The following is a 72,089-nucleotide window of genomic DNA, read 5'->3' as shown; positions in this document are numbered from 1 at the left end:
GTCCACATTAAAAAACGAAGCTACCCGATAATAAATCCCCAGACGGCAAGGCGTATACGCGTACAAGAGCCAGCCAATCAGAGATGGTACATTTAATCGTGAAATAGCAAGTTAAAAAAGTAGATCAAGCTTTTAAAATCAGGGTATACTAATCAGCATCGTGGTTAAGCCATCGAACATAACGCTGGTAGGTACAGGGTTCGCAGCATGGTACCGGCTCCCACCCACTCAGAGCGAGTTTTAACGACTCAATGGGTAGGTGTAAGACCACTACAACCTCATCGCTCTCAACAAGAAATAACTAACCCACTGTGCTGGACAGACAACCCAGTTAGCTGCTCAAAGTGTATGCCCAGGACAGCGTGCTTGAATTGGGTATAAGCACGAAAATAAGAATGAGTGTATACTAATCAAAATAATTATGGGGATAATAAACATTTATATGTAATTTTAAAAATATAAAAATGTAACGAAGCGTGGGGGGGGGGGGGGGGGGGTTGTGGGGTTTTTTGAGGGTTTTTTTGTTGTTGTTTTGTTTTTTTTTTTTTTGGTTGTTGTTTGTTTTTTGGTTTGTTTGTTTGTTTTTGTTTGTTTGGTTGGTTTTTGGGGTTGGGTGTTTTTTTTTTTTTTTTTTGGGGGGGGGGGGGTAGGAGGTATTTATTTGTTTGTCTGGCTTTTATGTGTGGGTTGTTTGGGTGTCTAGTTTGCAGTTCTAGGGAGCGGGTCTTGACAACGACATATGGTTCCAAATCGGCCTGTAGGATGATTACTACTTCATAAGCGCTCCCGTACAGGCGCTAAACGTTCTACAGGCATAGACGTGCGGACTTCCTTTGTTTGGAGGGGATGGGGGCAGGCTGGTTTTTGCCCGAATTAAATGAAAATGTTCGAATCTGAATAACAGTATTTTTTTAGATATTATCATTACTGCCAAACATCTATATAGAATCAAAAGAATCACTACGCATTCGTATATGGATTACAATTAATTTTGCTGATAGATGATGGAAATACATTGTTAAAAAAAAGCCTCGGGTTAGCACATTTTGCCCGAATATCTCCATCGTTTTTGCCCGAATTTGAGGATTGCTCCAACACTAGGGATTGAGCAGTTTCCTCCCCACCCTGATCACCCCCCCCCTCCCCCCGTTTTAAAAAATACATTAAAAAATAATAAATAAAACACAAAAATCCCACAAAAAACCAAAATTAAACAAAAAACCAAAGAGCAAAATTAAAACAAACAAAATATTAAATAAAATAATACTATTGCTACTACTACTATTACTACTACTACTACTACTACTACTACTACTACTACTACTACTACTACTACTACTACTACTACTATAATAATAATAATAAAAAATATATTAATAAATAATAATAATTTAGATAGTTAGAGAGAAATTAATTACATCTCAAGCCCTGGACGTAGTTAGTTCAGCATCACTCAGTTAAGATATAAAATAAATTCAAAGGTATTAGACTAAATTAAATCAAAGTTATAATATCTAAGCATATCGGCCTAATATTAAAATATATTATTATATTTTGGTACAAACCGAAACGATAAGCCATGATTTAAATATAGCATACCATAAAAAGGGCATACAAGATTAAAATAATATAAAAACACGTAACAATACAAATCTTCTACTTGAGATCAGATTAAAATCAACAAGGCTTGTACTACAAATGATAAAATAGAATATAATCAACGCCCATGTTACGTGGGTAAGTGTAGACCTATATGAAAGAGTCTTTGTGCGGATTCAGGGGAGGTAAGGCACGGCGGAGCAGGGTGGGGGTTCTAGCCCCTCCAATAATTCTGAATCAAAAATATTATTGGCAGTAAATCTTAAAGCAGAGATGAATTTTACTTATAGAATGCAAGAAATTTCATTTCAGGACATCAAGGTTTTTAAAAAAATTTACGGGAGAGCATACCCATGAACCCCTAGAGACTTTGCTTTGCACCCTCGATCTGAGTTAGCGCCCTACCCCCCCCCCCCCCCCACTCCAATGTATATTTGCTTCCGCCATGCCTAGGGGAGGGTGTGAGAGCCTGTTTCCCGTTCTAGCCAGCACTACACGATTGGCATATCAAACGCCGTCATATGTAATACGTTTTGTCGTGTAGTGCATACAAAGGACTCCTTTTTTCCTAATCGGAAGCCATACCTTTTCATTTGATGTTAGCTGGTTTCCTCTCGTACTTTCCATAGGAAGTATCACAATCGGAGGGGTGGACGATCTGGCCTCGGCCCCTCCCATTTTTGATGCCCCACCTCCCCTTCACAAAATTCTGGATTCGACCCCTATAATTACTACATGTTATAATCAAATTTAATATTTACGTTTTAAATAGTATTACACTGAGATGTGTTTAAACAAAAATCATTACTCTCCTTTGAGTTAAATAATGCAGTTTTCAAATACCCGTTGGAGTGTCATAATACAAGAAGACCGACTTGTAAAAGGGGGCGGGATGTAGCCCAGTGGTAAAGCGCTCGCTTGATGCGCGGTCGGTTTGGGATCGATCCCCGTCGGTGGGCCCACATGGCTATTTCTTGTTCCGGCCAGTGTACCGCGACTGGTATATCAAATGCCGTAGTATGTGCTATCCTGTCTCTTGGATGCTGCATATAAAAAGATCCCTTGCTACTAATGGAAAAATGTAGCGGGTTTCCTCTCTGAGACTATATGTCAAAATTGACCAAATGTTTGACATCCAATAGCCGATGATTAATAAATCAATATGCTCTATTGGTGTTGTTGAACCAAAACAAAAGACTTGAGAAACAACAGCCTACGCCTCTGCAGCTCAAGAATAACAAACTACCTGGTTATGATTTAGATATGTTCATGCACGCCATATCTAATAACACTATAATATGCATGTACACGGGTATAATTAGTTTACGTACGTCATGTTTCAAAGGTTGATTGGCAGAAGAGGAAGTTGATCTACAAACTAGGATGACGCTTTCTCATTCCACCACATGACCCAGGTGTTTGACAGGTACTGTTGTAACAAGAGAGGGTAAATCCTATTTAAAAACACACATATTAGATATACTCGTATCTTCCTTGTAGATGTTTTTTTTTCTTCTGGGTTGGCTGTTTTCTTGGGGGGGGGGGGGGGGGGGGGGGTGTGTGCAGAGACGATCCAGGATTTTGTAAAGGGAGGGGGGTTACAATAATTCCAAAAGGGGCAATTGTCGAAGGCAAATAAGTCGAGCTTGCAAAAGGAGCTAGATTTGTAGGCGGGTTCGGGGGGGGGGGGGGGGGGGGGGGGGGGGAATGCTTCCCAGGAATATACATAAAAATGCCCCGAGATGCAAGTTGTGGTGCACTGGTTGGAACGAGAAAAACCATAATCAGGTGAATGGATCTATCGAGGTGGTTCGATCCTACGGCGCACGCACCTCAGGTGACTGAGCTAAATCCCGCCCTCATGTACAGCCATAATGACACACATGTCAGATGCATTGAAATATGTACTGGATGAAAGAAAGAAAGAAATGTTTTATTTAACGACGAACATTATATTTACAGTTATATGGCGTCGGTTAAGGACCTCACAGATATAGAGAGAGGAAATCCGCTGTCGCCACTGCATGGGCTACTCTTTTCGATTAGCAGCAAGGGTTCTTTTATATGCACCATCCCACAGTCAGAGGAGTTGGGGCGGGGCGGCATAAGGACCCACTCACATGGGGCTCGGGGGAGGGGGAGGCTATATATATATATATATGCCACCAGTTTTAAAAGTCACTTTAATTTTTGTTTTAATCAAGTCAAGCAATAAAGACACAAGAAGACCCTTGCTTTACAGCATGTAACTGTATCACTGATCTATGTCAAATATCATGCAACATAATTCTATTTGTTTTGTAGTTTAGATTTTTTTTTTAATCCGTCCCAGGTGACACCACTTGCCATGCCAGAGCAATGTCTTTTGGATTACCATAAGGGTAAAAGGGCACGTTAATAGAGTTCAGGATTCAGATTAAATTAAATGTTATTCCAGAACTCAAAACTCAAAACCGTGGTTTAAAAACCAGGGCCATACCCTGATCAAAATCCGGGGGGGGGGGGGGGGGGGGGGGGGCGGGGTTTTACTACATTTTATAAACAAATGATACACTATACAAATTAAACCCTGAGATGTGGAGTAAAAACAAAAAGTGAGATTCTCATGGGGGCAATAAATGTATGACCTAACAGACTCCTAAACAGCTTGGGTAACGTAATGTTTTTAACATGCTCCTATACCACTAAGTACGTTTATGAATACGGAGCCAGGGGCCCAACCCGGGGCAGAATTACTTAGGTCAATTTTGAACTTTAGACAATGGGGGTAGGGGGCTTTATATTTTTATTTTAAATGCGCCATTTCTAATAAATTAATAAATATAACTTAAATATTTATACAATTTTGATCGCCATTTTTGATCGGGCGTTTCTAAATATAAAATACTACCATATACAATTTTCTATTATCCCTACGATTTTTGGAGGTTAGTTTCCAGGAGGTTGGGCCTAGGCCACAGGAAGTTTGTTTACTGGGGGGACAGAGTGTTAAAAGGGGCACCAATTATATCGGGAACTTCAGTGTGGCCGAAACAGGGGGGGGGCCCCAAAGGGGGGAGGCAGTCCCCAGGACAAACCTCGCTCCCCCTACGGCCGAAACCGCCTACGCCTATGGCCCTAACCTACTTCCGGTGGTATACCCCCCACCCCCCATGTATAAAATAAATTAAAACAAATTAAAACGAGCACGCTAGTAACGTAACACATTTTAAAAAATAGAACCAAACTAAGAATTGAAATAATTTATACAATATATTTGGTCGGCGAGAAGGGGTTGCTACTGCCAGATAACATTCCCCCTACCATCAGCCCGAAGCAATAAAACATTCATCCATCACCATTCATAAAACAAATTTACACACATTATTAAAAAGTTTATATTACTATTAAATTATGAATATAAAATATATTAAAATTATAAAAAAATTATGGTTAAAAAACCGGTACATTGTAAAATTAAATATTTACCACAAATGCGGAGCCCGCCAGGCGCGACATGCACACGGAAGAGAGGATTGAGAAGCGGAGCGTATGGGCGCGGCAATGTCCTTCCAACTCCATAAGGGAGGGGAGGCAACTACTAAATACTAGTGTTATTGCGGCACCCACAGATTATTAAGAAAATTATTGAACAGATCCCGAAAAGCATACTCTAATGGACCTAAGTGCATTAAACAGGGGGAGTCCCGGCCAGGCCCGGAGCGCAGCACCAAAATGCTGTCCCCAGTACCGACCAGAACTTACCGAATGCTATCTCGGGACCCGTTATATATAGCACCCCCGACCCCCCAAGCGGTCACTTTCGCACCTATCTAACAATGCCTTAGCAGTGACCGCCCGAGGGCCGGTAAAAGTGCATCTTAATTAAATATTAATTTTAGATTGATATACAAAGGCGACCACCAACCTGTCGATTGTCATTTTATGCTCCTTAGGTGGATTCAAAATATTAAAAGCATTAAAATTTAAATTAATCTTATTTAGATAATTAATCAAATTTAGTCTAATTTTAGAATGTTTGGTACACTCAATAAAAAAATGATTTACGTTTTCTATTTTATGGCATACCAAACAATTAGGTGAATTTATTTTCTTAATTTTAAATTTAATGTCATTGAGTGCGGACGAAGTGCCCATCCGTAGTCTTGCTATGGTTTTAGTGGCTTTAACATTAAATGAAACCGAACCAGGAGTGGCCGCCTTTGGTTTCATATGTGCATGCCACACTCTGGTTCTGTGGTCCCATTCGGTCTGCCACAGACGCCCAAAGTGTGGCTCAGCTATTGAGTTTATTTCGTTATAATTATGTTCCACTGGCACACTGACCACGAGATCCTGCAGACTCCTTTTAGCGTTCGCATCATCCAACTCATTACCGGGTATTCCAATGTGCGCCGGAACCCACTCCATGATGAGTTCAATTCCTTTACCTACATTATTATTATAAGTTTTAGAAATTTTGTGGATAATTTCCGGCCTAACACTATGGGCGCCACGGATTGCTTGCAGGGCACTAAGGCTATCAGAAAACAGGACATAGCTGTTAGGGTCATTATCCTTATGATAACGTTCTACCCACTTCAGGGAATACAGTATGGCCATAAGTTCGGTGGTATAAACTGAAATGTTATTCGATAGCCTAGCCCTAATGGCTATAGGATGTTTGAAGTTAACATTTTTGATTATAACGGCATTTCCTGTTTTTCCAGTGGCTAGGTCCTTCGACCCGTCTGTATAGATCTGAATTACATCCGGGTAGAATTCCCCAACCACTGCCTGAAAAATTACTTTCTTAAAGTTGATGTTGTCTGTTTTAAAAATTTCTTCCCTGAGGTGGTAATGAACTTGTGAGGTGCCGGCCCGCCATGGGAGGACGGAATCAATTTCCATCCTACTCAAGGGGAGACCAACTATCCCAAAGTCATTTGCGAATTTATTCAAATATGAAACTACAGATATGTCCCAATCTCTGTTAATATTCTTAATTAATATAGGTTTAAGTTGGTTGACAGGAGAATCAGTTACCATACTGCGAATTTTATTAATATATCTTAAACCTTGCCTAATTCTCCTAAGGGCCAAAGGCATAACACCCAGCTCAACCATTACACTATCATATGGCGTACAGATAGTGCCCCCAACAATAATTTTGAAAGCCCTACCATATACGCTATCAAGTTTTTTGAGCTTTTTTGGTCTTGCGCAGCCAAAGGCCTGCGCCCCATACTGCAGCCTGGACACAATGAAGGCCTCTAAGATCATGAGCAAAGTTTTACGATCTGCGCCCCATGGTGTGCCTGATAATACCCTTAATAAATTAAGGTAAATAGTGCAATTACCAGTCACCTCAGTAATGTGCTCCCCAAAACTAAGATTGTGGTCGAAGATTACTCCTAGAAAATTTACTTTAGAGGAAACTCGCTATTTCTCGTTTTGGCCAATGTTCCACAACTGGTTTAACAAAGGCCGTCGTATGTGCTATCTTGTCTGTAGGATGGTGCATATAAAACATCCGTAACTGCCATAAAAACGTAATAATTGCTGAGAGTCCTTAAATAAAACATGTCTTTTTCTTTCTCTTCACGTCTCTTCTTCATCCTCTTGCCCTACACCACCCACCCACCACCCCGCCCCCCCCTCTCTCTCTCTCTCTCTCTCTCTCACACACCAACTCTTTCCTCCTCCCTCTCTCTGTCTGTCTGTCTGTCTGCTCTCTCTCTCTCTCTCTCTCTCTCTCTCTCTCTCTCACACCACACCCACCTCTTTCCTCCCTCTGTCTGTCTGTCTGTCTCCCCCTCCCCTCCCCCCCCCCCCCCCCCCCTCCTCTCTCTCTCTCTCTCTCTCTCTCATCCGGTTTATTTGTCCGACTGCCTCAATATGTATCTGCCCACTCCCTTCTTTAGCTCTTGGTTTTGTTGCTCATATGGTATGACATAAAAATATATAAAAAATAATTAAAATTTACAGATATAGTACACAGAAAATAACTGGTTACTACCTGGCCTCGGTGGTATCGTAGGCTGGTAAGGCTGGTATATACTCAATCTAATTCAAATTAGCCCCACTATTACATGTGGATCTAACAGCAGCCCGTTGGAGCTCATGTCCAGTTGACCTTTCATTCGACCAATCAAAACCTTACTTGCAAAATCATGCCAGTCATTTGAAAAGAATTTGAAAACATTCGGGATTATGCCGCCGAAATTATTCGGGTGAATTACGAAGTATGCCGGAAACTAATTTTAATATAACATTTTATATAAAATTCGTTTCAAGACGAAAAAAAACCCGTGATGGTATAGCCATAAAATCTGTTTATACTAGTATACAATCCAGAGTTTATTACTGCACTCCCCCCACCCCCACCCCCGTATTTTAATGTTGAAATAGACCAACAAGACTATTAATACAATAGACGAACTTGATAACGTTATAAAAGGCGAAGTCTAATTGGTCGATATTTAAATTGTTATTTATAGATGAACTGTCACCTGGACATGGGATTCCACGCAATGCTGTTAGATCTACTGGTAGACCAGTAGAGCTAATTTTAATCAGATTGGTATTTCTGTCTCTGTAAAGCTTTATTTCACGTTTTATATTTATTTTTAATGATTTGTCTATTTTATATTTTTATCTATGTTCTATGGTTGTAAAATAGACACACCATTAAACAAAAAATATATATAAAACATGAAATAAAACTTTACAGAAACAGAAATATTCGGTCTACTGGGTTCGTAGCCCGGTACCGGCTCTCACCCAGAGCGAGTTTTAATGACTCAGTGGGTAGGAGACTTCCAAGCTAACTCTCGATGAAGCTGGACGCTGTCGCCTGTGCTCTCGACTTCCCCCCCGACGCCATATGACCATAAATAAAATGTGTTGAGTGCGTCGTTAAATAAAACATTTTCTTCATTCATTCGGCCTGGGCAGAATAAAGCCGATATCTTAAGACAGTAACCAATTATTTTACTTATTCTGCAATTCTATATAATTCGAAAACCATTTTATTACCAGACTTTACGTTTCCTGGGGTAGTAGGCTCTTACGCGTTGAATGCCTCATCGCCTACAGTACACATCGAAACAAAATAGTTCTCAAAATACAACAATTTATTTCTTATTTTTAAGATAAATATGGTCTTCGAAACATTTTAAAAAAATCAAAACCAGTCTAAAATTCCATGTGCTCCTTTATTTCTTTCCATTAGTATACTGTCTTTGCCTAAAAATGACAACCAGCAGCTTTAATGTATTACATAAGGGGTGGGACGTAGCCTAGTAGTAAAGCGCTCGCTTGATGCGCGGTCGGTTTAGGATATGTCCCTGTCGGTGGCCCCATTGGGCTATTTCTCGTTCCAGCTAGTGCTCCACAACTGATGTAACAAAGGCCATGGTATGTACTATTCTGTCTGTGGCATGGTGCATATAAAAGATCCCTTGCTGCTAATCGAAGAGTAGCCAATGAAGTAACGACAGCTGGTTTCTCCTCTATATATCTGTATGGTCCTTAACCATATGTCTGACGTAAATAAAATGTGTTGAGTGCGTAGTTAAATAAAACATTTCCTTCGTATTACATCATGATAATATCAAACACTGTCATATAATAGTGTATTTTATTTGTGCAATTTTAATACCTAATAACTACTTATGGATATATTATTACACCATATTACCAAACATTGTCGTATATAGTGTATTTTATCGGTGTAGTTTTAATACCTTTCAACTATTTATTAATATATTATTACACCATATTACAATACATTGTCATATAGTGTATATTTTATATGTGCATGTTTAATACCTAATAACAACTTATTCATATATTATTACACCATAATACCAAGAATCATCATATAGTGTATTTTATCTGTGTGCATGTTTAATACTTAAAACAACAATTTATCAATACATTATACCATACAATTACCAAACATTGTCATATAGATAATAATGTATGTTATCTGTGCATTTATAATACCTAATAACAATTTATTAATATATAATTACACCATTATAAAAAATTGTCGTATAGTGTATTTCATCTGTACATTTTTAATATTTAATAAAAAAAATAAAAAATTAGTATTACACCATTATATTGCTAAACACTTTGATATAATTAATTATGTCTATGCGTTTTTAATACAGTACTTAATAACAATTTATTTATATATAACAACAATTGTTATGTAGTGGATCTTATCTGGACATCTTACTAAATGAATACCAATGTGTTAATTTATTACAACAGATGATCACAATATTACACTGGTGGTGAATTTCATATTTTAAATAATTAATAACTCTATATTAATGCATATTTGTTTAACTAGTCTAGTAATAATGGTTTTCTGTCTGTCTGTCTGTCTGTCGGTCTTACCTTGTCACAAATACCTGTCTGAATCACTTGGTATCATGTGACAGTTTTGTAAATACATGTAAATAGTAAAAACATACTATAATTTAATATATCATATTTATTGAAAATATTTACATAAGTATTATAAGGAAAAAGGTTGTTTTCATTAAAGAAAACATCCACTTTGACAATGCTAAACTCAATAAATAATAAGTCAAATATAAAAAAGTAATAATGTATTATTACACCGTATCACATTTGTTAAATTAGTTCCAAATATATTTGCAGAAGCACAATATACATGTATGTGTTAAAAATCTAAATAGAAATCAAAACAAATATTTTAAGTCTTCTCATCCAATGTATTAAAATGAACAATAAACACATGCATAATATATAAAATCTTCACAGATGTTGCTTGCAAACATAAAAATAGTAGTTAATTTGTCACCTATGTTTATGCTATTTACAATCACTGTGTTAAAGATGGTAATTTAGTATTAGTTATTATTACCTGTACATTAGACAGGTCTTAAATATGCTTCAAACTGTACATAAGGAGCCATTCAGTTACATAATGTTCAAGAGAAAGTGATGTCATGTCATGTGATTAGTTACAAAATGTTGGAGGGTTGGCCGGGGGGTGGGGGGGGGGGGGGGGGGGGCTTGAGTTATCTAACATTTTCAAAATAATGTTTATTTTATTCATAAAGTAGATGAACTTAGTCAATGCCAATTTTCTAAATTACACTTCTTTTTTTAAAATTTATTATCCATTACAATGGAAATAGAAAACAAAAATATAATAAATTTTTGTTTTATTTAATATATGATTATTTTGTCAGTGAGGTGCATTGGTATTAATATTACCAAATGCTGTTTGGGATCAGGGGGAGGGGTATAAAAAAAATGCCTGATTTTGTTACATCATTGTTGAATGGCCCCATATATTTAATTTTAATGAACATTTAAAAAAAAAATTAAATGGTAATTTAATGTTAATATTGAATAAATTAAGCAATTATTAATTGAATGAGTTTGGTTTAATGTTTCAAAGATGGAAGGCCTTCTTAACTAAGCTTAATTAACTTGTGGTGTAGGTCTTAAAATTATTTATGTACATTTTTGTTTCACTTTTGTGTGCTATTCTCTACTTGCCGATTTAACATAATATGCCTTCTTGTTGGTGGATCCCTTGCTACTAATCGAAAAATGTAGCGGGTTTCCTCTCTACGACTATATATCAAGATTACCAAATGTTTGACATCCAATAGCTGATGATTAATAATCAATGTACTCTAGTGGTGTCGTTGTGGGTGGGACGTGGCCCAGTGGTCCTCTACCAACTAGCAAAGGAATTTTGGATGGAACTTTCACAACAATTAAATCCCATTTTGGGAATAATTTCAGTAATTCCGACGCCATATAACCGTGTTGAGTGCGTCGTTAAATAAAACATTTCTTTCTTCTTTCCTTCCTTCCTTTAATTTCAGTAGCGCCCCCTATTTACACTGACAATCTTAGAGAGGTAACCCGCTACATTTTTCCATCAGTAGCATCGGATTTTTTATATGCACCATCTCAGACAGTACAGCACATACCACGGCCTTTGATATACCAGTCGTAGTGCACTGGTTGGAATGACAAATAACCCAATGGGCCCACCGACCGGGATCAATCCAAAACTGACCGTGCATCAAGCGAGCATTTTACCACTGGGCTACGTCCCGCCCGCCCATGTACAGAGATTTGGGATATATGATAAAGCACTGTGTATGAAGTAGTAATGATAGAACAACTCGGATGCATTTTGTTACTATTTATGTTTTATTATTATTTTGTTAATTGTAGTTTTTACAACAACTGATTATTATAAAAATAGCAATACTAGTAATAATTTTTAATTAGAAAAAACTACAAAAAATAACAGCAACATAATGAATTTAAAAGAAGAAAATAAAAAGCACAAATGAATACATGAATAAATAAATATACATTTTAAATATATATAAACATGTACAAAATGTATATATAAATGTGTACAATACAAAATTTAATAGTGAGAGTAATGTATTCACGCTACAATTGCAAATATACTACTGCTAGTAGTGATTGTGTGATTGTAAATATTCACTGTATAATAACTAAATTTAGGAAAAAGGTTTATTTTAGACCCAATAGTTCACAACCATAGGTTGTTGACGATTGCCAAGGCATTGCATATAGTTTTCTCTAACCCTACCCCACATATCAGTATCGAGGCCGGTACAGCTATTGCATTGTAAATAATTGGTAAATCACTGTTGTGTTTTTAAAATATATATATATATGTATATAAAAAAGTATACATCGTGAAAAATGCATTACAAAATTATGTAGCCTATATTACTTGTAGAATTCAGAACACTGCATTTTAGGAAATCCGGTTTTCAAAAATTTACGAAGGAGCATACTCCCGAATCCCGGCATGTTAACTCGAGTATATAAGAAAGTTGCTCAGTCTTAGGAGAGTACCACCATCAATGAATACAAAGGCTATATAAGTGGAACTCCGTACACTAGTCGGAATCATGATAGTATTAGTTCCGTGTAGAAATGTAGTTAAATTTTTTTAAGCATCCCTACTTATTTTCAAGGGATGGGGGATCCTAGGGGTCAACTGCCACGCCAATGCTGGAGCAAATCTTCACATTCGGGAAAAAAAGATGTAGACATTGGGATAAATTAACTGGTCTGAAGGTCAGGGCTTGCAATATTATTCAGTGTCATTTTAATCAGTTCAGATAATGCTTCCATCACTTTAGTGGTACGGACTTTCAGTACATTCTTTGCCGGTCTTCGACGCGTACTCCAGACACAACTTTTCCCCCTTCACTTGCATCAGGACGAACCTCTGGCCGTCAGACAGGACGTTGAACAACGGCACAGTGGAGATGTTAACGTCGTGCTGATAAGCTAACTGCTGTAGAACCAGTAGCTCGACGACAGCTTGTGCAAACGCTCTGCTGTTCATGGTAGAAGGCGTCTTTGCTTCCATGCACCCAACTGGCTTGCCGCCGCGCGTCAGAAATAAGAAATCAAATTTACAGGTAGGTAGGTAACCCAGTTCAATTTGTGACTCTGTTCTAAGAGTAAGTCCCAGTTCCGGGCACATTTTCCTCAATATGGCTGACAGATGGATCCTGACGTCTGCTTCCGTGGCCAACACATTTTCGAGCTCGGGATTCGTGTTAGACGCATCAAACATGTCCATAGTCTCCTGGACGATCTTATTCATTTTTCCAGACTGATCATCTACTCTGTCAGTATCAATAAGCAGCTGCCCAATGTGTTCTTCAATATTCATGTATCTGCTTAACATTTCTAAAGTCCAATTGCTCCCACTTATCTGATCGTCACGGTGGTAGTGGAGTTCCGTGAAAAATATCCTTGATATGGACTGTGGTCCGTAGGACTCAAGTGAACGCTTTTCCAAATATGTTCTTGGCGTGAAACTTGGCGTGAAACTTGGCGTCAGATCAGACACAAAACTTAGCCACTGTGGAAGTGAATCCGTTGTTTCAGTATTGAAGTCCATTTCTGAAAATGCGGAGAAATACTTTAATACAAGGGTGGGACACAGTTTCAGTATTGGAGTCCATTTCTGAAAATGCAGAGAAATACTTTAATACAAGGGTGGGCGTAGGGTTTCCAATGACCGGAGGGAAGATCTCAGAAACCCCGAGATCCACGTTGATATCTGTTAAATGCACCCCGGTGTTTACACGGGATAAGAATGCAACGTTTGTGTGTGTGTGGGATGGGGGTGGGGGTGGGGGTGGGGGAGGTTCAATCAGTAAATCAATCAATCAATCAACCAATTAATCATTTTTTTACTAAAATAAAAATTAGTAAATTAATTAAATCAACTTGAAAATCTTGAGACTTGTCATCTCAAGGTTGGGGAAGGAGGCTTTACTCCATGCCCCTCCTTAGCCCCCCACATTTACAACCAGTAACCAATTACATCAGACACTGTGTACGCCATACTAGTATGTCTAGGAGACGATGTGAATTAGATATTGTTGTTTTTGTGTCTGGACCTACATTAGACCTGTGCAGGTTAAAAGTGATTCCCATCCCAATCCATCAGACCTGTGGATATCGGGGAGAGGATGTGAAAAGGCTTGTGATCTCCCACTTTAGGACCATAAGATTGTTTTTCTATTAGACCTATATAGGTATAACAAAACAAAAACCTTTAAAACAGCTCTCAACCCCAACGTAATCTAATCTAATCTAATCTAATCTATATATATATATATTACAACCAAAGAATTCCATTTACTAGTATAAACAAAAAAAAGAAGAAGGATTTTAGGGGGGAATCTTGATAGTGTGTTACACGCATTACCGAGTGGCATCAGTTTATACGTACGTACACATTCAACACACTAAGTTGTTTTCCATAATTCTTTGCAGACAACTGACAAAGAAACAAAGATGGTGAACATGCTATATTTAGCCACAAATAATCCAGGAAAGCTCTTATCGTCCAATACAAAACTTTAAAAAAAAAAATATTATTGAGTAATTTGTAGTTATTTATTACAAATAAATGTGAAAATAACCAAATTCCATCCAAAGATCGAAATGTCGGTGGAGAAGCCCACCTTTGACTATTAATTTTACAGACTGAATTGATGAATCTGCATAACTACTAATATTTACTAACACCAAAACGTACATAAAACATAACTTATTTAGTTTTAAACGGTAACCCATAACAACTGTCATGAAAACAAATTACAACAAAAAAAAACACACACACAAAAACAACGTTCTATGCAAATAAAAAGGATATATATTCTTAGCAAATTACCATCATATTGTATTAATTAAAGTTTAATAAACCTCATTTTTAATACAGGGACCAACACAAAATGCTAAGGTATGCAGTCTCACCAACATTGTTACTTGTAATCAATTATTTGTTTCACGTTAGATGTTCTATCTGTTACCCTCATCCCTGTATCAAAAAGCTCTTGTTGAGAAAATATGTCATAGTATTGTTGTGTTAAAAATCAAAGCTGATACTAGTAACGATAATAGTTCTAAAAGTAAAGATATTTATTTATTCGCTAGCTATATACCACCTGTCAACAGCACATACTATGAACATGTTAACACTGATTTATTCACGACCCTTGAAGATCACATACGTAGATATACTGAATTAGGGACAGTTATTGCGGTTGGCGATTTTAATAGTAGAACTGGTACTGCTCTCGATTATATTAGCAATGATAGATTGCCCGATTGTTCAGCTTCTTTTTTAAATAACATGTTCCAATATATACCTGACAATGCTAACATCGCATCACGCTACAGCGAAGATGGAACGGTCAACCATTTTGATAGGAAACTATTATCTCTTTGTAAAAGCAGTGGTCTATGAATTGTGAATGGTAGGCATGAAGGAGATAGAAGTGGTAGCATTACATTTTATAATGCAAACGGCACAAGCCTTATTGATTACTTGCTTGTTAGTGATTCCTTGTTAAGACAAATTCAAGAATTCAAGTCAGGCATATTTAACTGTTTCTCAGACCATTCACCAGTTAGTTTTAAAATAACCCATTTATTTAACCATACCATTACAGAGATACAAGACAGTCAGTCACATACCAGTATAAAATGGAATGGCGTAAACACTTTAAAGAGTGTTGATGAACTTACTGAAAATATTGACGAGTTATTGGCTTTTTGTACTATAAATGATAATAGCCACGAAAATGTCAATGAATGTGTAGATAACTTTGTACACAAACTCAGCGAAATCATACAGCCTTATTGTTCAGTTACAGTTAAGAAAGCAAATCCAAAGAAAACAATGAAAGACGCCATTAGTCATGACGATAAGCCTTGGTTTAATGAGTTGTGCAGGAAACGCTATCTTGAATATAGAAAAGCCATACAAAAGTTTAATGCAAATAAAAATAATATGAATAGAATTGAGCTTGTTCGTGCTAAACAAATATACAAGACACTGCAATATAAACTTAAACGAAAATACAAATCTCAACAGGGTAATATACCCTAGGAAATTCTACAAACACTTTCAAAAACGTAAGCAAGGAATAAAATCTGACTTGACAAATGACGAGTTTTTCGTACATTTTAGTAACCTTGCTTCGAATGAACCAAATATTAATAATGAGGTTGACGATTTTTATCCAGTTTTGATAACAGTACTAGTGACACTAATGACAATTTACTGGATAGTGAAATCACGGATAACGAAATAGCCAATGCAATATATAAGTTGCAGAAGAATAAAGCTTGTGGTCATGGCAATGTTTTAAATGAATATTTTATTAATTGTGTAGGTGTTTTAATGCCATGTTTACTTTTATTGTTCAATGGCATTTTTAAAGCGGGATATTTCCCCAAAAGCTGGGCAGTAGGTTGTATCGTCCCAGTTTTTAAGAAAGGTGATAAGAACGACCCCGACAACTATAGAGGTATAACCCTGGTCAGCTGTTTGGGAAAATTGTTCATTTCTATTTTAAATGACAGGCTTCTAAAATTGGATGAAAAAAATAACGTTATTTCTGATGCGCAGTTTGGTTTCAGAAAACATATGTCCACAGTTGATGCTATTTTTATATTACAGTTTTTGATAAATCGAGCACTGAAAAATAAGAAACGATTATATTGCTGCTTTGTAGACTATAAAAAGGCTTTTGATTTTATAAACAGACAAAATGTGTTGTACAAGCTAATTAAACAGGGCATAGAAGGCAAAATGTTGGCAGTTATAAGATCTTTATATGACAACGTTAAATGCTGTGTGAAATATAATAACGTAATAACGTGTGTGTAAATGGCTTATTGCAAGGTGAGGTGTTATCACCAATATTATTTTCTATGTATGTAAATGATTGTGAAATGCAATTCATATCAGACAATTGTCCATATATTGAAATACAAATGTTAAACATATTTCTACTAATGTATGCTGATGACATGGTACTTCTTTCCGAGACGCCAGAAGGGTTACAGTCTATGTTAAATACCCTTGAATATTACACCACAAAATGGGATCTAACCGTTAATACAAATAAAACGAAAATAGTAGTCTTTAGAAATGGGGGTAAACTTAAAGATAACGAGAAATGGGATTATGAGGGTCACCAGTTGGAGGTAGTAGACGAATTTAACTATCTTGGATTGTTACTAAGTTATAATGGTAAATTTAATCGGGCACAGAAAAGACTGGCAGAACAAGGACGTAAAGCACAATACTGCATCATGAATATTTGTAATAAGAACTATTTTAATATTGAAACGAAGTTAGCGGTATTTGATACCTATGTAAATAGTGTTCTTAATTATGGATCGGAAGTCTGGGGTTTTCACTCAGCACACGACATTGAGAAAGTGCATAAACAATTTTGTAAACGTTCATTGGGTGTACATAATAGAACTTGTAATTACTTTGTTTATAGAGAATTGGGACGATTTCCACTAGCTATTATAAGAAAGCTGATAATTTTTAAATATTGGATAAACCTTGGTAGTACCAGTAATTGCTTTCTAAAAGCTGTGTACGAGGAAATGTATGAGTATGGAGATATTTGGCTAACGAATATTAAGCCGGAATTAGATACGCTTGGGCTAAGTTATATGTGGAAATCGACCCATACCCATATCTGTTTTTATTACATAATTAAAGAAAGAATATTTGATGTATTTAAACAAAAATCCTACAGTTTAATAACAGCGTCGCCAAAAGGATCACTATATAAACACTTAATAAAGGAATATCAATTACAAACATATCTGACGAAGCCAATTGATTCACGTAATATAAAAGAAATAACGAAAATGAGAATTTGTGCACACAGGCTAAATATTGAAGCTGGTAGGTAAAAAAATATCGAGAGAACACAAAGAGTATGTACATTATGTAATATTAATGAGATTGAGGATGAGTTTCATTTTATTTCTTCAGTGTCCACGATACGAAACTTTAAGAAATAGATTTATTAAGAAATACTCCAAGAAACCCAGTGCTTTTAAACTAATACAGCTATTGTCAACTACAAACAATAAGGAGATAAATAACCTTGGCAAATACTTACTACAGGCGAACAAACTTATGACGCAGGATATATAAAAAAACAAAACGAAATGATTTCAACACTTTTTTTGGATAATTCGGCACATAACATTACTACAAACAACTTACTAAAACGCAAAAGAAACGCAGGTTCTCATTAAATTGGATATAAAATATAAAAAAAAACAAAACGAAATGAAGATTTCAACATTTATTTTGGAGCTACACCAATTCGGCACACATTGGTGTTGGAAATTTTTGATTGAATTCCTTTTTGGCTATGTTTCATGTCATAAAGTAGGGTGGGGGTCCATGTTAAAAATGTGAAAGAGACGACCTGTAGCATTGTCAAAGTCAGTATCGCGTGTGACCACCCTGGGCATTCAAACAGGCAGTGCAACGTCTCCTCATTGAGTTGACAAGCCGTTGAAAGAATGCCTGAGGGAGTGAGTTCCATTCATGGACCAATGCTGCCTCCAGCGCCTGCATATTCTGAGGTTGTCCGCGAGCCTGAAGGCGACGTCCGATTTCATCCCAGACGTGTTCGATAGGCGCCATGTCCGGTGATAAGGCTGGCCACGGCAACGTTGGGATGTTGTGCTGAGCCAGCAACGCCTGTGTTGCCCTGGCAGTGTGCGGCCTGGCATTGTCTTGCTGCAGCAAGCGCACACGTGGGTGAGCGGCAAAGAAGGGAACGACGTGATTGTTGATGACGTCATTTTGGTACACGGCGGCATTAACGCGTTGTCTGAACACATGAAGTTGTGTTCTGTGGTTGAATGAGAACCCACCCCACACCATCACACTACCCCCGCCCCATCGGTCGGCCTGCAGAACGCAGCAGTCGGAGTAACGTTCATGTCGACGTCGCCATACTCGGATTCGGCCATCAGCGTTGGAAACATTGTAACGGCTCTCATCAGTAAACAGAACTTGTTGCCACTGGCCACGTCGCCATCTTTGATGTTGTTGCGCCCACTGTTGACGTTGTTGGCGGTGCCGAGGGGTCAATATTGGTCCCACATAAGGACGGCGGTTACGGAGTCCTGCTGCCCTCAGACGGCGTCGGACGGTATCGGCGGACACTGGACCACGTGGACCACGCACCTGGTGAGCGGTGTTAGCTGCTGGCAGCATCCGATTCCTAAGGTGGGTCACCCGGATGTACCGGTCTAGGGCTGCGGTTGTCACCCTCGGGCGGCCGGTGCGTGGTCGATCGTTCACAGATCCAGTGATTTGGTGACGTTGAGAAAGGCGTGCGATTGTCGAACATGACATCCCAATTGTCTGGCTACAGCAGTACGGGTCTGTCCGGCTTGCAACATCCCGATGGCCATCCCTCGCTGGAGTTGCGTCAGTCGCGGCATTTTTAAAATGTGATTCTGTTGTCCGTTACTACTCAAATTGAATTTATGCGATTAAATCCAGGTGTGTAGGCTTTATAAGCATTTCAATGACTGTGTTTGCACTGGATTCATGATACGGATGATCCAGCACGTGCAAACAACGTGTTTTGAGAATTCGTGACGTCACACAGGTAATGAAATTGACACGCAGGTGGGACTGCGGTGTGGGTGTGTGCCATGTCCTTTAACACAGTTGAGGTTCAATTCCACCAAAGATACTGCTTTACAAAGTGCAATTCTTTCGCATTTTCAGGACCTGCGTTTCTTTTGCGTTTTAGTATATATTTGTGTAACCCATATTGCCGATTGTTTATATATAAATATAGATGGATTTTTTTATCGGTATATGTGTATGTATTTAAGTAAGTCATTCTCCACCATTGTTCCGCACTATTGTACATAATATTGTATTTCATTGTTATAATGCTGATAAGTTGGAAAACTTAACGCAATAAAGAACTTGAACTTGAAACCTAAACAATTTGATGGTACTTTGTGAAGACTTTTTTTATTATTATTTACTCCGACTTTTTTCCAGTTGATAATTTTATAAAATGTTAAACTTTATTCATTATAAAGTTACAAGCCAATTCATCAGTTCCCTTTTCGTTCAGCTCATTAGGGGTCGACCTCTGCTTCTACATCTCTCACAATTGGCATTGTATCCGATTCAAAAATAAATAATAAATAAAATAAAATAAATCTGCCTCAACAACAGTCTACAGTGCGTGCAATTATAGTGATTCTACAATTCTAGGCTTTAAACCAATAACCATTATCAAATATACAAGTGACAAGCCATTTTAAAAAATACAAACACGGAAACTGAAAGAAGGCCTACATCGTGTAATCTCACCTTGTTTGTAGTTGGTGTAATACAAACACGGAAACTGAAAGAAGGCCTACATCGTGTAATCTCACCTTGTTTATAGTTGGTGTAATACAAACACGGAAACTGAAAGAAGGCCTACATCGTGTAATCTCACCTTGTTTGTAGTTGGTGTAATAATGACGCACCAAAAATATATAAATGACTGCTGTACCCAGAGGTCGGACCTTTCTATAAAAGCTAAGTGCCAGTCAAGAAGATAGTTGCTGCCCTAATAGTTACTGACCAGAAACACAAACATAGAAAGTGAAACACAACTTCAGTTCTCACTACACAGATGTCATCTGCCATTGAAACCCATGTTAAATTGCCCAACTTCAAATGAAGATTGCCAATAGAATGGGTTCTCGTTGGTACTAACAACATACACCATTGCGAACATGTATACATTATATAAGCATTTATTTTAACTCCAAAATTTTGAATTTCCATCTCAGTTTTTTGCTATATGACCGCATCTGGCTGTAGTACCGGTCCAAACAAGTGGTTCATTAACCGATTCTCTCCAGTTGTCTCTTGCGCTATACACTCGCGTCCCAAAAGGTCAATGCGTAATATTACAAAATAACATGGGCAAAATACAGCCAGAAGGCTTACATATTGTTTTAATTCTTCACCGTTTCCTAGAAGTGAATATGTGAACCATAACATATGTCATAATTAGGAAACTATAGTGGACCGTGATGAATGAACTCTCACCCGGAAGTCAGCTGTGTTGTGAGACCTTAAAGTCTTTTATCAGATTTGGTCAAACTTGGTTTGAAGTCAGTTTGATAATTTGGGTCATTTACACCATGAAAAGCCATACTAGAGAAATACAAATGGAGAAGAAAGAGCGCAAAACAAGGGCGATTACTTTCACCCAATACATCAAGGGAGTTAACATCAAGTACTAACAGTATCTGGTGTAACCACTTTTTTTCTTCTCTTTGTTTTTTATTGTCAACTTACTGTCAGTTTTTTTTTTTTAATGTTAGAACTTAATGTCTGTGAATCTTGAATAAAGGTATGATCAATGTTAAATCAACAGAAAGTCATCAAAATCGACAAGGTAGAGTTTTTTGTCGTGGGGGTCTGGGATAATTAAAGGTCTACATTTATCAAAAACGTAATTCACTATTGTTTGGAATCTATGTATACATTTTACAATATATATCTGAAGTATCAATAAAATAAATTTTTAATTTTTTTTATCCGTTTTTAATATATTCGCAATAAAATGTCGCGTTTTCCCATCGCTTGCCAAAAAGCCTCTGAATTCCAAGAGTCAAGTCACGTGACCCCGTGACGTGCTAACCGGCATAACATGAACGCGTGATTCGCAGCCTTTCGGTCATTTTACATGGAAGTGGAACACGTGTATTTTTAAAACGCGAAAATGTTATTCTATTGAACTGAATTGTATGTTTGGAATATTGTTTTGAAGATATCTTTCAAATGTGAAACATGGTGAACGATTGTTCGGTGTATGGATGTACAAAAGCTGCAGTTAAAGGTAAAAGAAGTTTGCATATTTTTCCGAAAGACAAACCGACATTGTTTGCATGGAAGCAGTTCTTAAACTGAACACATGCGTATCGAAAAGGACCGTCAAGATGGGATTCGATTTGCAGTGACTACTTCACACCTGGGGATTACGACAGTTATCTAAGATGGTCGATGGGAATGGCACCAAAACTTTTGTTAAAGAACTTGTCTGTTCCCGGAGACAAAAACAAAGCCCGAATGTTAATGCCGACATAACAATATCCCGAACATCGCCCGAAGACCAAAAACAGCTAGGCCTACCGAATGTTAATACGATTTTTTCTAAACAATATTTTTCATACATTTATTGTTTTAACATATACAGTCAGACCTCGTTACAACGACCCTCGTTACTGCGACATTTACACCATCTGACCACAAATTGTCGGGAACAAACGTACATCAGTGTTATTCTGTTCATTACAACGGAATTCACACCTTCCGACACCGACAGAGCAAATTAGGAACAAACGTGCATCCGACGTCTGAAAACACCTCTTTACAACGACATTACATAATCACAGATACCATAGCATAATGGTAGTACACATACCACTTAGATTCCTTGATCTCCTAGTGAGCTGACTGTGTCCGAGCTACCGATGTCTGCGAAATCTGCAGGCATGTATTGCTTTTGCAAATAAGCCTTTAAAGGATTAACTTCGAACAATAAAATCTTCTATTCATATTTTGTAAACGAAACAGGTACCAATCGTAGATGTCTGTAACCAAGTAATGACTAGACTGACGTTGAATGCGCCTTGTTTAATATATTTAATGATGTTTTTTTTTAAACATATTTAATGTATGTACGTGTATTTGTTGTTTTTAATAATAATTGCAATACATTAATTATTTAAATGCTATCCAGTCATCAGTTAATATTAATTAGTATTTTTTCTAAAAAATATTTTTCCTACATTTTGTTTTTTAGCATATATAAATGCATCGTGTTGAGGTGTATCTTTGTGCCAAATATGAACAATGTACACTTTAGCATTAACATTCGGGCTTTGTTTTTGTTCTCGGGCTATGTCCGAGCTCCGGGCTGCAAATAGGCTGACCTATTTTCTTGACTCTACCAATTTCAAGAGTGATTCTGTGTTTGTGTAGGAAACTGTCGTTTGCCAGTGCGAGAAAGCCTGGAGCAGGATCTGTGCAGATAACAGGTGGGAGGTCCGCCAAGAGGGCATAATTCTATGCACAAATGAATCAGTGCCTGACAAATGACATTATTATCAATCAGACAGGCGACTAAAGGATGTAACACATTCCTTAACAACTATGATGACTTGGCGTTCTCGTTTAAGGATATCCGCAGCAAAAAAGTCTCAGGTGGATTACTTGAACTTTGTTCGACAATGGTAGATGGAGTCTTGCGCAGAGCAGCACACTGATGGCAGTTGTTGGATACAGAATCAATGGAACGATTCATGTCAAGCGCAAAGAAGTATCTTTGAACTACCTCCTTCAGTTGAAATGCTGATGGGTGTTTCAGCTGAATATGTAAGACATTGAGGAGACCTAGAACTTGTCATGGAACAACAATACATTCTCGTGTGGGGAATAGTGGATCAGTTAGCTTTACGATGAGGAGACCATCTTTGGCAATGGTTACCGTATTGAGGTAACGTTTAACATCTTTGATGTTAGTGAGCTTCTTCAAGCAGCGAGTACCTTGAATCAGGTGAGAACGGGTACGCCATAAATCCTTGCACTCTTCTTGTAGTGAGTGCCAAGTTAATCTCATGGTGAAGGGTACCCGAGATTTGCCTGACAGTATGACATCTATGAGAATGTGTCGAACAACAGAATTTTCAATCTTTTGGATGAAAGCACATATTTGACATGATATATTGTGACACTCTGGGGCATTTCGGCTAGCAATGTCCGATGGGATATTTGCATTATCAGCTAGATGATGGATGGAGGCTTGATATCTGCTGACTGTAGACAGAAAGGTTGAAACCCGAAGACTTGTTGAAAATTTGCCACGACATAACTTTTCAAAAGCAAGGACGCAAGGTTTGTTATAAGTGAGGATGATAGGTTTCAGACTGGACTGGATGATGTAAGGACTGAAGTGCTTTGTGGCAGCGGTAATCGACAGTGCTTCAATTCCACAAGGTAACCATGTGACTCGACGTGGTCTTAGTTTTGGAAGTCAAACACGATGCTAAAGTAGCGATGCAGTGAAGACTAGCCTGGATATAGCCTTGTTGCCAATTCCATCCTAGAATTGTGGTTGATTGTGGAGTGATTATTGTTTTGTGTGCTGACAGTCGTAAGTTGTTGTGTCGAACAACCGACGCTAAGTGTTGATTAATTCTTCAGGGGTATTTCCGCCACAATACAAGTCTTCAGTGAGGTTAGTGATGACCCCTTCCATCAATAAATCTCTCGGAACTCTGCACATAAAGTTCCTCTAGTGCAGTTTCTGAACCTGGCATACCGCGAAATTGTTATGTTTGTAAAACTGTCTGATCTGCACTCTCAGTGTAAAAGCGCTAGTAGACTGGTGAGATTCAGATAGCGATTCGTTTTGTTCATCGTCATCAGTGTCTGCAGAGTCATTGTTGCCAGCTATATTGATTATTTGTTGAGATTTTAGAAGGAATTTGCAATCAGTTTCAGGAAGGTGTTTGCAACGGCTCAGGAAATGATCATAGGAACGGTCTGTTGCTTTGCATATGGGGCATACCTTGGATGGTCTCCGAGAGATAAAATGCTGAGCCTGTTAGGGTATTTGTTGCAGCCGCCATGCAGAGGAGCGCATGACCGTTGCATCTTCAGTCTAGCCTGAGTACTCGGACTGTAAGAGAGCTATAGACGGACATTTGGAAGGTTATAAGAAGAGTTCCGTGTCAAAGTTCGAACAGAAGATCCTGCTAGTCATATATGAAAACACCCAATTGGATTTTTTGGGCATAGGTTGCATAGTACCAAAGAAGAGAGTTCTGTGTCAAAGTTTGAGGTGCACCATCAAAATTTTACGGAGTAAAAGCAGCTGTGGGTGTGTTGCATTGATTGTTTGTGCAAATACTATTATCCACTGACAATAAATAACTACACTTTTATTTGTTATACACTTGTTATGCAGTATATACCAGGGCCCGGTTGTTCGAAACCTGGGTTAACTTAATCACTGATTAACACTAACTATGAGTTAAATTCCTTAACCCAGGGTTGGCTAATCACTGGTTAAAAAACCGTTGCTGAAACACACTTTTAACTCTGGGTTAGTAAACTCAGGATTAGTTTTCACTAACCCAGGGTTAGTCTTCAATAACTTAGGGTTAAGTGCAGTTAACCAATCAGTGTAAAGTAAATGTACTTCCTGTTGTCAACATTAAATTTGCCTGTCCGTACTGCTAGTGCTTCTGTAATTTTCAAAAATGAACAGCAATAAACAGGAACGGTGAGCAATACGATTTGCTGATAATGTTAGATAACTGTAGATTATGATGCGTAAAATATTGAGACAATTAGTGAAAACAATAAGACAAAAACTAGCGGGAGAAGGCAGTTGCAAAAACATGCCACATTATATTACTAGAGTTGATGACAGGACATTGCGGCATCATCGTTTTGGTTTCGCACACAATAAATAAATCACATATTACTGTAATATTTTATATGTCATATTTAACAGCTTGTATAGTTTTTAGCTTTCATCATTTAAGCTTTTCTATACATTATGAAAAAATATAAATATACTAAGTGTCCTTGTCTGATCAATGTGGAACAGATAATTGTTTTGACAGGGGGTGAAGATTACCTAGAAAGCTATGTCCCATCGTTCACACGTGTTTTAATTTCAATGACGTCAGTATTCGAATGACATCACTTTACATGTTCCTACAATAATAATAATAAACTAATCTAGATATTTCAATTTTTAAAAGGCTCAAAATATTTCAGTGTAAAATTGCTTTTTGATTGTGTGTTTAATAGTTATGAAAACATATGGCTGTAATTAAAAAGCTGCAATAATTTAGGAAATTATATCGTTTGGTGAAAATGGACCTTAAGTGAAATGTTTGATATTGTGTGTAAAAAAGGCTGACCTTGAGCTAGGAATGTCTGATATTTCACCCCCAAGTTAGTTCGCCCCATACCAGTTCGACCCAAACACATTACCAGTTAGCCCAACAAAACAAAGTTCTGTTCGCCTCCACTTGGGGTTTGGTGTATCTGTTCTTGAACGACAATAAGAATAAACAAACATGAAACACACTACGTGTATTATACAACTAGGTAAAATAAGTTTAATGTCACGTAGAAAAACAAATCAAATTATATTTTGGTCCTTACTTTAAATAAAATGTATAATATTTATATATTAGTACACGTATATATGTAATGCAGATTTTAATAAGCTGGAATGAGAGATTGCCCATTACGGCCGTGACACGACAGGTGCTACTAAGTCAAAAGCCCTTCGATATACACCGACAAAACTGCCGTGCTGATAATTACTAGTTAACTGTAAATTAATCATTACTTGCATTTCCTGATGGCGTTTATCTTCTTGATACTTAATTACTAATAACCGCAAATGACCCCATTCGTTAATCTCACTAGTAAGGAAAAGGCATAGAAATACAAATAAATTTTGCACTGTTAATTCTAAAACTGTTACTTGATCACGATGAGTATCTTTTCGTGACCCATAGCTAAATGGCCGATTATAAGCTTTGATTTTTACGTCAGTCAAATAGTTACTCATTCGTGTAATTGTCTAGAAGCCCAGCGCCCTTTCTCATGATGAATAAATTCAACATATCAAGATGTCGAAATTATAAAATAATATTGGGTTACAGTTGAATCTCGTTGGCTCGAACCCCGTCGGTGCTCGAGAAAGTGTTCGACCCATCGGGTAGTTCGACCGAACCATTCGGTCAACATCGGATATTTCCGTAACATAAGTTAGAAAGTTGAATTAGATAGGTGTCAGGACGTGTTCGTGTATACAGATACATGCTGTAATTGGTATAGTAACACCGGTAATAATATAAATAAAATACAAATTTGTAACATTAATTTGTCGAATAACATTCATTGCGCGCGCATACATACAACAGGCCTACATGCATATTATACACCGTGACACGCACACACATACACATAAACATGTACGTCATCGCGTTCATGTAGAATATCACTGATAAATGATAAGGTGATAAAACAAGGAAGCGAAACTTACGTTTAGTATGTTTAGACGTTCATGTTTGTATATTACGTTTTAACATTGTTTCACAAACGATTCAAGCGGTAGAGAGTGATACAAGACAGAACTTACCTAACCCACGATGCCATCACAAACAACTCAGACTAGGTTCAGGAATTGTGCATCCATGTGTTTTTGCTGTTTCTTTTAAATGCTAGAACACTGAGATGTGTGTCCAGGATAGCTTGGTTGAACTTTAATGGGATATAAGCACGAAAATAAAGTTGAACTGAACTGAACTAGAACATGTCTTAATGATGCTACTTTCAATTTACCTACCGGCATCAGTGGCGCAGTGGTTAAGCCATCGGTCTCCAGGCTGGTGGGTACTTGGTTCGGATCCCAGTCGAGGAATGGGATTTTTAATCCAGATACCGACTCCAAACCCTGAGTGAGTGCTCCGCATGGAAAACATTCTTTGTGATCGTACTTAATTTCTGTACATATGTAACCCCTACTGACGTCAAACATCAGTGGTTCCAATTCTAGCCACATGTAAAGCGCCCCTATTATGGGAAGGGTCTACATGGAAATATAATTAAATAGAACAAACGCAAAACAATTTATTGCAATTTATTAAATTGTATTTACGCAAACAAGAAAATCAGTTCATTTTTATTTTTGGATTATCAAAGCTAAATACAGTTTTGGTTGGTTTAACACTCGGATATTATGTTCAATTGAAAATAATAATAATAATCACAAAAAGAGAGAAAGAAAGAAAAAAAGAAAGAGAACGAAAGAAAGAAATTACAATACTAATTACGATAAAATTTAATAACAAAAAACAAGTGACTGAATAATTTGATTTATAAAACAACAATAACCGGGGCCGAAACGTCTGGGGTCGAATGTGTAGCGGGGCCGAAACGTCTCGAAAGCATTAGATACATACTATTAAAAATAGTATTATTCGAATCCGGGTCGTTTCGCCCTAAAACCATTTCGAACTCTGCGTTGTTTCACCCTTAGTCCTATTCACCCAGAGTTGGTTCGCCCTAAATCTCATTCGTACCGAGTTGTTTAACCTCAGCTGGGTATGTAGTATATTTAATGAGAAACCACAGCACATGGTAGTATGCAGTGTGACTGTTCATAAATTAAAGGGACATTCCTGAGTTTGCTGCAACTTGTAATATGTTATCGATTAACAGAGCCTTTTTAAAGATTGTAATTACATATCAAAGATATTTTTTCTGCATAAAATATCAGTAGCTGTATATTAAACGTGTTTTTGATCGTTTTAATATTTATACTAGGTTAAATTTATTTTATTTCCTAAAATATTATATTTTCGTACGTACGAATTTATTTGAAGACAAAATCCAGTTTGGGCTTCTTACAAATATTAAGACGACCAGAAACACATTGAATATACAGACACTGATATTCTAAACAAGAACATATACATGTATTTAATAAGTAAGTTTAATCATAGAAATATTTTATTAGTCGGAAACATCTTACAATGCAGCAAACTCAGGAATGTCCTTTTAATTATTAATGTGAATACATTGTCTGTATATTATCTAAGGCCTGTACGTATTTCATGTATATAGCTTAAGTAAATGATACTGGAAATAAACAAAATTATATTATTTTTATCTGTAAATATAAACACGCAATGTGTGACATCCAAAAATCAATGGATATAGGACAAATCAATAAATAAATGTACTTTATTAACAAAATAAAAATTAGTGCGAATCGAAACATGGGGCGAAACGACTCGGTTAGAGGTACGAATCAACCCTATTCAAAACGACTCGGGTGAACTAGTAATAAGGGCGAAACGACCTGTTACCATATTATTTTGGTAACTGCAAACTTAAACATTTCATCAATGTGTTATATAAAAAAATATCAGAGTGAAAGGATTTATTAGAAATTACTCCGATTGTGTGATGCAATAAGCCCTTGCCGAAGTGATGATAGCTGAATACCTCGCCCCTGGTTTCATTGAAAACTGGTCTGGTAGACGTGTTCAGAGTAACGTTCCCGCCGAGGCCAATTGTTTGATTGGTATCACGGTTCATCGAAAAGGCACCGTGACACTAGCTGTACTTGAAAGATTTTTACCGACAGCCGCTGGCTGAACACACAACATGACAGGTATGGCAAAGAAAGGATTGCTAGGGTAGTGTCGCGATTCTCCGATCCATCTAAAACTCGTTCCGCCTAAATTATTATAATCCAAAGGTTGTAATAACCAACTGCGCACGCGCGGCAATTGTTTGTCCTTTTCGGTGGTTTTCCATTTGATATTTGATGTATCACCAGTTTGAGGGAAATATAGCTAATAACACAACACAGAAGGGACCGATAATTTAGTTCGAGCGAAGCCTTATAGTCGACTCTGGACGTATTCGACTCATCATCAGTTAATATACGGGTTTACCGGACAAAAAACTCGGCACTTCGTTTTTGGTTCGAGCGTTGCGGTGTGATCGACCCTTCTGAGGTCGAGCAAACGAGATTCTACTGTATTTTGTTGTTATGTTTAAATGAAAAATAAATCAAGGCTCCCTCTTGTTAAAAAAAAATCGCCCTCTCAAAATTTGTGAGAGAAGTGACTTCGCTCTATTTGGACCTCGCGTGAGGCATGCATAATAGTGTTGTCATCAAAGCAGCAACCTAATTTCTTGATCCTCTTGGTGAAACGAACAAACAACTTTCAACAAAATCATCTTTATTTAATATTGGACATATTAACGGGGGAGGGGGTGGGGGCGAACTCAGAAATAGTTGAGACAGCAAAACATGTATTAAAAAAAATCGGAGAATGGGTCTACTGAGGTGATTCGATCCTATGACGCAACTACCTCAGGCTAGCGCTCAACCGACTAAGCTAGATCCCGCCTGGGAAAACTGGGAGCGAACTGACTTGGGGCGAACTGGCTTGGGTACGAAACGTCGGGTACCTTTGACAATGACTTGGATCATGTGTTTTAATTCTTCATACTGTTATTTAATGGACAATTTAATGATAAGAGACGGTTAATACAGATCGATGTGTTTCCCGATATTGACCACCCTCCACCCTCCCAATCCAAAATTAAAATCAATGAACCTGCTATTCTACGCCATTCATTATTTTTTCGCGGGAATTTGACGTCACTGTAATTTATGCCGATACTCTATTTCATGACAGTTTTACATTTAAAACGCATCTAAACATACAAATGGAATCAAATTCGCCACTCTTAATCACTGGTTAGACATTTAACCGCAGGTCACAGCTGCTTTAACTTTAACCCAGGGTTAGGGTATATTTAACTCATGGTTAGCGCTAACCAACGTTCAAACAACGCATTTTTCAATCGGTGATTAAATTTAACTCTGGGTTAGGCACTTAACCCAGGGTTAACGCTAACCCAGGTTTCGAACAACCGGGCCCTGAGGTTGAAACTAATGTGGGGTACCCCTAAAAATGAAACTGCAATTTTCAGCAAAAATGACAGTTGCTATTAAAAACATTAATTAAATCTCTTTAATGGTATGTGATTGGTAATGATGGCTTTAGATCTATTCATTAAATCTTGTCCATATATTCAGCGAGTTTTCTACAGTAAAGGGTATTTGAAGTGTATACCAATTACAAGAGCAATCTTGACACATTTGTTCATCTACCTAGGAGTTTGTTAGTGTTATCTTCCATTATTACCATACTTGTCAAGCTATATTTTCCAATATTACTATGTAAATGATTTGTTACATTACAGATTGTATAAATATTATATTCAGTTACCAATTATTCCTACGTGGGCTGGGACCCATTCGAAAACTACTGCTAATTTAAGTTGGTTTAGCTCGTTAAGCACTTTGTGGATGGCTGCTAAGATGTCAGGCCTAGTAGATTTGTTAGTTTGTAGAGATTGGATTGAGCTAAGGCTATCAGAGAAGTAGTTCATCAAGATAAACGTCTCCGGCACTATATTTATTATTGTGATGTTTATTGCTGTGCCGTAACGTTTATCCATTGGATCGAATTTTCCATTTGCAATCACGATTTAATAAAATCAGCTAGATGTGCTTTATTTAAGAGCCTCAACACGTACAACAACATATTTTAATAAATTTCAGACAAAAATATTAAGTACAATACCTTTGGTAACCTTTCCAGGATTAGATGTTTGAAGATGACACATTTAAACATTTGAAAGCTATTTTTATCCTGGCACATCGAAAATGCGGAATGAAAATATTGCGGAACGAGAATTATTCGTATCAAGTAATAAAAAGAAATATTGTTGAACTGAATGGAATTGATTATTTATTTTGTTATTTATGTTTCTATATATGTGCTTTGTGTGGGTTGCATTATATGCATTATTAATAATAATATCACATTCAAGTTTTGGGGTGTATTATTCTTTTTTATTATTATTAGAAAAATAATGATTGTCAGTACAGGTCATTACTTATTTTAAGGCCTTCATTTATTTACTTTTTTAAAAATTATTAGTATTTTTTTTTAATATTATTATTACAGGCCATTGCTTACATGTGTTTCAAAGGTTTTTCTCTTCTTTTTTTTCTTTAAAAAAAATCTTAGTTTAATTATCATTGTAGGTCATTAGTTATTTTAAGGGTTTTATTTATTTATTTATTTATTTATTATTAATTTTTACTCTTCTTTTTGTTTTAATTTTTTTTTTTTTTTTAGCTATAATTACTGGTTATTAGTTATTTTAGGGCTTTTATTTAATTTAAAAAAATATATATATATATATAAATTTCTTGTAATTAACATGCCCAACCCCACAACCTAAAAAATCATTGATTATAATAGTTTCATTAATCTTTCATAATATTTATATTAATCTTTTATAGCAAGTTCTGGGGAAAGGTGAATAGACACACAAAGAAATGGGGAAAAACAATTTGAAAGTTAAACTGGCTGTTGAAAATATTTTATACATGTAAATCTAAAATGTTATAATGATTGTCAGCTCCATCTAATTTATTCCTTGAAACATTAATTTAACTACTTTCAAAAATTGTACTATAAGTCATATGTAGTTACATAACAAATCTGCACAGCATTGTAATTACAAAACATGTTCATATGGTTGTGAGGCAATTGTCAACAACACAGTTAATGTTCAAACGGTTAAGTAGGAATCAAAGTACACATCGGTTTAGGCAATGTGCAGACAGGTACAAGGCAGTTATCACAAGCAGCAATTGTCATCAAGTCACACTTATGCATTAATTACAAAACATTGTCATATGGTTGCGAGGTTATCCTCAACAACAGTTTGTATTGCACTGATGTGTTTCATTCATACTGTTGATGACAACTGCTGTTCGTGATAATTTATTCCTACTTGACTAATTTAACATGAACTGTGTTGTTGAGGATTGCCTAGTAACCAGATGAACATTTATTGTAATAATTAATGTATAACTGTGACTGCTTGTGATAACTGCCTTGTGCCTGTCTGCACATTGGCTAAACTGATGTGTATTTTGATTCCTACGTAACCATTTGAATATTAACTGTGTTGTTGAATGTAATTAATTCATAAGTGTGACTTGGTGACAATTGCTGCTTGAGACAACTGCCTCATACCAGTGTGTGTTAAACATGGGTAAGCACACTAAATTACGAATAAAGCACATTAATTACGAATAATGCACATTAACAAGAAAACAACAAGAAACAAGCAAATGTGTGATCTCTTGCTACCCCGTTTCATCTCTCTATGTCCGTCTCCCCCAACCCCCCTCTGTCTTGTGTGTGTATAAGTGTGTGTGCGTGTGTGTGTGTAATGGAAACATTTATAAATGAAAAAAACACGTTTTCATTTAGTTAATAATTAAATTAATTAATTTATTATTATTAAATCAATAATTAATTTATTATTATTAAATCAATAATTTATTTGTTATGTTATTTATTATAATTACTAACATTATTCAGTAATTTACTATTATATTATTATTTATTAATTATTTATTATATTATTTAGTTGTTATTATTAATTAATTTATTATTTATTAACTGATTTAAAAAAAATATTATTCATTAATTAGTTTATTTATTATTATTATTATTATTATTATTATTATCGTGGAAGAAACTCGTGAACCAGAGACGAATAATAAAAATAATCCGATTCCGCCAACAGTTTTCAATCACATTTTAAATATGCTCATAATGGCCGGCGGGAATATTCGAGATTTTGTTCGTAACTGACAATTGGATTAATGCAGGATTACTATTTGGACAAACTGTCTATTTATACGTAAAACGTAAGTCGGGAGGTTTTCTTTATACAGTAAGTGTTTATATTTGTTAGTACATCTCATATTTCGCCAAGAAATAATTAATTCCATGGTTGTATCGATTCCGCCTGAAATCTGGGCGGAAATCGCACGCTTGTTTTTGCTATTAACATTGTAAACATCGGGTCCAATAAATGTCAAAATGTTAAAAAACGGACCGTAGATGTTTACCTTGGTGAACTATCAGAGAAGATGACGCTTTTAGGGTATTGTTTACTTTTAATCAAGATTAGTGCTTCGTAGATGGCTGTCAGTTCTGCTGTGTAGACTGATAAGTTGTCTGACAGCCTGGCGTATTTAACAAGTTTAGCGTGTTTGGATATCTTTTCTTCTACTACTGCGAAGCCAACCCTGCCGTTGTCCGGGTTTTTTGATCCATCTGTGTAGACGTGGATGTGCTCTGGGTAGTTTTCATTGGCTGCTGCTTCAAACAGGACTTTTTTAAAGGGCGGAAACGGTGATATATCTATGTGTTGCGCTTATATAGGTCTCACTGCACAGATGTCATCTGCCATTGAAACCCATGTTAAACTGCCCAACTTCAAGTGAAGATTGCCCATAGAACGGGTTCTCGTTGGCACCAACAACATACACCATTGCAAACATACATTATATAAGCATTTATTTTCACTGCAAAATTGAGAACATTTCCGTCTCAGTTTTTTGCTATATGACCGCATCTGGCTGTAGTACCGGTCCGAACAGGTGGTTCATTAATCGATTCACTCCGGCTGTCACGTGCGCTATATACCCATGTCCCAAAAGGTCGATGCACAATATTACAAAATAACATGGGCAAAATACAGCCAGAAGGCTTACCATTAAACATACATATTGTTTTAATTCTTCACCATTTCCTAGAAGTGAATATGTGAACCATAACATGTGTCACAATTAGGAACTATAGTGGACCGTGATGATGAACTCTCACCCGGAAGTGATCTGTGTAGTGAGACCTTAAAGTCTAGTGACCAATTCTGTCAAACTTGGTTTGAAGTCAGTTTGATAATTTGGGTCATTTACACCATGAAAAGCTATACTAGAGCCGTGTAACTTATGAACTCTAACCAATACACCAAAAGATAGATGTACCATACCATCCAATAAAACTTCATATCACATTGTTACTCCTTGGTCATCCACACAATAGATGGCCATCAAACAAGCAGCCACTATATGGTAATGTATGACCTTGTTGGTAGTTCTGATATGGGGAACATACAAAGAAGATAATTATCTAGTTAGTTCATTAAAAATATTAGTTTCCATCAATTGTTGCTATGGGCAACAATTGTTTCATAATGAAGTGTTGAAATCCTGTTTTTTTCTGTATATTTCAGCATGAAGATCCACATATTGGTAATGGCAGACACAAATTCTACTTTCATAGTAGAAAACTATGTTATATATTCACAATACCATCAAAACTGTTTGTCATTATGACTGTACATTTGAAAAAAATCATTATGCACAAAATCACAGAAATTAGGGTGAATTTGGATATTGACCTTGTGACCTTGAATTTTGACCTTTTACAATGAGAAACTCAGTGTTAGACACTCAGATTAATTTATTTATTACATGTAAGAACACTAGAATATACATTTTGACAAACACACCCCTAAAAAAAAAAAAATAAAATAAAAATAAAAATAATAAAAATAAATAAAATTGATATGTTTGCAATATTTACCCAAACAGGGCCCCCATACACTTGGCTGAAATCAACATCGATGTAATTACCTTTTATAAGGATGCTACACTTGTACATTTTCATTTTGGCTTGCTAAAGTTATATATTTTGGGATAAACAGTAATTTCATGTTTTACATTATGGTCTCACTGCACAGATGTCATCTGCCATTGAAACCCATGTTAAACTGCCCAACTTCAAGTGAAGATTGCCCATAGAACGGGTTCTCGTTGGCACCAACAACATACACCATTGCGAACATACATTATATAAGCATTTATTTTCACTGCAAAATTGAGAACATTTCCGTCTCAGTTTTTTGCTATATAACCGCATCTGGATGTAGTACCGGTCCGAACAGGTGGTTCATTAATCGATTCACTCCGGCTGTCACGTGCGCTATATACCCATGTCCCAAAAGGTCGATGCACAATATTACAAAATAACATGGGCAAAATACAGCCAGAAGGCTTACCATTAAACATACATATTGTTTTAATTCTTCACCATTTCCTAGAAGTGAATATGTGAACCATAACATGTGTCACAATTAGGAACTATAGTGGACCGTGATGATGAACTCTCACCCGGAAGTGATCTGTGTAGTGAGACCTTAGCTGGTATCAATCTATGCATTTAAAGTTATCTCCCTTAGTTTGAAAGGGGCGCTTTTAATTGGGTCTCAACCCCTAGTTAACTTTAACGGAGGGATATATTTTACTGCCATTAAATGGGATTATTTGGTATTACAAATAATCTGTCTTATATGGTAAATTATACAAAAATTAGTTAATCACCTTATCATCATGGGAAGCTGTACTATCATTTCACAATGTCTCATTCAAACCAATCATTTATTTATGCTTTTATAGAACAGAACCCAAACCAATTATCATTTATGTCCATATCCACAAAAGGCAAAAACCATGTTTTTAGCACTACCTTATTCTGTCTCTCTAGAATTTTGTAGTATCACCCATAGCTGACCGACATAACACGTTAGCTTACAACACTGGATTGTGGTGGGCTGCATCTTCATAAATCAAGGCTAATATTCGTTCCTCGTATTCAGCCCTGATACATGTAGTCAAGATTACTGATATCCACTACTATCGCCCTCTATTGGAAGAAAATTTGTAACACCGATTATGTCCCTTACACGATGACATCGCTGACCAATCACAGCATCGGTAACATGTGACAATCGTGAAAGCAATATCAGTGTTCGCCCGCCAACATGGAGTTTACATAACAAGGGAATCTATAAGGAGCGTTGCGATTCGTTGCAATCAGATCTCATCGCATCCAATGAAATTTAAGCATTTTGTGGCACGATTTCTTGACGACATGTATCAAGGCTGAATACGAGGAACGAATATTAGCCTTGATTTATGAAGATGGGTGGGCTGTAAACTGTCTGAGAAGATTGAATCCTAGGTGCCATACCGCATGACAGGCTAATGACATATGCTAGCTCTAAGTGGGGGCTGGAAGTATTTAGTTCTTAGACATCTGGAATGTGGTAAACTAGTTGTTAAAGGAAACATGACACGAGACCATATTATAGCTCATTTTAAAAGAAAAATGATATAAAAATAATATACAAATAACTTTATAACAATAAAATACGTTTAGTTAACTTAAAATGAAGAAATTACGCTAATCAGTATCAAAGTACGATTTATGCATATTTCTTCGTGAGCGTCCGGAAAAAAAGGGAAGTGACGTCAGAGCCGCTGTACTCTTCCATTGTTGTTAACTGTTTATATATGGAGTAAGGGGCTTACGATCTTTTCAGTCCAACAGTGCCGTACTGCGCGGCCTTTGGGTGTAAAAATAAACAGTTTAAAGATCGGGATTGTCTTTTTATGGTTTTCCAAAGGATTGTATCCGAAGAAAGACGCGTGTATTTTATCGCAAAAGAAAAGATTGGACACCAACACCGCATAGTACTTTGGTGTCAGCCTATTTACAGCCCGGAGCCCGAACGTTACCCGGAGACAAAAACAGTACTCGGTTGCGAATGCCGAGGTGTACATTGTACATATTTGGCACAAAGATACACCTCAGCATGATGTATTTATATATGTTTAAAACAAAAATGTAGAATTTTTTATTTATTCATTTTTTTTTTTTGGAAAAAAAAAGATTTTTCATGTTAGGGCTGTAGGCCTACATAACAAAATCTGTATTCACCGTCCGAAGAAGGAAACGTCAATAAGTAATTAAATATGGCATATACAAACATGGGATTTGGCATGAGGATACATCTCAGTACGATGTATTTAAATATGTTTTTAAAAAAACGTGTAGAAAACAATAATAATTTTAAATAATGTTTTTAATCTTCGGGCGGAATACGTCACAAAAACGTTCCTCATCGCCCGAAGCCCCAAAGCAACACGAAGTTCAATACAAAATAAACCACTACTGTCGGTGTCGAAATAACTATTATGTTTTCATCCACGGGCTGACTTGAGAATCGGAGTGTTGTTTTTAGTTAATTGGTCCTTTCTTTCCGTGGCCTGCACATGTGATTCCTGATTGGCAGGTGTATATTGCAGGGTATCGACCAGATAAGTGATTACCACGGTCTAGACATACGTACAAAATACGTGCCAGTTTTTTTAAGATCACAGGGTATTGTGGCGTAACCTGTCGCGACTATAGTACAATGTTAATGGACATTATCAGCCGCCCTGCTTCATTACTGTAAATAATGCTGTAAAACCCTTGATTAAGTAGACTTTCCCATCTAAAATTACAAAACTGACCAATTACGTAGTACCAAAGAAAAGAAATTATCAATTGGGTATCGTGAGTGGTCGTTTTTACTCTAACGCACCCTACCAATAGGCCTAATAATATGCTACTTTTTTTATGATGAGAGAAAAATACTATAACCCCATTTCGTTCTATTGATGCAAATAGAAATATATTTAGTTTAAAAGTTGATTATACTCTCAAGTCATTTATGTTGTTTTACAAGCCAGGTTAATGAAAGTGAAGCGCCCTTGTCGTAAATTAAAGCGTTTGTTTACACTGTGCATACAGATTTCATTATGTACAGCCCGAACATAAAAAATGCGATATTTTCTAAAAAAAAAAAAACCCAAATTTTTTTGTCCTACATTTATATTTTTTACATATTTAAATACATCATATCGAGGTGTATCTTTATGCTAAATATGAACAGTATACACCTCGGCATTAGCATCGAGTTTTGGTTTTGTCTCCGGGCTACTTTCGGGCTCCGGGCTGTAAATTGGTCGACCGGTCTGGTCTGGCACCATCAGTTTCTCCACCCTCCGACTCGCTATCCGTTTTTTCTTCAGTATCACTGTTGTAAGTAAATGTGTGTCTTTCTTCATTTACTAACAGCTCATATTGATACGGCAAAACGTTTTGCGAACGAACACTCATTGTTTTGGTAAGCTGTGCAAGTCTTAGATTCTTTATGAGTGGTACGGACTAATGCTTTTAAGTGTAAGGCTTCAGATCAAGCGACGCGTCTCTGACGTCACGGACCTCGTGATTGCCCTGCTCATTAAAGATCGGCAATTTCCGCTAAGAGCTCGTATCTGGGGTTCTTTTATGGAGATATTTTAAGTAATTAATTTTTTATAAAAAATTTTTTTAGGTGATTAAATTTATAATTACTTGTACATGGTTGGTGCCAAATATGGTTTACGTGACATGTTTCCTTTAACTAGTTGCTGAATAATTGCCGGTTATGTAAATAGTTTAATAAGAAGTGATTGCAGAGTTCATTTAGTTCTACAGAAGAAACACGCAGTTAAGAAAATATTAACTGAACAGAGACAGAGAAACTAGTTAAACAGGAAAGCTGTTTTCCCTTATTTTAGTCTGAATAGTTACTATGTGTATTAGAGGAAAAAAATTATATAATTAAATTAATTTGCCGGGGGCAGGACGTAGCCCAGTAGTAAAGTGCTGGCCTGGTGTACTGTACGGTCAGTCTAGGATCGATCCCTGTTAGTGTAATCATTGGACTATTTCTCGTTCCAGCCAGTGCTTCACAACTGGTGTTACAGATCATGATATGTAGGCTTACTATCCTGTTTGTGGGATGATGCATATATTAAAGATCCCTTGGTGCTAATAAAAAAATAGTTGCCCATAGTTTCCTCTCTAAAATATATTTGTGGTCATTAATTACATGTCTGACACCACATACCTGTAGTTGTGTTGAGTGTGTCATTAAATATAAAATTCCTTTCTTTCTTTCTTTTTTTAAACATGGCTCCCATATGCAACAACCTTAGTTAAAAATTATGATCTAGCTATGTCTATATTTTGTAGACAATTTGAATATTATATAAAAAAAAAATTTAAGTTGCAATTTAAAATGAAAATGCCTGGGAATTGCTTATTGTAAAAAGGATGCCGGCCCAAAGATGATAAATCTTTTATGCCCATACGCAATAAAATATTTTAATTTACTTAGCATAGAGGGAAATTAGTTTATATTATTTCAAAGGCATCATCACGGGATTGTAACTTTTCTAGTCATTGTATATTTTATAGACATTATATAATATTTGACATATAGTTGAACATGAAGTAATAGATACAGGTCAAGTATTTTTCTTTAAATCGGAGTCCGTTCATGGTAGTTCATATTATAACTAATTGGTTAGAAGAAGCGACCCCCTTTATATAAATGGCATAAAATAAATATGCATACTAATAATAAATATTGTTCATTGTAGTAGTTGAAATGTATGCACATTCATATTTTATGGGCTAAAATATCTAGATATTACTACATTAACTGGAATAATTGTAGCATTTCAGATGTTCCAATGATGAGATATCTCTGGTCATTATAACAGTGGTTACTGCTATAGTGTGTTTAAATAAAATGTGTGTGTGTGTGTACATGTATATCATTCTACGAGCGCATTAGACAAACATTATACTTAATTACGCACCAGATCAGTGCTGATGACGAATGCATTAAATTGTATTTAGATATGTTTTACACCTGGTCTTATTGTACTTAATGGCATTCACTGGTACATTAAAGATTGTGATATGTACTTTCCTGTCAATGGGGAAATGCATATAAATGATACCTTGTCGCTGTTTTGTTGGAGCAGCCATTATGCCGGTAACAATTTTCCTTTTGCATTTTACAGACCAGTGTCGAAATACCTCTATGACGGAACATGCTCTTAATTTGTTTTCGCCTGTGGCGATATTAATTGTTTTAGAAGGCCGTGTGCAGTTCCAAATTGCACTAAACCAGGTGGGCAACTTGTTACGTAATACTTCTGCGCGACGGTCATCGAGCTTTTCTAATACACACCCAGGGCAGGTGTGGAGGCCATGTGGCTAGTAGTTACGTAATATCTCCGGTAGTGCTGTTTATGGCCAGGGGATTGGTCGCGGATTGGCGACAGCCAGACTGACGATCAGAGAGAAATATACCGACTGGGAGAGGTGGAATATCAGATGATAGGGGGAGGACCGCCTTGTACCCCCAGGCGATATTCTGATTTTATAATAAATAGCTAGGGTTTAGAGATATCTGAGAGAACCAAAAAGGAAGGCTTCCCGGGTACGTTGTCCGTTTGGACTTTGGTAAATATTTTATTTCTGCTCTGTTGTATAACCTTGATGTGATTGATGTGACTTTAAATATTTTAATACTGTATTATACCAATATTCTTTAGACAGTGTCTTCGGTCATCTGACGAAGTAAATCGTAGTCTTACTGTTCTATATTTATACGAGTATTTGGTAATATAAAGCTTAGCCAGTCATCCTAGAAGACCTAGGTAAACTGTAGGTTATTGTCTTTATTGTGATAGGTACCCGTATTAATTCTGTGTTACAAAGTTACTGAATGAGTAGTTAAGGGTTAATTAAAAATTAACCAGTTAGGAATAGTGTTGTAATTCCTTTATTAATTAAGTTCCCCTAGAAGCGTTTCTCAATTATCACACGTGTGGGTGTTGTGTCACGGTGAAGTGATTAGCATATTGTGTAAACTAGACACCTAGAGATTAACTAATTAAGTGATCAGTTCTGGGTTGTTATTATTGTTTTTATTAAGTAACTACTGCGGCAGTACATTTGTCAGCGTAGGTTAATACAGATTCCAAAGTGTATTGTGTTTTTGTTGTGTTTTCTAGTGAACTAAACGTGCAATAATAATATATACTTTATATAAGATCTTATCTCTGATCATACCTAGACGAGCCAAAGCGGTTTTGAACTGCCCGTTACAGAGAGATCTAATAGATATACAGTTAGGAGAGATATTTGGATAATCGTGTTTTATTCAGTTACGGGTATTATAGAATCACCGTGACAACCTCACAGAGAGAACATATGATAACTATGGTTTAAACAACTTCCAGATCAGGTTGCCGGGGTCTGGATTGAAAATTAACGTAGCATCTGACAAACCTGAGATGGACAGAAATGCAATAAAATTAACAATGTTATCTACTGGAGGGGGCCAGAGGGCCAGACCTCCCTCAACTGATACCTCCCCAAGAATCGAGTAAATGAAGCTAACTTCTGGGTGAGAGTTCATTCATCATGGTCCACTATAGTTCCTAATTGTGACACAAGTTATGGTTCACATATTCACTTCTAGGAAATGGTGAAGAATTAAAACAATATGTATGTTTAATTGTAAGCCTTCTAGCTGTATTTTGCCCATGCCATTTTGTAATATTGTGCATTGACCTTTTGGGGCATGGGTGTATAGCGCAAGAGACCACCGGAGTGAATCGGTTAATAAACTACCTGTTCCGACCGGTACTACAGCCAGATGCGGTCATATAGCAAAAAACAGAGACGGAAATGTTCTCAATTTTGGAGTGAAAATAAATGCTTATATAATGTATGTTCGCAATGGTGTATGTTGTTAGTACCAACGAGAACTCATTCTATTGGCAATCTTCATTTGAAGTTGGGCAATTTAACATGGGTTTCAATGGCAGATGACATCTGTGTAGTGAGACCATAGATGTGCGGTGCCACACTTTTTATTGCTGTACTTCCTGGGTGTGTCGATACACTGCTTATATCAGTTTTATTACTAAACGTTAACAGTCAGAGTGTTCGGGCTAACACACACACATATTTAAATACATGTAGAAATATATATTTTAAAAACATCACTACTGCTGCTACAAAGTACTTACATCAGTCAAAGTAAGCGCTGTATGTGAAAGCGAAAGTAAGATTTCCCTCGTAGTATTCGACAAAACGGCCCGTGTTACACGAGAAACAACTACTAGCGATGCCAGTGACAAATATGTATACTAAGATCATTCTACAAATGCACGCGTGTACCCACCCGTTCGTCCCAATCTTCTCCTCAGTAATCTTATATCCTGTTTTGGGGGTTTTTCCTGCACAGTCGCTAAGTGTAAGGTCATAATACAAGGGGAAGTTGAACAGTCCCGTTTACAACCCGGTTAACCGTGTCCGGTGTATCGGCGCCGAGGTATTTCGCATTCCTATTGCGCATGCGCGCGAAGAGTAACGTCCCTTGACAAAATAGACTGAAACTAGTCTATTTACAAATTGGGGGGCGTGACAGACAGGTTGTTATGGGCGACTTGAGTAGCTTCGTAGGAGACTTTAAACTTTGGCAACTAACATGTACGTATTTCGAATTAGATGGTATAATGGCCGTAGAAAACGGTCCGCTGAACAAAATAAATCATCCGTAAACTGTGAATCGGCGAAGCCGTTCTCACATAAGTTTGCGTATGATTTTTTTGTTCATACCTAGATGAACGTAAACGTAATAACAGACAATACTTATAATTAAATTTGAAACATACTGAGTAATTAATAATAACATTAAAAGTTCATATATATATATATATATATATATATATATATATATATATATATATATGGTGGCTGGAAAAAAAGTCACAGAAAAATAGTCACAATTTGTGTGTTGATCGCCTTGAGGACCGCAAGAATGTGGCAGAATTTCTTCATGGTATTGGGTGGAACATCCGCCTAAACCACCAACATTAAAATCACAGAATATTTAACAAAAATCTCTTAATCTCTTAATAAAAAATTGTGACCTTTTTTCCTGTGTTTTTTTTTCTGTGACTTTTTTTCCTGTGACTTTTTTTCCTAGATTCATATATATATATATATATATATATATAATATATATAATATTATATTCTATTGAGTATTGTCCGAAATATACATATATTTTCTGTATATACAAAATATATCTTTAATTTTATTTACTGTTTACTACCATATCTAAGTAGAGAATACTAGACCGCCCTGTATAGGAACGTTCTGTACAGAGCTGTCTTGACTACATATATTTTTTATATATTTACACACGCACGTTATATATTTTATCGAGTATAATCCGAAATATACATATATTTTCTTTATATACAAAATATATATTTATTTTCTTTACTGTTAATGTGTTTTCCACCATATCTAAGTATACTAGACCGCCCTGTGTAGGAACGTCCTGTACAGAACCGGTAAGGTTTTGGTCCCTTATGCGTTCACTGGCTTCCCTCCTACAAAATATGCCGAACAAACCCTCGTACTTAGAGTAACATTAAAATCGTTTTCTACGTGAAACGATTACCCACAAACATTTCCGATATCCATTGGCTGGATATCGATGGAAGGATAACGAATTTCCCGGACATATGCGATTGGAACAGTTAATAATTGAACAATGGTCGTGGCCTCCCATTGCTTTTGCCCCCCCCCCCCCCCCCCCCCCCCAATTTGCTCAGGTATGCTTAGGAAATTGTCATGTTGTCGGTGTTTTTAACGAATTAAAGTTCAATTCCATTTTCAATGTTTAATCTAGTATCAACATATATGTTGTTAAGGGTACAATTTTTTTAAATAATTTTTTTAGAATTATCAATAATTATATCATAATTTCAAAATAAATCATTCACCTGCTTTTCTGTATATAAACGCGAAGTAGGTCAGCGTTATTGGTATTAAGAATGTTAAAACCAGTCTAAAACACCTTTCCTGCATTTTAAAAATTATAGTAAACGGTTTAATTATTTTTTTCGGTTATTTTTATTTAAACGAAAACGGAAAACACAGACAAATGCAAACAAAACAAATGCTTTACACCTTAATTGACAGTAATTTCAGTTCACAATTGTCACATTGTTACCAAAAACAAAATTAATAATAATAATAATAGCGAAATCAATCTATCCTAATCAATGTAGGCATCTTAGGCATGACAATGAACATGTATGCATCTGCAGTACTGTGCCACTCAAGAAAACGATCCCGAAACTAGTCACGAGATGGGTCGTGTGATTGTTAATTTTCATAATAATATTTTTGATAAGACAAAACAAAAAAGTACTAAAATAATCCTGGGACAATAGTGTAGCGTTTGTGGGCTACAAAGTGAGGTCACGGGCGGTTTATAAATAGCAGGGTCACCGAACCACCTCTACTGGGTTGCCATGCCACGATCAGAAGCGATCAGGGCCCTATTTCACAAAACATCGTAAGTTACGTCTGCTACTAGCAGTTACACCGGCCGAGCGTTTACACGTGTTTGGCATCAATTTCACGCAGAAACTTACATCATTACGGAAGCTGGAGTATTTTAAAGACAAAAAAAAAAAAAAAAATATGTGCTCTTCTAACTATATTTGTTGAACTATAATAGTAATAAGAATCGTAGATTTACGTTTACGTTCAAAACGTAACTTACGATGTTTAGTGAAATAGGCTCCAGACTTTTTAAGGGCCCTACGGGCATCCTAGGGGGACAACTTAGCAGGAGGTCTTAATTAACAAGCTATATGTAGCTCCCCTTTTTTACCTTTAGAACAACCGTCAAAATTGCGCCCAATCGCCTTCATACAAATTGCGCAAAACTTTCTCTTTGACATAATTGGTTTACTAAAATTCCAAATTCAATAGCACCACCTTACCCTCCGCCTGCTACCAGCTTAACTGGCACTCCCTTGCGCCTGCAAGCGCAGGCGGTCCTCCTCTTACCCACCACCGATCTTCCCTGTCCTGGACAGAGGGGCCGGCAGAGGTCGGCACCTGTGCCCATGATAGGCGTGTGCTACAACAGCTTGTTCTGAATGTACACGTTAAAACGTATTCCGATTCGCACCACCTCTACTGCGCCGAATCACCGGGCATGCAAATCGTTTTGGATACAAGGGGATGTCTACATTTATGGACAATCTCTCTCTCTCTTCTCTCTCTCTCTCTCTCTCTCTCTCTCTCTCTCTCTCTCTCTCTCTCTCTCTCTCTCTCTCTGCCACACCCTCTGTTACCCCCTCTCTCTCTCTCTCTCTCTCTCTCTCTCTCTCTCTCTCTCTCTCTCTCTCTCTCTCTCTCTCGGGACGGTGAACAAACCATCGATGGGAATCGATCTTACTTTCCTCAAAGGTTAATGCACGGTTAATAGTACCGAACAGAACAGCACGGTCAGGCGAGTGTGCTAGAATTTAGCGGAGAGGGTGACAATCTAGACTGCCGAGCGAAGTCTATTGGGTAGGGTTAGGGGTCAAGTAGCCCGAGTACTCTGTAGAGGGCTAGACGGACATTTGGACAGATATTCAGCCCTATAGTCAGAGACAAAGCTATGTAATTTTCGGGCAATCGCTGCACACCACATGGTAGTCAAAGATTCCCGCTCTAATACCCAAACAATCCTATGTTTGACGTTAAATACCTTTACATCGATAATTTTCGAGTTACTTGATTTTAAAAAAATCACCCACACCCACATTCGGGACACTCGGGCGCAAGAATTACAAAGCTCGCTGGCCTATATCGTGACGTACTAGGTCACGTGATCACCCAATTGGCGACTCCGCCTTGCACAAAGTTACAAGGGACGTCTCATACCAATCGAGGTTACAACATGGATTAGTTTCGTTTTGTGTTTCTGTGATGGAATGTGCGTGTTGCTACTTGGACTTGCTGATCATTTATTTGTTTGCATTTACCATAGTTTGACACCCAATATCCGATGTACTTTTCGTGCTGGGGTGTCGTTAAACAGTCATTCATTGGACTTGCTGGTGTTGATGAGTTCCAAAACATTCAGCATAGGAAGGTGCTAAAAAGTGGGCACACACACACACACACACACACACTAAATTTTCATTTTAACAATACGTCCGACATCCTAATCCAGTCCAACGGAAGACATTATATGAACTTTTCTTGTTTAAATGTTGTACAACAGTTTAAACGTGATACAGAACAGATTATGGTATCAGGGCACCCCCTCCAAATCACCCTATCCTCCGATAAATCCCTCCTTACAATGTACCCTGGTTCCTCCCCCCCGCCCCCGATCTATTTCCGCAATCAGCTCCTCATTATACTCCAATAAAGCACATTGATTTATTAGTCATCGGCTATTGAATATCAAACATTCGATAACTATGAATCTTAGAGAGGAAACCTGCTACATTTTTCCATCAGTAGCAAGGGATTTTTTATATGCACCATCCCAGACAGGATAGTACATACCACGGCCTTTGATATACCAGTCGTAGTGCACTGGTTGAAATGAGAAATAGCCCAATGGGCCCACCGACGAGGATCAATCCAAAACTGCCCGTGCATCAAGCGAGTGTTTTACCACTGGGCTAAGTCCCAGCCACACATGTACAGATATTTGAGATTTATGATAAACCACTGTGCCTTACTTGCAGAATCATGCCAGTGATTTGAGATTTATGATACACCACAGTGCCTTACTTGCAGAATCATGCCAGTGATTTGAGATTTATGATAAACCACTGTGCCTTACTTGCAGAATCATGCCAGTGATTTGAGATTTATGATAAACCACTGTGCCTTACTTGCAGAATCATGCCAGTGATGTGAGATTTATGATACACCACTGTGCCTTACTTGCAGAATCATGCCAGTGATTTGAGATTTATGATACACCACTGTGCCTTACTTGCAGAATCATGCCAGTGATGTGAGATTTATGATACACCACTGTGCCTTACTTGCAGAATCATGCCAGTGATTTGAAAAGAATTTGAAAACATTCCGATTTATCCCGAGAGTATACGACATGTTTCGTGTGAATTACGAATAGCATTAAAACATGTTTTATTTTATAAAATAAATAATTTGTAATGTAAAATTGAAGATTGATAACCCATCCCGTACGTATTGGTATGGTTCGCTGTACTGCGGCCACTAAAATAGACTCGCCCGATATTTTTAGAATTTGTATGCCCCCAAATAACGTTATAAAAGGCGAAGTGTGATTGGTCGATATTTAAATTATTATTTACAGACGAAATGACACCTGAACATGGGAGTCTACGCAATGCTTTTAGATCTACTGGTAGACCAGTAGAACTAATTTTAATCAGATTGACCACTGTGCATGAAGTAGTAATGATAGTACTCGAATGCATTTTTTACTATTTATTTCTTATTATTATTTTGTTAATTGTCGTTTTAACAACAACTTTGATTGTTATAAAAATAGCAATACTAGTAATAATTTTTAACTAGAAAAAACTACAAAAAAATAACAGCAATATAATGAATTTAAAAGAAGGAAATAAAAAGCACAAATGAATACATACATAAATAAATAAATAAATAAATAAATATAAATTTAAAAAATAATATATATATGTGTGTGTGTGTGTGTCACTTTAATGTACAATACAAAATGTAATAATGACTATGTGAGAGTAATATATTCACACTACAATTGCAAATATACTACTGCTAGTAGTGATTGTCTGATTGTAAATATTCACTGTATAATAACTAAATTTAGGGGGAAATGTGTATTTTAGACCCAGTAGCTTGCAAACATTTGATTGTCCACGATTTCCAAAGCATTACATAGACTTTCCTCTAGTCTTACCCCACATAACAATATCAATAAGGGGTAGGGCTGGAGGTGACTCGAGCTACACCGAGGCCGGTACAGCTATTGCATTGTAAATGCTTGGTAAATCACTGCTGTGGTTTTAAAAATAATATATGTATATACAAATTATACATCGTGAAAAATGCATTAAAAATTATGTAGCCTATATTACTTGTAGAATGCAGAACATTGCATTTTAGGACATCCAGTTTTCAAAAATGTCCTTAGGAGTATTCTCCCGAACCCTGGCATGGTAACTCGGGTGCTTCACACTTCCGATCTCAATCTTTTCCGGTGTCCACTTGTTTCTGCCGTGCCTGCACATGCGCCTTCCACAAGTTTTGAACAAACAGAACAACAGGCGCGGATTCAAGGGGCCCGGGCACCCCTATTTTTGGTCAAACAGTATATTTTACAGAATGCACAAAAAATGCAAACTTATCCCGTCCACCAGTCAAGGACCTTTAAATTATATTTTCAAAAACAACAGCGGGTTTTGGGCCCTCTCTATTCGATATATCATCTGTGGGGCATGGAACAAGACGGTGCAAAAACACTCCATCAAACATCAGCCGAGCACCACTGAGACAAATCGATACCTTCCCCGGGAATGTGTGTGTGCGTGGCTAAGCGTTATGTCATATTGTGGTCTAACTTACGGAGCGTTAAGGGTAGGCCTGTGTGTATCCAAAAGTGTATTAGTCTGGTCGTTGAAGGGTTTGACCCGGACACAAATGGTATATAAATTATTTTGTTATCAGTTGAAGCGTATTTTCTGGTAAAACAACATAAGAAAATTTCGCTAAATTCCGCTTTGAAGAATTTGTTTTAGAAACGGTTCAGTGTATTACCCTATATAGTACTATCTCAGTATAAATTGTGTATATGGACGTTGTTCAGTCTTCGGAGAGTACCACTTTCAATACATACAAAGGCTATATAAGTGGAACTCCGTACACTAGTTGGAATCATGATAGCAATATATTCCGTGTAGAAATGTAGTTAAATTTTGTATGCTTCCCTACTTATTTTCAGGGGATGAGGAATCCCAGGGGCCAACTGCCACCCCAATGCTGGAGCAAATCTTCACATTCGGGAAAAAACGATGTAGACATTTGAATAAATTAACTGGTCTGAAGCTCAGGGTTTTCAATATTATTCAGTGTCATTTTAATCAGTTTAGATAATGCTTCCATCACTTTAGTGGTACGGACTTTCAGTACATTCTCTCCGTCCTTCGACACGTACTCCAGACGCAACTTTTCCCCCCTCACTTGCATCAGAACGAACCTCTGGCCGTCAGACAGGACGTTGAACAATGGCACAGTGGAGATGTCAACGTCGTGCTGATAAGCTAACTGCTGTAGAACCAGTAGCTCGACGACAGCTTGTGCAAACGCTCTGCTGTTCATGGTAGAAGGCGTCTTTGCTTCCATGCACCCAACTGGCTTGCCGCCGCGCGTCAGAAATAAGAAATCAAATTTACAGGTAGGTAGGTAACTCAGTTCAATTTGTGACTCTGTTCTAAGAGTGAGTCCCAGTTCCGGGCACATTTTCCTCAAAATGGTTGACAGATGGATCCTGACGTCTGCTTCCGTGGCCAACACATTTTCGAGCGCGGGATTCGTGTTAGACGCATTGAACATGTCCATAGTTTCTTGGACGATCTTATTCATTTCTCCCGACTGATCATCTACTCTGTCAGTATCAATAAGCAGCTGCTCAATGTGTTCTTCAAAATCGACGTATCTGCTGAACATTTCTAAAGTCCACCTGCTAACACTTCTTGACAGATCGTCTGGCTGGTTCAGAGATTTTGCTTTTGTGTCGGCTGACGACATAGTCCTCCTGTGTTTTTCAAAGTGTTCGCCATCACCGCGATGAGTGTCTCGGCCACTTGCAGTTCGTTTCCAGAGCTTGTCTTCGGCACCTTGTGTACCTTGTAACGTCAGCTTGTTTGTAATTTTGTAGTTCACATGATCACGTACCAAACGACTGTCATCGCCGTGGCCGAGAAGGTTCTTCAAAAATATCCTCGATATGGACTGCGGTCCGAATGACATACATGGACGCTCGCCCACAGTTTCATAATGTGGTTTTGGCGGTAAACGCGGCGTCAGATCGGACAAAAAACTTTGCCATCGTGGTAGGGGACCCGGTTTTTTCCCCACAGTTTCAGTATTGGAGTCCATTTCTGAAAATGCAGAGAAATACTTTAATAGTAGGGAGGTCGTAGGGTTTCCAATGACCGGAGGGAAGACCTCTGAAACCCCGAGATCCACCTTGATATCCGTTAAAGAAAGAAATGTTTTATTTAACGACGTACTCAACACATTTTATTTACGGTTATGTGGCGTCAGATATGTGGTTAAGGACCACACAGATATTGAAGGAGGAAACCCGCTGTCGCCACTTCATGGGCTACTCTTTTTCGATTGGCAGCAAGAGATCTTTTATATGCACCATCCCATAGACAGAATAACACATACCACGGCATTTGATGTACCAGCCGTGGTGTTGATATCCGTTAAATGCACCCCGATGTTTACCCACGATAAGAATGAAATACATTTTTTTTTTTTTTTTTTGCGCAGTAAAAAATTACTAATTAAATAATTCAATCAATCAATCAATCAATCAATCAATCAATCAATCATTTATTTAATAAAATAAAAATAAGTAATGTAATTAAATCAACCAGAAAATCTTGAGACTTTTCATCTCAAGGTTGAGAAGGGGGTGGGGGACGCTTTACTCCTTGCCCCTCCTTAGCCTCCCGTATTTACAACCAGTAACCAATTACATCAGGCCGTGGATACGTCATACTAGTATGTCTAGGAGACGATGTGAATAAGATATTGTTGTTTTTGTAGGCCTACATCGTGTATTCTTACCTCGTTTGTAGTTGGTGTTATAATGTCGCGCCAAAAATATATCAAACGACTGCTGTATCCAAAGAGGTCGGACCTTTCTATAAAAGCTAAGCAAACACCTTTTTGTTGACATCGTGAAATAAATTATGAATAAAAAATTATAAATATCGTTTCACGGTATTAAACAAAGTTTCTTTTACTAGTACAAATTAAATAATCGATAGTGGCTGTTACGTCACTATGACGTCATCATCGTTTATTAAAAAAGATATGTCATGGATGTTTGTAGTTATTAAAAAGATTAACAGATTTAATTTTATTCAAGACATGCATATACCATCAGACATTTTTACAACTACTGAGACTAAAAGAAATAGGACAATATAACAAAAAAAATTGGGCAATCTCTGATATCATTAATAATTGTATCAAAACTAGTTAGGCCTATTTTGAATGGTAGAACTGCAGGAGATCATTTAGGACGGTTTACGTGTCGTACATATAATGGACAAAGCGTTGTGGATTATATCCTTATCTCCGATTAACTCTATGACCATGTTAAATATATCAACATTAAACCACTTCCATGGACATCAGATCACTGTCAGCTCTTTCTAAAACTTAATATATCAGTCAAAAATAAAAAATCACCAGAACACCGCAAGAAATTAAGCCATAAACTTACAAACTACAAAGAAAATAGCATGGAAATAGCAAACCACTGGTATATTCAGCAGTAATGTCAACAGAAAACAAAGAGGCACTCAATAGGTTCATCATGACACCACCACCAACATCGGATGTAGAAGCACATTGTTATGTTAACTTGTTTAGGCCTACATCCGTAGTAAATTCTATAAATATATTTGCCACCAAAACTCACAATCCAAATAGATTTAGGAGAGAAAACATTTGGTTTGACAAGGAATGTGAAAATGCAAAATTAGACATGGAATCTAAATTCCAAATATTTAATACAAATAATACATATGAAACAAAATAAGATGCATTCCAGTCCAAAAACAATTAAAAGAAATTAACCCATCATAAAACACGGTCTCACAAAAAATGTTTTGTTTAAAAGCTTAGAAATATTAATAAAAACGATGCAAAACTTTATGGCATACAATCAATAATATGAAGGATAAACAGAAAAGATAACTATTTCCTTATCCTTAGAACATTTACCGTAATCCATCAGATAATCGTACTCACTCTAATGATGCACATTACAAGGTCACTAATCCACGATAACAAAGTGATTAATTCACAAATAACAGTACCTGGAATTCTAGCCTACGTTGAAGATTTAAAACTCAAAAACGGCACAAACGGAGAACAAGATAAGTAATGAGCTTATTAAGTGCCTCTTCTCTTTAATATTGGATCATGTGGTCAAACTTTTTAATGATATATTGTCAATAGGCTATTTTCCTGCAGAGTGGGCCCATTCAATAATTGTTCCATTGCATAAAAAATGGTGACAAAACAAACCCAAGTAACTAATGTGTCACTGCTCTCAGTAGTTGTATTGGTGAACTTTTTTGCAAAATAATAGATAAACGAATTGTAAAATACTTACAAAATAATGACCAAGTTGATATCTGTCACGCTGGATTCAGACAGGGATTCAGAACAACAGATCATATATCTACATTAAAAACCATTATTGATAAATACAAGTGTAAAAAGAAAGAAAAAATATATGCATGCTTTGTAGATCTAAACCGAGCATTTGATTCCGTGGGTAGAAGAAAACTATTTCATAAGATTGCTCTTATGGGGATTACAAGCAATGTTCTAAAAATTATAAAATCTCTGTATGCCAATGCCACCTTAATGATTGACGGTTTTCAGAGGTACAAATTGCACTAAATAGAGTATGGGACTGAATTATTTGCCCAGTTTTCAGTTTAAAGAGATTTCCGATTTAGAGAGATGAACTTTGTGTTAAAAGATGCTTAAATCACGCGACCGTGGAAAACGTCCGGTTTTGAGAGAATTCCTATCTCAAGGGGTTTCACTGTATGTGCGCACGTGTGCGTGTGTGTGTGTGTGTGTGTGTGTGTGTGTGTGTGTGCGTGCGTGTGTGTGTGTCTCTCTCTGTATATATGAAAGAAACATGGAGGACAGTAGAGAAGAAAATTCGAGAGGGCAGTCTGAGCTGGGGGCTGCTGAAGAAGCCTTATGTTATATATAATTATATACTTACTTAATCCCCTTTGTGCAAAGAAGCACATAAGGCTTCTTCAGCAGCCCCCAGCTCAGCCTGCCCTCTCGAATTTCCTTCTCTACTGTCCTCCATATATATATAATATATATATATATATATATATATATATATATATATATATATATAATCTCAATTTTCCGTTCGAATCGAATCGAATTTCGAATCTCGAATACCTTGGAGAATAATCAAATGTATCAGATGCAGTTCATGAAGGAATATTCAGCTCAGTGAAGGAAATTAGAAAGACAATATAAATATCCACTGCACAGGGAGTACGTACGGTGATTAACATGATTACACAAGGTTGAAGTTTAAATAATAAAGCGCCCTAAATAGAAAACCAGTACTAATGTGTACATAGGTTGAACAGTTGAACTAACACGAGATAATATCTTGGAAGTGATCATTTATTGGCTTTTAATTAGATCACAAAATAATTCAAGTGAAAATTAACTCTCATCACCAATCGGAGATCAAAACTAAATACCAGTGGCTATTCTTCGCACATACAAAAACAGAATCCTAAAAATTAAAAAAGAAATATACTCGTTAAGTCAAGCAATGTTTATTGACCGACTTAATTATCGATTCAGTGTGGATAGGATAAGATCAGCGTTTTTATATCCCCATATGAGTGACTCTGTATTTTGGCGAGATAGAGAGTGTCGTTTGTCGGTTATAACGTTTGTGCCTGTGGAATTCACCCTTTCTGAAGAGAAGTTAGTAGCTTGAATACCGAGTGTGTCTCTCGCGACTGTAGCCAGGTGTGGGAAAGACTTCACGTGATCCTGCTTTGTCTTCCACATTGTTTATTGTTTATTAATGTTAACGGTTGGCCATATAGTTTGTCCCTCGTTTTCCAATAGACCTCTTTCACATTCCACTGCGCATATGCCCGTTGCGGGATAACTTGAGGACGCAAACCGCGAACTCACGCGAGATCTCGCAAAAATAGACCTGTGGACAAGTTGTGGGTGCATAGACAATGGGAAGGTCACGCAATAGGAATGTGAATATCTCCATGATTAATTATTCTATCAGTAGGGAACCCGAACATTCTGTCGACATCCAACAAGACTTATTGGAGACATTTGTGAAGTATTGCTTATCACGAAATACATAAATATTTGGTTGTTAACGCCTGACAAACCATCGGTTCGGATTCGTACGTAATAAATATCGGATATAGGCTGAAATAATATTAATGTGTGCGCGCGTGTGTGTATGCAGATATTTACTGTATTTAACATGATTTAAATATTTATAAAGCATTATACAGATAAATACATTCAGCATTCTTGTCGGGATTTTTTTTTCACCAAGTTATTTAAAACTTTGTTCGGTATTTGGAATAAAATTAAACGATACATATGAAATTTGAGTTATGGTATATAAAACATTAGAATGAGGCCCGTAGGAACGATATCTGGAGTTGGGGAAGGGGAGGGGGCACAATCTGTAGGGGATGGGGGGGGGGGGGGGGGGGCAAAAGCCATATTTTAAGCCGGGTTTATAAAAGTGGGGCTATAGTCCCCCCTCCGACGTCACGGTTGCTACCGACCTAAGAATGGTCAGAAATGTTACTGTATTGCATATACAGCTATTTAAATTCGAAGCAAGATTATTTAACCTGAGAAAGATGTAAGTTTTATTTAGCCTATAACATATTAGACTAGTCGACAGCTACAAACTCAGGATGGTCTCTTTATTATAAACTCATGAGTCATAAGGTACCAGTCATAAGATACTTCGTTTGAATGTTTAAAGCAAACAATGGGCCGATTTCATATGTCTGGGTTTCGAAACACCGGGTTATATCAAAACCTAGGTTTAACACTGGTTTACGTAAAACGCTGAAAAACCTGACCAAGACATACACCCGTGGTGTATTTCACATGTGTGTGTTTTACCCGTGTTTACAAAACCACGCTTTTTACATTGGTTACCCGCAGATTTGGAAAGGGACATAAGCGAGGAATAGCTTACACTTCATCACTTTGTGGTTGAAACTCGTTACCGGTATATTATTAGCATTCTTCTACTGCTTTCCATAGGACAGTAACTTTAGTGCACTTATAAAATAAGTGTTCCAGTGTTTCTGGCATAAGATGGCAAAAATCGCAAATATTAGAATCAACATATTTTATTTTATTTAGAAATATATGTGTAGCTATTATCCTGTGTAAAATTTTATACTGAAACCATAATAAAGATGGGTCTTTAATAGTTTTGAATGGTAGAGCATAATACTTTCCCCATACTTGTGAAGTGAAGTCAAACCCCAATACTGAATATCTGTTTTGGGACGTAGGAATTATTGTAGTGCGATTTAATATTGCGTATATTTGCTTACTTAGGTTTGTATCTTTTAAAAATAGTTTTATTTTAAACGGAAGAATCGGGTTGCAAACAGTGTTAAAACTTTGGTTGTTTGATTTTGTTGTTTTACAAATATATAATTTAATGGCTCTAATTAAAGAAGCATATATTATTCTAAAAAATTGGATTGTACTTGATATTTTGTTATGAAAGTATTGTAATTCATTAATGTCCCATTTTCGTCTATTAGATCTTGAATGAATATTATGCCTTTTTGCAAATACTTCATATAAATAAAAGGTTTGCCGGGGTTTTGGTTTTTTTTTTGCTATTGTACCAATTTAGGCTCATTACATCTTCATTATTATCAGGCGTTTCTTTCTGTTAAATGGCAAGCCAGCTTTGTAACACATCTTTCCAAAAATTATTTTTAATTGTTGTTATTTTTAGCTGAATATAATAATCTCCATATTTAATCATATTTGCTGTCGTTAAACCTGTTACAGCTTGGAAAAGATGTGTCCATTTCGAATTTGATATTAGAAGTCTTCTTAACCAAGTAGCTTTTAACGCAGTTGTAAAATTTCTAATGTTTAGCATTTTGATGCCTCCATTTACATAGTCTTGCATTAGTACTTCTCTTTTGACTTTTTCTGGTTTGTTTTGCCAAATAAAATTAAAAAACATTTTCGTTATTTGTTTTGTTACTTGATCTGGTACATTTGGTAATGCAATTAATAAAATGTGTTATTTTTGAAATTATTAAGGTCTTGATAACAACGACGCGACCCAGTGGAGTTAATTTTCTAGTGAATCATTTCTTCAATATTAACTGAAAAATATACTCCTAGAATGGAAAAGGTTTCTGCACCCCATTCTAACTTCCATTTTGGATGATGAAAAACATCTTTTGAATATTTTTTACTGCCTATCCAGATGATTTTTTATTTCGAGTAGTTTATGTTTAATCCAGAGACGTTGGCATACAAGTCTAATATTTTTAGAGTGCTATCCAGGGATTTGTGGGTTCCATCTAAAGGAGGAGTCATCAGCGTACTGCGATATTAAATATTCTTGCCCGTTTACAGTTATACCTTTGATATCCTTTGAATTTCTTATTAATATAGCTAGTATTTCGGCGCAAATTATGAAAATATAGGGGGAAAGTGGATCGCCTTGTCTACAACCTCTTTCTAGTTTAAAACTTTCAGACAGAAATCCATTTTGTAAAATCCTTGATTCTGAGTTATTATAAAATGTTTTAATCCATGATTTAATTGACATTTTAAAATTGAAAAACTCAAGTGCTTGTTCAACGAATGACCAAGAGACAGAGTCAAAAGCCTTTTCAAAATCGACCAGGAACAATAAGCCTGGAATTTTATTAACTTCTGTATATTGCATTATATCGTATATTAGTCTTATATTTTCAGCTAAAAATCGACCTTTAATGAACCCAGTTTGATCTTTTGAAATTATTTTATCTAGCACTTTTTTTAATTCTGTTAGCAATGCAGCCAGAGGCAATTTTGTATATACAATTTAATAGTGTAATTGGTCGCCAGTTTTTTAAAAAGTGTTTAGGTTTATTAGGTTTTGGTATGCATGTAATAATCCCTAATTTTTGTGTGTTGGACATTTCGTTTATATTTTAGCTGTAATTACTGGATCTAACAATAAAATGCCCGAGATCCTTCCAAAACATTTTTAAAAACTCCGCAGAAAATCCATCAGACCCTGGGCTTTTATCGTTTTTCATAGTTTTAAGGAACGTTAATGCTTCTGAATATGTTATTTCTCCTTCTAGTTCCTGTGCTTCTGTATCTGTTAACTTATTAGCCTCAATGTTGTAGATATACTGGGTGTTTTTGTTATTTGCTTGATTTGTTTTGGAGAAGAGTTTTTGATAAAATACTTTCGTTTTTTCTAGAATTTGTGTTTGGTCTGTTATTATACTACCATCTTCAAGTTCTAATCTAGAAATTAGTTTATTATGAAAGTTGCGTGATTCCATATTACAAAAATATTTTGTCGGCTTTTCTCCTTCTTCGACCCACTTTGCTCTAGATCTAATAAAATGCCCTTTTAATTTATTTCGTCTAATTTCTGTTAACTCGTTTTTTTTTCTTCTAACAAATCGGAATTAACTGTACATTCATCTTCTCTAATACTTGTATTTCCTCGATTAATTGTTTCTCTTTAACATCTCCTGTTTTCTTTTTGAATGCTGAGTATGAAATGGTTCTCCATCTTATTTCCATTAGTAAAACTTCCAAAAACAGTTGATCGTTAATTGTAAACTGAATTTCTTCATTTAAGATATTGTTGATATTTTCTAGATCATATAGAGGGATTGCGTATTGACATTTAATATTTGTAATGGTTTCCTGAATGGTTTGTACATATGTTTTGTCTTTAAGTAAGGAATTGTTAAACTTCCATAATCCCTTACCGGTTATAAAGTGATGTAGTTTTAAATGTAAAACGACCCCGGAGTGGTCAGATCTATATGAGCTGTCTATTTTAACTTTTTGAACAAATTGCATTAGATTGTCTGAAAGAAGAAAAAAGTCCAGTCGAGCTTGTTTTACTGGATTTTTTTTCACCCAAGTATATTTTTTTAACTGGGGATAGAGTTCTCGGAATGGATCTTTAAAACTATATATTTTTCAAAGTTTTCTAGCAGTTTGTTTCTAGCTTTAGGGTTATTGATATGTGTATAATTATTTTTATTTAAACTTTTATTAAGTACAAAATTAAAATCACCACATAAAATATATTTTTCGTTTCCAATTTCTTCAATTATTTTAAAAATATTTTCATAAAAGTGCGGATTGTCCTTATTAGGACCATAAATGTTGGCAAGGGTGATTCTTTCCCCTTCTATGGTTAAATCTAATAATAAATAATTACCCAAAGTATCAATTTTTATATTATGTAATTTGTACTCAAAATTATTATTAAATAAAATAGCTACACCCCTAGAATTACTTTTATAAGAGCTAAATATGCATTTGAATCCCCACTGAGTTTGTATATATGGTTCTAATTCTTTTGTAAAATGAGTATCTTGTAAACAGTATATACAATATTTCTTTTGTTTTAAGTAATTAAGTACATCTCTCTTTTTTTCAGGATTTCCAATCCCTGGCAATTAACTGTCATTATTTGTAAACTAGCCATGTGTACAGTCTTAAATATGGTATTTTATTCTTTATATACATGTATGTTGTAATATAACTACCGATACCTATTAGGCCAGTTTGGAAATGTGTTCTTGAAAGAGAATATACAAAATGTACAGTACATTATATAGAGAAAGTACAGACAGACGTTTGAGAAACGAAATATAGGGTGTCTCTATTCAAGGCGGACTGTGTTGACCGTGGGCTGGTTTTAAAACTAAGTGATTAGTTTAGAAAAAGAGCTCGTTATAGATTAAACTCGGTATACTCAGTTTGATGTGAGCTGTTTTGGATGTGTGTTATGGGGCACTTTAAACTACTAAAAAATGAACATTTTTGTTTAAAGAAAGCTTTTCTGCGACCGTCAAACAAGGTAAGTGCTATAAATTGCGAACCCATAGAAGCGAGCAAGCCACAGTTTTACGAGGTGAGTACCATAAGCTGAAGTGAACACTATAAGCGTTCCACTCCACCAACTGCTGGTTTTGAAGCGTGGTATTGACTGCTTTCGTGAACATCTATACTGATATATATTTATGTGCGACGTTATTTTTATAGAGATATGATAGACGTTTATTGCTTTGATACCGGTGGTAATCGATCAACTTTCATTACTAGTACTTCCTGTTTTCGTGCAGTTCATACACCATGAAGAAAATGTTTATTTTTACTAATTTAATAAATAACTATATTTATTACCCCTAGTGACCACTTATAACAGGGAAAATATTTTCCATATTTTCTGAATGAGAAGTCTTATGCAGTGTTGTGACGTACAATATTACTGGATGATTTGACGCTTACAAACCAATGACCAATGTCGGTACTAAATATAACATCATCGCGATTTGGCAAACACACAAAATGACGTCATGTACTTTAATGAGTTTGCGTCCACGATTGTTTTAATATTAAATTTATAACAAAATGTCATTTCAACGCAAATCATTATTTATATTTTTAGTATAATAATGATAACTTTTGTTTTTAAAAATTATATGTGAACGTGATTAAAATGCAGTTATATCAATACCCAGAACAGTGTGTAAAGTGGTTTACATTGTTTCTATAGCCTACATGTACGTGCATGTGCGCCTAAAATAAAGGCGTTTAGAGAAAACATAGCTGGGGTAATAAATAGAATAGCAAACTCAGTACCAGTTATTATCAATGTATGTCCCGAGTGATATACTTTTCATTTGTCACTCGCTAAAGCTCATGACAACTAAAAATGATTTGATTCGGGACATAATTTTGATAATAACTGGTATCTCGTCTAATTATCATCTATATATCTCAGGCGCTTTGTTGTTCATTCGCCACGAAGATGGTGAAGGGGTGGATCTAATTATACAGTCGTGCTAAAAAAAACCCAGGCAAAAGGGCATCTTGTCTAAAGGGGGATGGGGTTCGAACCCCCCTACCCCCAACCTGTATTCGTTTCTGTACAGTGTCGTAGGCAGGAGTTTGTATTGTGGGGGGAGGGGTACCTGGCAGCCAAGTAAACAATGATACTGAGTATGCCACTGATCACCCCTAATTTTGCCGGGATTGGGGGTGGGCATGCCCCCCCCCCCCCCCCCCACCGACTAGGCCATTGTTTCTGTAGTGGCTTCAAATGATCTCTAAAATACGTTCACATTTCATGGCTCTGCAATACTGACGTAAAACACCATTTAGCTGCCGAAATTATCCATGAAGAAAAGTTACTTTGAGCAAACCCAGCAAAAAAACACCTCTAGGGCAGGTTTAAACAAGCAATACAATTGTAACCCAGTGTTAAACTACGGTTATTGAAAACCAGACGTGAAATGCACAGTAAACATGACCCAAGGTTTAACCTAGGTTTAAACCATATGTTTCCAAAACCCACCGATAACCTAGACATGAAATCGGCCCATAAAGTACCATGTCAGGCCCGTAGCCGGGGGGGGGGGGGGGGGGGGGGTCGGGGTATCGGACAATCCCCCCACGCAGGATTGAGAGTTCCGCTCAAATGAAAAAAAAATCGGATTTTACATATAAGTCCTTGTCCCCAAATGACCGGGATAACGTAGCAAGAACGTCTGTCTGAGGTTCTGAGTGTAACCGGCGTCATCTCATTGTTTGGCAAGGGGTTTTATATATATATATATATATATATATATCTGGGGAAACACCACCACCCCACCCCCACCCCCCGTCTACGGCTCCGCGCCATCGGCGCTCGCGTTTGATGAGTTCCGTTTACATGAAATTTCGATCACCCCACCCCGCTAATCATTAATCATGCTGGCTACGGGCCTGAAGTTATATACAATATTCATAAGTTAGACCAAAGATCAAATTAGGATCGTGTCGGGTTGCATGGGTCTACCACTTGTTGCTGAATTTTGTTATGTATAATCATGTACGTTATTAAAACGTGTGATACTTGCATACCATATCGATATATAGGACTTCTCCCTATTGCTTGTAAATGTGTATCAAAGTACTGATGGTATCGCTAACGATCTCGACCAATCTTCTCAGGTACAAAATACAAAATAGTAACCAAACACTATTGTACATACAGATATATGTTTACTTCAAGCTGATCTTCATGTAAAGAAGATGTCATCTTCTAAATTCTCCAAAACAAACAACGCAAACAGCCGCGTTTACTCGGTTTCTGACGTCATGCTAAGTTGTAGGTTTGACAGCTCATATGTTTTAAAACTTCGTAAATATCAGCTATTATTTCAAGTGAAGTTGTATGTATCTGATATAAATGATAGTAAAAATAAAATAAAATAAAATAAATAAATCAGTAAATAAATAAATACATAAATAAATAATTCGTGGATAGACATGTAACATTGATTAGTAGATGTAGGACTGTCTTTTTTTTAAAGGGACATTCCCGAGTTTGCTGCATTGTAAAATGTTTCCGACTAACAAAATATTTCTACGATTAAACTTTCATATTAAATATATTTTCTTGTTTAGAATATCAGTGTCTGTTTATTCAATGTGTTTCTGGTCGTCTTAATATTTGCAAGAAACCCAAACTGGATTTCGTCTTTAAATAATTTTGTACAAAATGTGTTTTAGGAAATAAAGTGAAATTTAACCTAGTACAAATATTAGAATGATCAGAAACACGTTTAATATACATCCACTAATATTTTATATGCAGAAAAATATAGTTGATATGTAATTACACTCGTTAAAAAGTCTATGTTAGTCGATAACATCTTAAAACTTGCAGCAACTCAGGAATGTCCCTTTAATGAAACGATAAGGAGAAAATGGAGCTGTGATAAAGGTCTATGTGAGTTAGGGGTTTTGGGGGGGGGGGGGGGGGGGGGGGGAGGGGGAAGGAGAGGCATACTTTATTAAATTTTAAATACTGATACATGTGGAGAATTAAACATCACTGGTAAATCCGCGTGAATATTTAACTATAATTCTAATTGTCAAAAGTAGCAAACACATTCCACTAAAGTTAATTTTATTGTATGAATCTTTTAAATTTGTGCTGTTAAAATACCCTTGACAGGCGGCTCCAGAGACTTGTCTAAGTTAATGTTTCACTGCTTTTGGTCATTCCGATGTAAACTTTAGTAGACCGTTTTTTGCGGCCATTTTAACATCTTATACGAAATATGTACGTTAGTCGCTAGAGATTCACAGCTCCTACGAAGCTACTCACGACGCTCATGACAACTGTCGATCATGCCCCCCAATTTGTGTATAGCCTCGATACCGTCCAATTCGGCAAGGGACGGTACTTTTCGCGCACATGCCCAATGGGAATGTGAAAGAGGTCTATTGTCCGTACACTGCAATATTCGAAATTCCAAATACACAAAAATCGAATCGAATCGAATCGAAGCTTCGCGACGATTTCGAATCGAATCGAATATACGAAGCTTCGCAGGGGCCTAATATATATATATATATTTTCAGTTGCTTGGATATTATATTATTCTATGCACATTATATAGGCTTTTGGCGCCTGTACTTATGCATGCTATAAAGTGGCAGTCTTGCTACAGACGATGTTGAAACCATATACATCAACATGGTTAACAATGCACCTGACAACTCTGCCTTAACTTCTTTTGAAATCAGTCTTGTGAGGAGATATTGTGTTGAATATGCTAATGGAAGGAAGGAAGGAAATGTCTTATTTAACGACACACTCAACACATTTTATGGCGTCAGACCACACAGATATTGAGAGAGGAAACCCGCTGTCTCCACTTCATGGGCTACTCTTTTCGATTAACAGCAAGGGATCTTTTATATGCACCATCCCACAGACAGGATAGTACATACCATGGCCTTTGTTACACCAGTTGTGGACCACTGGCTGGCATGTGAAATAGCTCAATGGGTCCACTGATGGGGATCGATCATAGACCGACCGTGCATCAAGTTAACGCTTTACCACTGGGCTTTGTCCCTCCCCATGCTAATGGAAGTTTCACAACACTAATGTGCATGTACGTTACAGCTTCTATCACACTTTTTTTACATCTTATATTGTTTTGGTGAATTACAGGCGAATAGTTTATTATAGACTATCAAGTTTCTTGGAGACCTTCAAGTACATTTTTTATTATTTTGAAAATTAGCTGATTCTACAAATGTTGTATGCTTTTAATTCCCTCCTCAAATTCTGGTGGTCCCATGTATTAAAAAACATATAATTAAATAAATTATAAACAACAATTTTATTCAAATTTTGATCGTTTATTTTCAGGATTTCGTTTAACAGAACAAAACATTAAATGATATACATATATGGTAGGTTTAATGTCAATGGTGATGAATGTTGTTACTTTTAAACAAAAAGTAAAAATATATACATTTGGAGAATGGCATAGTGAGAGCAGTCATTATTATCAGTTTTTACCAAAACAAGAGATTGGGGAAAAAGGAAAATATGAGAACTGTTTGATAGAAAACTGCAAATGGAAGATTTGTTTTTTATGACCATTTTGAAAATTAAAATGAAAGATAATATTCCATAGTAACCAATAACTACGGTAATTTGTACATCTTCCAGTACCAGTAAAAAGATGACTACGGTACGATATTATTTGTAAATCTTACAATATCGGTGTAACAACATACAATATTAAAAAAAAACACCTCAAAACTCGCACAACCCACCTCAAAACTTGTGACATTACATAAAACAGAAATGGTTGCCTAGTTCCATCAAAATCTTTTGATGATAATTTATCTAAAATAATAATATTTTAAGCATATTTGAAGCCAGAAAGCTCCAAGTGAAAAAACATTTTAAAAAATAACATCTTAAGCAGATATCTACCTATACATACTACAAGCCTCCAGGTTTCACAAAAATGATTGTAGTGTGTTAAAAGACAGATAGATGTAGATGAATAATTGGACGGATTGAAATTTCAAATATATGCAACGCTTCCCCGAAGTTGAAGTTTGAAACCAGATGAACTGTACATTTTATGGGAGACATTGGCTATAATCATCATTTGGGGTGTGGCAGGAATGAACAAAAAAACAAAACCCTGCAAGTCCTTTATATTAAAATAGTGAGAACATTTGAAATGACAGGACACATTTATCAGTGGTGGATCTAAGGGGGGTTCCACCCTACATTTTATGAGTTATCCGAGAAATTGCTTCAGGAATATTTGTGACTTTCGGCCACATGTCATTACACCCCCCCCCCCCCCCCCCCCCCCCCCCCAATGGATTTTTTGGATCCACCACTGCATTTATGCAAGTGTAATTTTATCATATGATGACCTGGTAAAATCCATTATATGATCACATGACCTGGTAAAGTCTATTTTATGATCACATGATCTGGTAAAGGCATTTTATAATCACATAACCTATTAAAGTCTATTTTGAGATCATACAACTCGAAACTTGTATGATCATATGACGTGGTTAAATCAACTTTTAGTCATGTAAATACAATAGTAATGTATTTAGGTGTCTTGGTTTTGTGGAGCTCAATGCTTTTATGACCACTGATAACATCCCAAACTGATCCCTTTGAAACTTTCTGCTTTGAATGCTATATAAGGCACCATCAATCATGCAGGTTTATCAAATATAGAAGAGGTTATTATTTTATTTTATTTTTTGATCTACTAAAATGATTATTGAATTGAACACATAAATGACATAAAATGACTAACTGTGCATAATATTTGAATAAGAAAATCACTAAAATAACCGCTACGCATGCATAGGATTAGTTATGGAAATAATTAATACAAAGTAAATTTTCTATGTCTGGCGGTATAACTTACTATTGTTTAATGCAGACTTTCCACAAATGAAAATGACATGTTCTATTTTCTTACTTAACTACTGACAAGTTTCAGTATGTAAAACAGACCACTTCTCAAAGTGTTAACTTACTTGTGTAAAACAGCCACCTGTGGGAAAAGACTACCCTACTGTTCCCTATAATACTAATGCTTAAGGCTGGTAGGTACTGGGTTCAATTCCAGGTACCGGTTCCCACTCAGAGCGGGTTTAACGACTCAGTAGGCAACTTCGCCAACTTCTCTCTCACTAACCATTAACAACTAACCACTATCCTGACCAGCCAGCGTAGATAACCGAGGTGTGTGCCCAGAACAGTGTGCTTGAACAGTAATGGCATAGCAGCATGAGAACAATCATAAATGAAATGAAACCATGCAATGTACTAATGTACCAGTATAAATTTGCAACCAGTCTTTTAACCCTTTCCGACTATGGAACGGGAAATCCCGTTAAAAAAAAAATCACTGTTCAGACTACAGAACGGGAAATCCCGTTGTGTTTTCAGTTTGTATTTACCACCAAATTTGTCACAGGTTGACATGGGCAATAGAGGCAGTGCTAACAACAACATCCTGTAGAAGTGTTACATGGTTTGCCGTGAGAATGTGCTCATTTGTTGGGAACTTTTCAGCCTATTTGGTATAACTGTTCTGTTAACTACAATGGCGACATCCATTTTCTATAATACGACCTTCACGGAAAATTAACGCTATAGTGATGTTTTATCGTAATGTAACTGATAATTCGGTTGGAATTCCACTAGCTGAAATACTATCATGAATTCAAGATGACATACCACTTTAGAGATTTGCACGTGCTCGGAAAGATTTTCTAAATGGGTTTATTCATTTACACATTTTCATAGAAATTTGGTATGTTTTTATAATCAGTGATTTTGTTTAATATAACTCTATATATGTATAATAATGAGCTCCTTCTCATAGAAAATTGATTTACGTTTACAAATATGCTTGAACCAGTCTTCTACTATGAATATTAAATAATTTATCATCAAAAAACCATCTGTAAATTTATTGTTTGTTTAACTGTCAAATATATAAATTCCTGGGGCACTTTGAAGACAATGGGTTAACGAGTCTGAAAGGGTTAAGATGTCATTTAAAAAAGAAACACAAAAACATCCTTAAGACACATTTGTCAGTTACTGCTTTTCATTGCAGGTAGTTCTAGACAAATTAAATGTCATTTATATGACATTAGGATATTGTCACGTACAGTTCAAATTGAATATCATTGCTCTGGCTTTAGAAAGGTGCCAGGTGATACTGTGTTCAGTATCACTGCTACAGCCCTTGAACCGGCCTCGATGGCGCAGTGGTTAAGCCATCGGACTACAGGCTGGTAGGTACAGGGTTCGCAGCCCAGTACCGGCTCCAACCCAGGGCGAGTTCTTAAGGGTTCAATGGGTAGGTATAAGGCCACTACACTCTCTTCTCTCTCACTAACCACTAACCAACTAATAACTAAACCCACTGTCCTGGACAGACAGCTCAGATAGCTGAGGTGTGTGCCCAGAACAGCATGCTTGAACCTTAACTGGATATAAGCACGAAAATAAGTTGAAATGAAATGAAAACAGCCCTTGAAATTGGGACAATTTTGTGTTGGCACTCTACTTCAAATAATAACAAGGTTAATGCCTAATCAACTGTGACAGCTTTTACAAATATACTGTATAGGATTATGCACACGCATGCAGAAAATCTTGAACATTTGTCATTTGTCCAATTTTAATGTAGTTTAACAAGCTTTCTGAGAGTACTGCTAATACTGCTAATACATGTCCCCATCTGCGGCCAGCAAATTTTTGTATCTCTTATATTCAAGGGCCATAACTATAAAAAATGGGCAAATCACCATGCAAGTTAAACATGATCTGTAACAGTACATGAGAAAGCTATATACAAAATCTCAACTCAGTATTTTCTGGCATTCTCCCCCCCCCCCCCCACAAAAGGCCCGGAAAATAAATGTTTGTCCCCTAAATTCAAGGGCCATAACTCTGTCAAAAATGGGTAACTTGCCATGAAAGTTTAAACTTGATTTGTAACAGAAGATGATAAAGCTATATAAAACATTTCAGTTCAATATCTCGAGTTAATTGCAAAAAATAAATTCAGAATTCTTTTTTTAAATCTCCTAAGTTCAAGGGCCATAACTCTGTCAAAAATGGGTAAATCGTCATGAATGTCAAACTTGATCTGTATTAGTACATGATAAAGCTTTACACAAAATTTCAGCTTAATAACTCAAGACATTGTGAAAACTATATGTGGGACGACGGACAGAAGGTTGGAGATGAAACCAATAGTCCCCTCTGGATGGACCGGTTGGAGACTAATGACACTGTTATGACAGACATTTTCTCATAGACAGGACAGCACAGACCATGTAATTTTGGGGCTGATCTTATGACTTACCACTACTAAATTGATCTGCTTCCTAGCAGGTAATAAGTTTATTTTATTACATTCATTTTCAGTTTAAATTAAAATACAGTATCCATAAAGAGAGAAAAAAAAATGTTTCAATGAAATCGGTACAAAATTATGAAAATACATCATGACTAGGAGAACATGTTAAATATTATTTTTTATTAAACAAGTTATTATGAAAGTGGTGGGGATAAAACAGATAGAAAGAAACACCAAAAAGAAAAAACCCTGGCATAACATGTTGAAAAAAAAAGAAAAAAAGATCATTAATTATTAACAGAGGTTTTATTGTAAATTTCTGAATGCTACATTTGAGTAATCCATAAATAAAACTAGTTGTGTTAAATCATAACCATTGTAGCAATTTGAAAAAAAAAAGAAAAAGAAAAAAAAAGTACAACTAAAAAAAAAGTCTTTGCTAAACTACAAAATAATTTGTAGACATTTTCACAAACCAGTTGGTAGTCAGACAACAATGAATTCTCATAATGAAGATAAAATGTATGATAATGTGCAACAACAAAGTACCATCACTTGTTACATGAGATGAACGCAAGGTGTGGTACCCAATCAATGTTTTTACGCAAGAGGTGTGCACAGTGATGAATTCACGGGGCATCCAGTGAACTGGAACCTTTCTGTAGATCTGCACTTTTTCCAAGCATGGAGATAATTGGTGATTGGGATCTCTCCTTCAGGAACGAATGCTGAATGTTGAAATCTTTTACAACTACAAAACACAATAGGGTTTTAAAAAAAATTATCATCAAGATTGGGAAAAGGCTTCAAGCCTTAAAGCCACTGACCCTAGTTAGTATGGTACATACCTTTTTTTGTTTTGTTTCACATAGCATTGATTTTGAGCCATTAGAAAGTCCAGGACAACCAGAAACACATTGTGAAAACTGACAACTTAGCAAAAGCAAAAAGTTGTAAATAATATTTTTGGTTAACAGTAAAATGTATGTAATGGCTGAAAATATTTACACTGCCTAATAACTAAAGTCAGTGATTTTAATAGGTCTAACGCACATTAAATGTTAAAGAAAGGAATGTTTTATATGATGTACACATTTTAATTACAGTTATATGATATCAGATATGGATACCGAACACAGATTAAACCCTCTGCCCCCTCTCCATGGGCTACTTTTTTTTCGATTACCAGCATAGGATTGTTTATATACACTATCCCACAGCCAGGATAGTACATACCACTGCCTTTGTTGTAGAGCACTGTGCCCGTGCTTATAAAACTTTCATCTAGACTCAAATTTTTTAATGGCGTCACTCGCATACAATTTGTATGGCATTGCCATGACTCTAATTAAGTTTTGAGTTTAGACTCAAAAAGTTGCATAAGCACCAGGTCTTGGCAGGAACAAGCAATAGTCCAATGAGGATCGATCCTGGACCAACCACGCATCCGGCGAGTGCTACACCACTGGGCAACATGCTGAACGTAAATGTTTAACAAAAACCCCACTAATAACCTTCTTCAAGATTTGGACACTGGTCTTCCTGACTGTGTGCCGACTTTCTCTTGCCGATGCACTCTGTAATGAGATCGAGCGATGCGCCGTTCACTTCAACACTCTCTTCCGAACTGCGAGTCGCGTCATTCGTCACAGGCTCGTTATTATCACTACAGTTTGTTGTGTCCACCACCTGCGGACTCGCGCAACTCTCCTGCTCGCTGGCGACCGATCTGGTAAAATCAAGGTACGTGGTGCTGAGGTCGATCTTGCTGAGATCGATCTGTCCCGCCTCACAAGACAGGCCATACAGACACGCTGCCACCTCGTCTAGAGATCCGCCCGGCTGCAGGTGGTCGGGTACTGTTGGTTCCGGTGCTGTATCCTCATCAGTGTTCTGTGTGCAGCTTGCCAGACCGGACTCGTCTGGTTTTGTCAGTTCCGTGATTATGTCCTCTGTGGTTTCTTCGTTTGGGTGGATGTCCGTCTGTTCCGTGTCGGCGTCTGTTGCAGGTGCATCATCAGAAGGTTTGTCTGAAGGACGGCCATCAGAGGCTGCATTATCAGATACACTGTTTAAAAAAACAAATAATAATAATAATAAAAAAAATATGTGAGAAGTAAATATTGTAAATCTAGGAAGTTTTGCAAACAACAACAGTGTTTGACAAATCCACTAGTGAATATTTGGTCTGGGCTAGTGAATATTTAGTCCAGGCTCTAGTTAATATTTGGTCTGGACTAGTGAATATTTGGTCCGGGCTAGTGAATATTTGGTCCTGGCTAGTGAATATTTGGTCTGGGCTAGTGAATATTTGTTCCAGGCTAGTGAATGTTTAGTCCAGGCTAGAGAATATTTGGTCTGAGCTAGAGGAAGTATTCACCTGTATTACTGTATATACAAAGGACACTAACCAAAGTTTCTGTGAGGGTTGGTTACTTTCTCAAAACATTTGTTGAACACAAAGAACTGTGAAAACTGGGAAGGACTACAGAGTGCAGTGACTTATAAAGAAAGAAATGTTTTATTTAACGACGCACTCAACACATTGTATTTACGGTTATATGGCGTCAGACATATGGTTACGGATAACACAGATATTGAGAGGGGAAACCCACTGTGGCCACTTCATGGGCTACTCTTTTCAATTAGCAGCAAGGGATCTTTTATATGCACCATCCCACAGACAGGGTAGTACATACCACAGCCTTTTTGATATACCATTCGTGATGCACTGGCTGGAACGAGAAATAGCCCAATGGACCCACCGACGGGGATTGATCCCACACCGACCGTGCATCGAGCGAGCGCTGTACCACTGGGCTACGTCTCGCCCTCACATTGATTTATGTACACAATAGTAAGTTTAGTTTTGTAAAGAAATCAAAGACAAAAACATTGGTTTAATTAATTATCAATGAATCGTAAGCACAGATTTGACTGAAAACATATTTTATTGCACATAATATATATATACAAAAGGATTGGGCACAAGTTATTCCTCTCCTTAGCACAGATGTTTGGTCAATAACTGTTAATCTGCCAACCAACTACTTGATAACCTTTACTTAATTCTTTTCTGCACATTTAACAGTGAACATCAGCTTCTCAATTAATTACAACAACAGATCGTATGAACTTTCAAACTTGATTCATGGCAAAGACAATGTGCTTGTCGGTGTTTTTAATAGTAATAATTTTGCTATTAGAGGTTCACAATACTTTCTACACACAGTTTTGGCCATTGTTGACCACTCACAATACTTTAATGATGCAATACATGGTATATTTACAGTATTATTTTTAGTATTTAACTTGGTCTGATGATGCCAACACATAATGCAAGAAAAGCAATGGTAGGAATACAGTAAATAGCATCTATCCTAACTTTCAATGTTGCACTAAATAAGACCATGCCTGCCATTGACAGATGTGACACGACTTATTCAATGTCGTCATAAAGTGTTGTTTCAGATACTAAACAACATGCTGGTTTCAAGACAGTTAGGAAAAGAAAGAAAGTCACAATTGTATAGTTTTTTGTATCTTTCATGTGTTTTCTTCAAAATATCTAAATATTTCGGCTAGTTACAGAAAAGTAGTGAGAGTCAGGGGTGGGGGTGGGGTGATAGGCGTGGCTTTTTTTTTTTTGGTTCATCGAGATATGAATGAAAAAACAGTAATCACCTCTCGACCAGTGAGATTGCTGTAAAGTTTATAAATGCAAAGAAAATTTAATTATTTAAAAATGAAGATGTTTTAACATTCTAATGTTTTAGTTGAATATTAAATGGATCACCTTTCAGTTTCTGTTGCTACTGGTTCATCGGGAATGTCTGTATTCAGATATTCAGAATTGCAAAGCATTTGTATGGTGGCTCGCCCATTGGGTGTTGGCAACAGCAGTGATGACAAAAGTTCTTTTAATAAATGGTTCTGAAAGTAAGTAAATGCTCAGAATTACTCAATGACAAAACTATACACAATATAAGTGGTTTTGAAAGAAAGTTAGTAAGTAAATCCTCAAAATTAGCCCACATTAAAGATAACATATAAAATATAAACATTAGTGTTCATGCTCATATATCTAACCAGTGTTCAAGAAGGAAGGAAACGTTTTATTTAACGACACACTCACCACATTTTATTTACATTATATGACGTCAGACATATGGTTAAGGAACACACAAATATGGAGAGAGGAAACCCGCTGTTGCCACTTCATGGGCTACTCTTTTCGATTAGCAGCAAGGGATCTTTTATATGCACCATCCCATAGACAGAATAGCACATACCACTGCCTTTGATGTACCAGTCGTGGTGGTGTCCCCAGAACAGCGTGCTTGAACTTTAATTGGATATAGGCATGTAAAATACTTACAGAAGTAAGTAACGAGTTTAAGGACAGGTAGTCAATATAATGCAATTTGAATTCCACTGAGAAACTTACTAGAGGTGCAGACTTATAGTCCAGAGTTCCCTCGGGTAAAGTACCAAACTGAGTATCCGGGCAATGAAGCTGAAACGAACAATAAGAGAGACTTAATAGACACTTCACAATAAGTTTTAAAGCCACGATCTCGCCTCGCTATAAATCTGACATCTTTCATTACCACAAGACACACACTCAGTTTTACAGTTTATTACCGTGATCTCTATCAACAGCTTGTCAACCACTTTGCATTCAGTCCTGTGGTTCTAAAGTTAAAAACATTTGTTAAACTC

At 36.6% G+C, this 72,089-nt stretch overlaps 3 protein-coding genes across 3 annotated transcripts in view; all 3 read right to left on the bottom strand.

Annotated features, from left to right (window-relative positions):
* Nucleotides 1-11,904: 11,904 nt before the first annotated feature.
* Nucleotides 11,905-42,653, bottom strand: LOC121380168. The gene is made up of 2 exons (XM_041508966.1): nt 42,294-42,653; nt 11,905-13,548 (listed from the first exon to the last, which is right to left on the bottom strand). Exon 2 carries the CDS (start codon nt 13,544-13,546, stop codon nt 12,770-12,772), a length of 777 nt encoding a protein of 258 aa, XP_041364900.1. The 5' UTR covers nt 13,547-13,548; nt 42,294-42,653; the 3' UTR covers nt 11,905-12,769.
* A 4,916-nt stretch (nt 42,654-47,569) lies between these two features.
* On the bottom strand, nt 47,570-51,116 carry LOC121379083. The gene is made up of 2 exons (XM_041507546.1): nt 50,917-51,116; nt 47,570-50,216 (listed from the first exon to the last, which is right to left on the bottom strand). The coding sequence occupies exons 1-2, from the start codon at nt 51,026-51,028 to the stop codon at nt 49,147-49,149; spliced, it is 1,182 nt and encodes a 393-aa protein (XP_041363480.1). The 5' UTR covers nt 51,029-51,116; the 3' UTR covers nt 47,570-49,146.
* Nucleotides 51,117-67,107: 15,991 nt separating this feature from the next.
* LOC121380041 (serine/threonine-protein kinase 31-like) overlaps nt 67,108-72,089 on the bottom strand; it is a 41,691-nt gene continuing 36,709 nt past the window's right edge. Inside the window, exons 22-25 of the mRNA XM_041508769.1 lie at nt 71,815-71,883; nt 71,164-71,300; nt 68,882-69,435; nt 67,108-68,118 (exon numbers count right to left, since the gene is read on the bottom strand). Of these exons, the coding sequence (XP_041364703.1) occupies nt 67,997-68,118; nt 68,882-69,435; nt 71,164-71,300; nt 71,815-71,883 (882 nt within the window). The 3' untranslated portion in view covers nt 67,108-67,996. The remainder of the gene's footprint in view (nt 68,119-68,881; nt 69,436-71,163; nt 71,301-71,814; nt 71,884-72,089) is intronic.

This window comes from Gigantopelta aegis, chromosome 8 (genome assembly GCF_016097555.1).
Source record: "Gigantopelta aegis isolate Gae_Host chromosome 8, Gae_host_genome, whole genome shotgun sequence".
NCBI lineage: Eukaryota > Metazoa > Mollusca > Gastropoda > Neomphalida > Peltospiridae > Gigantopelta > Gigantopelta aegis.
Note: the sequence above shows the minus strand (reverse complement) of the source record. Positions and strands in the feature narration are given on the sequence as shown.

Bases quoted from the DNA above. Each gene is read 5' to 3' on its own strand.
- LOC121380168 (XM_041508966.1), bottom strand. From the start codon at position 13,546: ATGGACTTCAATACTGAAACAACGGATTCACTTCCACAGTGGCTAAGT.
- LOC121379083 (XM_041507546.1), bottom strand. From the start codon at position 51,028: ATGTCAACAAAAAGGTGTTTGCTTAGCTTTTATAGAAAGGTCCGACCT. The intron at 50,217-50,916 runs GTAAGAATACAC...CTGCATTTTCAG, and splicing joins TAACACCAACTACAAACGAG to AAATGGACTCCAATACTGAA.